This window comes from Gouania willdenowi, chromosome 22 (genome assembly GCF_900634775.1).
Source record: "Gouania willdenowi chromosome 22, fGouWil2.1, whole genome shotgun sequence".
Taxonomy (NCBI): Eukaryota; Metazoa; Chordata; class Actinopteri; order Blenniiformes; family Gobiesocidae; genus Gouania; species Gouania willdenowi.
Genome location: NC_041065.1, coordinates 4899402 through 4971490, shown reverse-complemented (window position 1 = coordinate 4971490; position 72089 = coordinate 4899402). Strand labels below are relative to the sequence as shown.

General features: G+C 40.9%; 4 non-coding genes and 11 pseudogenes across 4 annotated transcripts; 9 read left to right on the top strand and 6 right to left on the bottom strand.

Annotated features, from left to right (window-relative positions):
- Positions 1 to 47427: 47427 nt before the first annotated feature.
- LOC114456970 (uncharacterized) lies at positions 47428 to 47546 on the top strand (annotated as a pseudogene).
- A 154-nt stretch (positions 47547 to 47700) lies between these two features.
- On the top strand, positions 47701 to 47819 carry LOC114457037 (uncharacterized; annotated as a pseudogene).
- Positions 47820 to 47973: 154 nt separating this feature from the next.
- On the top strand, positions 47974 to 48092 carry LOC114456978 (uncharacterized; annotated as a pseudogene).
- Positions 48093 to 48242: 150 nt separating this feature from the next.
- LOC114457000 (uncharacterized) lies at positions 48243 to 48361 on the top strand (annotated as a pseudogene).
- A 150-nt stretch (positions 48362 to 48511) lies between these two features.
- Positions 48512 to 48630, top strand: LOC114457042 (uncharacterized; annotated as a pseudogene).
- A 156-nt stretch (positions 48631 to 48786) lies between these two features.
- On the top strand, positions 48787 to 48905 carry LOC114457020 (uncharacterized; annotated as a pseudogene).
- A 313-nt stretch (positions 48906 to 49218) lies between these two features.
- LOC114457019 (uncharacterized) lies at positions 49219 to 49337 on the top strand (annotated as a pseudogene).
- Positions 49338 to 49491: 154 nt separating this feature from the next.
- LOC114457043 (uncharacterized) lies at positions 49492 to 49610 on the top strand (annotated as a pseudogene).
- Positions 49611 to 50022: 412 nt separating this feature from the next.
- On the top strand, positions 50023 to 50141 carry LOC114457045 (uncharacterized; annotated as a pseudogene).
- A 5287-nt stretch (positions 50142 to 55428) lies between these two features.
- LOC114456993 (uncharacterized) lies at positions 55429 to 55525 on the bottom strand (annotated as a pseudogene).
- Positions 55526 to 56693: 1168 nt separating this feature from the next.
- Positions 56694 to 56857, bottom strand: LOC114456985 (U1 spliceosomal RNA). Its single transcript, XR_003672909.1, has one exon. It is a non-coding gene; the product is annotated as a U1 spliceosomal RNA (small nuclear RNA).
- A 1091-nt stretch (positions 56858 to 57948) lies between these two features.
- On the bottom strand, positions 57949 to 58139 carry LOC114456990 (U2 spliceosomal RNA). The gene has a single exon (XR_003672912.1). It is a non-coding gene; the product is annotated as a U2 spliceosomal RNA (small nuclear RNA).
- A 1159-nt stretch (positions 58140 to 59298) lies between these two features.
- On the bottom strand, positions 59299 to 59462 carry LOC114456984 (U1 spliceosomal RNA). The gene has a single exon (XR_003672908.1). It is a non-coding gene; the product is annotated as a U1 spliceosomal RNA (small nuclear RNA).
- Positions 59463 to 60563: 1101 nt separating this feature from the next.
- Positions 60564 to 60740, bottom strand: LOC114456991 (uncharacterized; annotated as a pseudogene).
- A 6510-nt stretch (positions 60741 to 67250) lies between these two features.
- Positions 67251 to 67414, bottom strand: LOC114456983 (U1 spliceosomal RNA). Its single transcript, XR_003672907.1, has one exon. It is a non-coding gene; the product is annotated as a U1 spliceosomal RNA (small nuclear RNA).
- Between the last annotated feature and the right edge of the window lie 4675 nt (positions 67415 to 72089).

Here is a 72089-nt window from a genome sequence, read left to right as displayed (position 1 = left end):
AAAAAAAAAAAAAAAAAAAAAGAGATTACACACATTTTTCAAAAGTCCATAAAAGCAACTCAAGAATAGTTTTTGGTTTGATGTATTATACACAAATCCCGTCTCCAAGGTACATGTAAATGGTTATATATCAGATGTTTCCCTTTAAAAAGAGGCATCCGCCAGCGTTGTCGATTGTCACCAATCCTGTTTGCTATTAGTATTGAACCTTTGGCTGAATTTATTAGGACTAACCCATTAATATTAGGTATATCAGATAAAGTCAGTGTGTAATCACAGAACCGGGACACGGTGGACCCACGTCAGCTCTCGTTTATTCACATAACAGGAAGTTCCCTGACCCCCGAAGCGGTGCATTGTGGGAAATGTAGTCTACCGCTACACCTCCTCTTTTAAGCTGAAGTCATGCTTCTTCATAAAGTGCTTTGAACAGCTTAAACAAACCTAAATGTAATGCATTAATTAGCAAAAACATTTCTAATGTAAACCTTTTCTTTTAACTTACATAACATGCACACAACCGCTATAACACCATAATAAACTTTGACATTTATGCATTCATGGACATTGACGGTATTTTACAAGTCCATTCTTTCTAGAGGTCTCACCACTCGACCAGACTTTGTAATAGTCCCAGTTGGTCTCAGGTGACTTCTATTCTGAAACCTCTTTCAGTCTCTACCACATACGATCTGGGAGCATTAGCAGGTCGAACTACTGCTCCAGTGGTTCCTTCTGTTGTAATCCACACTTTCTGTCCCGTCGATAGTTTTGGGAGTTGTCTGGCACGGTGTCTCCGATTGTAGTGTTTTGCCTGCTCACGTCTCCGCTCCTCATCCTTTTTTCGAAAAGCGACCAAATCTGGCCATTTAGGAACCAGTTTGGCTGCAGACTGGGGCAGGGAGGTGCGCAGGTTTCTTCCCATGAGCAGCTGCGCCGGCGAGAACCCGCGTTCCAGCGGGGTGGCTCTGTACGCCAGCAGCGCTCTGTTAAAGTCACTGTCCTTTTTCCACAAAGTGAACCAGTCTAAGTTCCTCCGTCAAATCAACCCAAAGTTCCCAAACACTAAATGATAACATACCGGCAAATCTGAATTTGGAAGCATGTGATTAAGTTTTTAATTTGGCTGGGTGGAGTGGGAGTGGGGACACTCAGTTGCTCCACCTCAGCAGTCGGATTGTTCCCCCTGGCTTGTTGTGCAGAACACAGGTCACCTTTACATACTTCTCTGCAACATCTACTTTGACCTCCATGGCACGCCAAAGGCGTCTTCCACCACCATACAAGCCCGGAACAGATGGTAATTGAATATCCTCCGCTCTCTTGGGATGATGCGCCCAAGAAATGGCCTCATGAGGTTTTTCTTGAGTGGAAAAGCCTCATCAGCAACAAACACTTGTGGCTGTGGCCAATGGTGATCTGCTCCTGGCAGTGTCCGGTTCGCAGGCAGGTGGAGTGCCCGGAGGCCCTAACCAAACGTGGAATTGGTGAGAATCCCTCCATCACTTGTTCTCCCATAGCCCCCGACATCAATCACCCTAAAGCAATAATTTCCATCTACAACTGCAAGGAGAACTAAAGAATATGTACGGTGGTCTGTACTCACAAAATACATTGTCACATGGACTGTATGTGCATCGGATTTTGCAGGTTGAGTAGCGGTGGGGAAAAGAGTAGATCTGTTCACAAGATGATCCACAGGATACTGTTTTCCACCTGACTTTTAAAAAGAAAACCATTATAATTTTCTTAAAAGCAACCACACCTCCATCTCACATTTTTTAGTGTTTTGACACAGAAACTGCATTATCATTATTTGGATGGAAATATTCTGTTCTTGCAATCATTGGTCTCTGGTCTTTGGTGAGAGCAGACGTGTTTTTCTTTGCTCCGATAACACGACCTTGGCTACAGCTGGCTACAGCTGAACAGCCTGAACAGCCTGAAAAACTGGGCCCAAGACTGAAGGAAAATGGTGAAAAAAACCGCAGGGAGGCCCTTCAGAACCCAATTCGGGTTTGGAAGAGGTCAAGGAGATGATACGCGAGGGTCTACAAAACCTATCTGCCGAGATAAAGTCGTTGGAAAAGACGCTGGAAAATTCACTGGAAAGACTACAAAGCGAAACAAAGGTACTGAAAGAAAAGAATGAAAGAAATGCTGAAGAGATAAAATTGTTGAACGCGAGGGTTGAACAGCTGGAACAAAAGGAAAGAGAGAAAGATGTCATCATCACAGGCCTAAAGATAAAACCCAGGAGTGACGAAGAAACAAAATCGATTGAACAACAGGTCATTGACTACCTGAAGTCGAAGGACATTGTCCTGAACCCTGACAACATCAACTCTTGCCATCTCCTGCCAAAGAGAAATGATACCAGAGCTGTAAAAATAACCTTCACGAATATAAAATTCAAAGGAGAAATAATCAAGCAACGAAACAAACTCAAGGGAACGAAGGTGTACATCAATGAAAACCTGACGAAACAAAATGCAAGCATTGCATGGAAAGCACGCCAAATAAAAAAAGAAGGAAAGATTTTGAAGACGTGGTCAAAAAACTGCAGGATTTACATCCTGGAAGAAGAGGACGGAAAACCAGTTCTTATCAAGACGATGGACAACTTGGGAAAATACGAAGGATCCACCTAAACAACAACACTACTGATGGTAATCATGGATATGGACCCAGATCTATATAAACACTGGAAACAAAACTCAGACTGTGATTATTTTACGGAGACCGAATTAAATGTGGAAACCAAGAGTAAAAAAGGTCTGTCATTTATTCATTTTAATTGCTAGGTGGTGGGGTGATTAAGGATTACATTAAATTTAAATTCAAAGTGTTTATTGTCATATGTGCAGTTAGAAACACGATTTTTTTTATACAATGAAATTACTGCCTTGCTTATGAACTAAGATATAATAATGTGTTTATACAAGTTAAATCTAACAGTGGAAAATACAACACTGCCAATAAAACTAACAACAGCAGTTAGAAACACGCTTATGAACTAAGATATATTACATTAAAATACTACTTTGCTTGTGAACTGGGATGTGGTGATGTGTTTATACAAGTTGGATCTGATCCCATCATCAGACAGTGGAAAATACAACACTGCCAATAGAACTAACAACAGCTGGATTACCCTTGATGTAGAGACAAAACAAGGTGACATTGTGGATGAAAAGGGAAGAATCTTCCAAACACCTTCGAAAGAGGAACTATTCTTGAACTGGAGGAATGCTAACAACGTCTGGCAGGGAACAAGGCCAACAGATGAGAATACACAAAAAAGAAGAAATCAAGAATGTTTTGACCAGAGAGACATGTAAACCCATGTAAATCTGCGATGGTAAAACAGGGGACGGGACCCGGATAAGCAAACTGCTTCTCTCGTCTCCTTTTTCGGCATGTACAAAAAATGTAAAAAAAAAAAAAAGTGAATGTAACCATGTCGGAAATAAACTGAATAAATAAATAAATAAATAAAAATGTACTTGGTGAATTCTGCTTTACAAGGAAAGTACAACATGCAGTGGTGGAATTACCTACTACATTTTAAACTTGTTAAAATTGTATTTTAAGTGCAATCACACATGTTGAGAGTTGAGGTTCCTGACAGATAAAGTTCTTTCACACTCTCATTCCTAAACGACCTTCATACTCTGACTTTTCATTTTAAATTGGAGGTAAACCTTTTCTCTTCAAGGAATATGAATGGAATATGTAATATTTTTTGGTGGTGGACTAAAAATAATTTTAATGGTTCAAATTATTCTTTTATGTGATGTTAAAAGGCAACAGCACATCCTTTGGGGTCCAAGCGAGTAACCATATGCTGCGTCAATGGCAGATGCTTGTTTTCCTGCTTTTATAGAACTCTCAACAACATTCACTCCAAAATATAGAAGAGGATGGTAATAGTCAAGTTTATTTGTTTGTTTTTTTATACATATTGTACAATATTACAGTCAGTGATGTGCCGTCAGGGTAGGCAAGGTAGGCAGTGCCTACCCAAGGGTGAATTGATATTTTGATTATTTAATTATATATGTATATATATATATATTTTTTTTTTAATTATCATATAATTCTAAATTATTTATTTTTCCATTTCCAATAGCCTACAGTACCTATAAGTTTGAAAGTGTCCGCATTTTGTGCGTTTCATAGCCCAAATTACTAAGAAGCGCTATTTCCTGGAACAGTCTTTTTTTTTTTTTTTCACTCCACTGTAAGGCAGAGGGAGGCCACGCCCCCTCCCAAAGGCACGTTGCTCCGTTCTCATTGCGTGATTTTACGTGTTTGCGCATGCGCAGTCAGGTCCCCAAGATGAAAATCATTTACGTGCAAAGGCAGTGTAGAGAGCTGCCTTTGCACGTAACCGCGCTATCCTTTTGAACCATTCACTGTAGAAAAGTATGAAACATTTTCTGACCTTACCTTTGCTGAAGCTCTGGTAACTCAGGTGTTGGTCTCCCATCTTTTAAAAGCTGTCGTTTTTCCTAAAAATGGCGCTGTCATCCTGCCTGTAGTGTTATCCCGCCCACTAGCTAGAGAACGTAGCAGCAGCGGTCAAATGGCATCTATTCACTAATGTACTGTGAACTTACGTATATCATTTAGCATAGCGCAGTTATGTCCAAAGGCAGCTCTCTACGTTGCCTTTGGACGTAAATGGTTGTCATCTTGGGGACCTGACTGCGCATGCGCAAACACGTAAACACACGCAATGGGAACGGAGGCAGAGGAGCAACGTGCCTTTGGGAGGGGGCGAGGCCTCCCTCTGCCTTACAGTGGCGTGAGACTGTGCAGCTGTTCCAGCAAATAGCGCTGTTTAGTAATTTGGGCTATGAAACGCACAAAATGCGGACACTTTCAAACTTATAGGTACTGTAGGCTATTGGAAATGGAAAAATAACTAATTTATAAATATATTACAATTAAAACAAATAATCAAAATATCAATTCAAGCTTGGGTAGGCACTGCCTACCTTGCCTACCCTGACAGCACATCACTGCGTTGATCATAGTACCTCCAATACCCTTCTATGCTGAAGTGTATGTTGGTGAACACACTAACGCCCTAAGTTGGGCTGCATGGTAGTAATCCTGTAATCAGGGGACACCCATTCCACCCTTTTCTTTTTTTAACCGCAGTGTCTTAAATTTAATTCTGGCCCTTTTTCCCTGCCAAAGATACCTCGCTATTAATCTTTCCCACTCTATAAACTGGTAAACACTGAAAGACGTACAACATCCGTGGAAGGATATTCATCCTGATTAACTCTATTCGGGAGCTTAAACTTAACATGGGAATAGCATTCCATTGATTTTATAGATAGACTTTATCATTGAATTAATGGCCTCAGCATTCCATTTTCAATTGTATACAGTTGTAATTGTTGATGGAGGAGCATATATAAATTTTAATATATGAGTTTTTTTTATATTAATTTTTACAGAAATTAAACCAAATTCTTCAAGCAGTTTCATCAGCTTTGGGATGCTTATCAATAAATCGCTAATAGGGACAGTTTTTGTTACCCGGATGTCATTGTTACCCCTTTTATATCTGACCTCTGTCTAATCAGCTGACTCACAGGTTCCATGAACAGGGCAAAGACAAGCGGCGATGCACAACACTCTTTTCTTGTTCGTCTTTCCAGAGTGAATGAGTTGATTTAAACACCATTGATTTTAATTCTAGCAGTTGGTTTGTTGTAAAGTGCTGTAAAAGTGTTATAGTTTTATGAAACCAAATTTTAAAATAACTTTATATAAAAATGTCCACCTCACCAAATCCAATCTTTGTTGTATGATTTGTTCCATAACGTGTCTGATATCCTGTCTGGTCCTTATTTATTAGTACGGGAAGTATGGGTTCTATTCGTTTTGATAATATAGAGGTGAACAATTTATAATTGTTATTTAAAAGACTTACGGGATGATAATTTCCACATTCCAATTTGTCTTTCCCTCTTTGGGTATTCTCTTGATTGCTGATTGAATTTCTACTTCAGTTATTTTAGATACCAATCTTTCATTTTGTTCATTCGTGATCTTTGGAAGATTTATTGAGACAAGAAAAGCATCAATCTGGTTGTCACTGCTCATCTGACGTTGGCATTGGTGTGTAAATGTGTGTGAATGGATGAATATGTCTATCAGTGTAAAGTCCTTCAGACTACACATGTAGTATAAGTGAAGTCCATTAACCATTAACATGACACCTCAATATGTTTGAAAATGTTTGGAAATAACAGGTCCAAAACAAATCAGGTGTAATGTACCGATTCATAACATATTCCAATGACAACTTTATTCACAGCTGTGTTTATGTCGTCAACTGAAAATAGTTGTCCTACTTTTTAAAATTATTACTGAAATGCACTTAAAAAAATTTTTATAATTTACTGAGTCCAATTCTGTGGGGAAAACAAGAAGAACAGCAGATGAACTGTCAAAACTCTCAACCTCAGACAAAGGGGAAACTACTGGTCCATACGATCTCTTCGGCGGCCTGTGGTCCATTGACTGCTTGTCAAGTTGGCGGTCCTACTCTTCTCCGGCACACTAACCTTTGGTCCATGGTGCTTGCTGAAGATACAGGGCTCTATTCTCCCATGCGCGTAAGTTCAAAAAGCCGCGCAGCTTAAGTCAGTCGCTGCGCGCCTTCATCCCAGTTACGCACTCTGGGTGGAGCAGCCCTGAAATGTGGGTGTTCCCATTCAAATCTGGCTTTATGCACATTCTCTGGTGTGTGTGAGTCCTTTTCCTCTTATGCGCTTCTAACCCCGGAATAAGTGCAGCGCCCCGATAAGGTGATTTATATATAATTATATTGCACTAAAAATATGGACTTAGTTACATTTGAAGCCACACGGACTCATGCGTCGCGCGGCAGCAGCTGTGATCACTCAGCGCATCTAACTCGGTCACGCTTTACAGCAATGATGATGATGATGATTATGCGTGGTGGGCGTGTCAGCAGCCTGGACCGGAGAATACGCATAGGAGAGAAGTGCGTAACTGCAGGTGCGCAAAAAAGCGCTCAAGTCCAGACGGGAGAATAGACCCCATAGAGAGGAAAAGCAAACAAAAAATATCCCGCTGTGGCTGGGATTATTTTGCTCATAAGAATTATTCGCTGAAAGAATCGCTCTTGTCTCCTTCTTGAGCTGAGCTGAAACACTAAGTAAAAAAATAGATGGCAAGATATAGGAACAACAAAGGAAATGATGCCTCAAAAGAGAGGTGGCAAACTTTATTAAACACACTGACACTTCAGAGGAGCACATATCTTAAATAGCAATAAAGTGTATATAAAACCTAAAGAGAAACTGAAGGTCTCGTTCTTTTCTGTTGCTCTATCCCAGCAACAATATTATTACCTTTATGTTGCAGTATCTCCAAAGTCCAACAAAGAAACAATACTTGTGTCCCCAGAACCTTTTCGGTATGACAGAATGATGAGAAGATATCTGAACTATTGAAACTGTGATTCTCTAACGCAAGGGGATGGTTTTTTTGTTAGGATACATGTCAAACGTTAAAGATTTAATGATTGATGTTGTAGCAATACCTTTGGAAGCTTCGTACTCCTTTGAGCTTTCCTCAGAAGGAACATTTTCAGGCACCGAGTCATCCTGCTGCACCACATATAACTTGTTTCAAAAGCCGTTTTGTTTCTTTGGTTTGACGTCATTTACGTCTGCTACTTTTATTCAATCATCTGCTGTCTAAGAATTCTTCCTCGAGTCTTTCTGTGCCACCGAGCACTAATTATATATGTTGTCCATAGGTTTGTGTTGAACGCAGAAGTGGAGAAAACAAATAGGAATGTAAATCTTTTAAGGCGTCCTGTGAAGAGTCGGGTCTATAAGAGGCTCCTGCTCTCTAAAAAATATTCTGACTAAAAACTCACAAACGTGTAGCACAAAGTTAAAAGGCGGCTGTTACAACCCATATTATATACTGTAGGCCTGTAGTTGTTCTAATAGCAAACATACTGTTTTTTGAGTTTAGGCGACCGTGGCTCAGGTGGTAGTGGGTGGTCTTCTGATCGAGAGGTTGGGGGTTCGACACCAGTACCTGACTATGTGTCGAAGTGTCCTTGGGCAAGACACTGAACCCTAAGTTGCTCCCAGTGGTCGACTAGCGCCTTGCATGGCAGTCCTGTCCCACTGGTGTGTGAATGTGAGAGTGAATGGGTGAATGAGCTGATATGTAAAGCGCTTTGTGACTGCTTCAGTGTGGTGATAAAGCGCTATATCAAATCAAGTCCATTTATGTTGAATCCAAATAATTGATGAATGTGCTTTCTAGTACATTATAAAACTAAAACTGAAGCCCTAATATTAATATGAAAGTTTTGATTATTATACAACAAAAGGTACAGTACGTGTAAGCTTGTTTTGTTTGTTTGTTTTTTTCTTATCATGAGGAGCCTGTACTACGAAGTGGGATTTCCACATTAATCACCATGGTAACTTATGCTGAACAGCTAACCTGGTCGGGACCAGGTTTAATGCTAGGATAAGATTATAAAAGCTCTGTCTCCTGACCAACTAGTTCATTTGGAAAATTAACTGTATAAGGAAATGATTCTTCGCAAATAATCCTGTAAGCAACAAATGTTTATGTTTTCACATAAACCCAAAGCAAAGACTAACTGCTTGGAATTGCACTGAAATTTTAAGGTCATATAACAGACAATATGCGTGCATTTGAAAAAAGAGACGCCGTGTAGTGACAGCAGTGAGGAAGAACTTTCATTGAATAACGAATACAAATATATCTCTACCTATTAATATTTATACCACTGATGCTAATCAATATAAAGTAGTCTTTAACACAAAAAGTGTGTGCAATATAATTTGTGGTAATTCTCACCACTAAGCACTGTACTTACTTTATTTTGTTGATATATTAGTACTTGTCAGTTTGCAGTAAGGCCAGTTTAAAGTCTTTCATTAGATGTATGCTTCTGGAAAGCCCAAAGGAGTTTAGCACTATAAAAACAAGCAGAAAAACAGTGTGTACATTTTCAATAAAATGAAAGTTTAATGATTCTCCTGTAACAGCATGGATTTGGATCTCCTTCCTCCAGGCTTGATTAAAGTCTCCATTCTGTGCAGATACCCATTTTTCAGAAAAAGGTTTTCCAGTTGAGTTAAACTAACTATTGATTTATTCCTATTAACACTGCCTTTGACTCTTGGGTTTTGTGTATATGCTTTTGTGTTCGTCACGGAGCAGGATTCAGGTTTCAGTAGTTGTGGCAGGTTTGCTAATAAAGTTTTTGAAAGCACTGCAATCCATTATCTCTGTAAATCATTCAGTTTAGGAGTTTTTTTAATTTTCCAGAATGGAAGTTTCCATTTAACTCATGCCAAAACAATGAACACAGAGTTAGTGATGCTGCCTTGTTTTTGTTCACTGTATTGATCGTTCTCTCAATATTGCTAAATCACACTGAATTTGAACAGTGATTGCAGAACCCACACACGGCCATTGGCCTATATTATATAGAATTGGCATAGATTTGTAGTGAAGCTTTAACACAGATGAGCAAACAGTCTCATTGGTGTTTCCTCCATTATCACTATGGGCTGTGTCTTTGTCACTGATCCTTATCACAGCTAGTTGTGTTGTTAATAAAAATGATGAGAAGCATGTAAAGCATGGACAATCCTGTTTTCTGTTATTGCACTCATTTCAGTCAATAAACAATAGATTTATTTCCTTAACACTTAAACTACTGAGTGATAATTTAGCCATATAGCAAATTTCAATATTCATAATTCATGAGTCTAATTTAAGAACGGAAATCTAAGCTGCATTACAAATCTGTCACTCAGATTTGATTTTTACACTGACTAGTCACCCCACTCTCGGATATTAAGGGTGCTTTCACACCGGTTTAGTCCTGGACTCGGTCCAAATGGGCGGAGCACAGCTGATAATTTATCACCTTGGCTTGGCTCGGTTTGCATTCAGAGTGCAACTACTGATCCATTCCAAACGGCAGCTTCTGGTGCAGTTGCATGAGCTAACCATTTGAGGGGGCCGTTACTGGGGTAGAGACTTCACTAGGATGAGAAACAGAAATCCAAAGAGGAGGCTTTCAACTATGGGTCAAAGCGAGCGTTTATTCTTTCTTAACATTCAACAATGAAGCAGCAACAACACTGTATGTCAAGTAGGCAGCTACAGACACCTCCACAGATGAGCCTCCCGTTCAAAGCACACAGCACCTACTCCCTATAGCACTGTGCTGAGCTATGTAAAGCATGTACATTTCACATTTAAATAACTCTGGAAAGGCTTTAAAACTACTCTGAACACTTTATAGTCACATAAATTGTGACACTGCGTAGTGACAGGAAAAGGAGTAGTAGATGAAAACGAGGACGGCGGAAAAGAAAAACCAACAAAGAAGAACGGTGAGTAACCGAGCTGCAACAAGCTTGTGAGAAAAAGTACAAATTTTGCCTCCTAGGTTTCATTCCGAGGCTAAATTGTGGACTGTTGCCGTCTGCCACGCTGGGATTTGCGTGCGTTTTTGGACTGGTTTGCTGCTGACGTAGGGTGAGCTGACACAGGAGCTAGATTGAGCAGCGACATCGCCACGCTGCCATCAGACGAGGGATGAGGCCTGCTGATCCATCTGCCGTGTCGAGGAGTGGGAAAAGGACGCCATCTTTTCACTGGAAGGGTGTGTGCAGTTACCTGGCTGTCCCCAGTTAAATTCAGATAGAGAGCACGAAGCTTGAGAATCCGTCGTCTGAAATCATCAAAATGCCCATGTTTTATGGAGTTTACAGCTGCTCCAATTGTTCTAACTGAGAAAAGATAAAGAGATTTTATTTTATAGAGTACCGAAGTTGGTCGTTCACAAAGGTGAGAAATGTAAAATGCTCACAGAACAATGCCATAAAAAGCGGATTTTAAACCTGCATCTGCGGTCGGGAGGAGCAGAGTCTGCTGATGCTGTAGCGACCTCTTCATAAGGTATGTTAGCAAGCTAAATTTGTTTTTGTGGCTGTTTATATAGCATTAGGAATCCATGTACCCTTCGTTCTTTGGTTATTCTGTTTTAAAACCAAATCAAAATAACAAATAAACAGTGTGGTTATTTTGTTTATCTGATTTAAAACCAAAACAGAAATAAAAAAACACTAAAACGAGATAAACAGCGTTTTTATGTTTTTTGTTTTTGTTTTTGTTTTTTTTTAACTTGTTCTGTTTGTGTAAATAATTATTTCTGTATTTTTTAATGTGTCTGATAGGCACTACATGTTTGGTTTGCACACAAGTGTTCACATGACCTCAAGGTCAGCAGCAGAGGGGACTTCGGCTTCGCTGTGATGCTAAATCACGTTTTTACCAGACACCTCTGGATACCAAGGAGGGTCCAGTCATGAAGATAGACAGATATAGACAGACAGACAGAAAGACAGAGGCAGACATGGATACAGAAGAGAGAGACACAGACATGGAGGAACACAGCCGTTTTCCTCTGACCACCTGCGTGCGGGCTTAGTCTACTAAACTGTAACTGGATTAAACCTTGTGAAAATAATATTACTTTTGTCATCTGTCCTTGGAGCTGTTCGATTAAAAGAATCTGGAAGAAGGTAGAGAAAACCTTACACTGGCTTTAAAAGTTGCAAGAAAAAAGAGAACAAAACCAGTCAAATAATGCTGAGCAAACCTGCGGCATTAAAAAATATCATATAGGACTACTATCACCAAACAAAGAACAACATTTCCCATTAACTGTGTTTTTAACAGCAATAGTCTTACTTCATATTCTTATACTAACTTTAATTACAACATAATAAAATTACAATACAAATATGGAACTAAAGTGAACTGCCCGCTTTCTTGCGTTTCTACCAAAATTTGGTTTGTACTCATTAAAAATATAAAGTATAAGTATCAAGTGGATCTGCTGGGGCATCCCATACATTCTCCTCCCTCAGTATACAACACAGTTAACACAGTGGAAACTGGGGGGTAAACTCTTCTATACACAAGGTGACCTCCTTAATGAAAATAGGATTCAGTCTATCAACACTGTACAGCTCTGGGAACATTCTGTCTGTTGACAACTTCATCAAGTTCATCCTGCATAAAAAGAGGCTCATAGGGCAAGTGGCATTAGGGGGATTGCTCTGTCTCACCTGTATGGCAACATTCAGTATTTTTGATAAACTTTCAGTCATCACATAGAGCAAACAAATTACATTGTTAAGGGAAGTCTTGTAGAAGTACATGTTTTTTTGTGTGTGTGTGTGTGTGTGTGTGTGTGTGTGTGTGTGTGTGTGTGTGTGTGTGTGTGTGTTGTAGGTTCGTGAAGAATTACACACTACTTGAGAAGATGGAATTTTGTCAGACATAAGCAGCACATATGAGACGTGCAGTAAACTCAATGAGATCAAATTCTCTCTAGACAACACCGCCCTCTGCTGTCCAAAACATGCAACAACTGTAATAAGTTAGAATAAACAAATCTGTATTTGTTCTTATCATTACTGTATCCACTTTTACCTTCTTACTGCTTTTGAATGTTTGCTTTAGAAAGCTTGCTAAAATAATGGCAATTCATGAGATAACCTAAAAAAATTGGTTTGTGTTTCCGAGCTGATGGTCAAATTGTCAAAAGCAAAATGGGCCAGCAAACTCATAAATTCCAAAATGAAGTGTGTGTATTTGGAATTTAGGAAAAACTTCATGGCTGTGGTTAAAAGAACAGCATAAATTCCATTTTTATTCCATGGATCTGGGTATATGGACTCATTCCTAAATAAACCAAGTTCTTAATATAAAAATGTAGGCCAGGAAGTCAATAAAATAGTATGACTGCATCTTTAACATGACAGCTAAAATGACAGTGACAAAAAGTAGGGGCCTAGCAATGGAAGTTACTCAAACAGATCACGTATATTTTACTTACGTGTGATTGTCCCTGCCCTATCTGAATTGTTTTATTCATTTTAATTTAAAGATGGAGCCTTGTTCAAATCCTGCATTATCAAAACTTTGTCGTGATAGTCTTTCTTAGTACTTACCTGCTAAATTTCAACATTATTTGATAGATATAGTCACTAAATGCTGTCATATGAGTAAGCATACCCATCTCATATTAAAAACAACATATTGAAATGATTGTGAATAAAATATTAAATTATTGATGGCTGCATCCTAATCCTCTTCACTCTGATATTTAGAGTATAAGATCTTCAAGATTAAGCTAACGAAATAAATGTTTCAACAGAACAATCACAAAATGATGATCTTTTTTGGCTGATCAGTGGCTTAACTGTTCAGAGCATAATATAAACCTGTTTTGATTTATCCTGACATTACTGCATGAAGGCTTATTGGAAAACAACAGGCATAATGGAAAATTGGAGAAGAGTGTATATTATACCTATATAACGTATTTGTCATCTAATGTAATTCATTAATATAGTGCATATTAATGAATCACATTAGATGACAAATACATATTTTTTTTACATAAACAAAATTAAGGAAACTGAATTGGACAAGACTTTAGTCCAAAAAGTCCACAGTGAAGTCACAACCACCTTAGAGAGTTTTGTTCACTTGTTGTTCTATGAGTCTTTGTTTATTTGGTTTAGTTCATTACCTCTTGTCTATGTGCTTCCCAGGTATTCCTGCTCATGGCTCCACCTCCCAGTGATGCCAGTGTGTTTGGGTTGAGTGAATAGCTCCCTCATATTTTGCACCCAGGTGTGGTTTGTTCCCAGTCAAGCCTCCCTCACTATGAGTGTTTGTGTAGCCCAGTAGGAAAAAAGCTTGGGTGTTAGTAAATGTTAGAAGATGTTCAATGATTAGGGAGGTTATTTGTTTTATTAATCTTTATACAGTTGAAAACAAATATGTATTTTTTTTGTTACTTGAAAAGGAATGTTTATTTTTGCCAGTAAACTAAACCAATTGTGTCGATAGCCCGCGGGACTTTATAACGGTAAGGGATCTAAAACTGTCGTACTTACACAAGAATTCCCCCTCTACCTTGTCACCGAAGCTGGCTGCCTATCCTTTATTATTGTTTTCTAATAAAAGATAAGACTAATTGTACCTCCTCCTATAGGAAGTCTAAGAGTCGTCTCGCTATTTTGTGGGATTGATATTAAGACCTACCCTATGTAGGTCAAGGCTGGAAACAACTCTTTTTTACAACAGCATGAGTTAGCCCACCCTGACTCCCCTGTGAAGGAGGGAGCCGAGGGCAGATTCATTTACCAGAGGTCAAGAAGTGTGTCTTTCAAACCCGGGAGCTGTCTCAGATGTGAGTGTTTGCAGGCGGTTGATTTAATCAAAAAGGCTTCTTAATAGTTAATGAATTTTATTAAAGGTTTACAAAAATCAAGTAAAAGTCAATCAAAAAGTTTCAAAGTATCAAAGTCCTAAACTATCAGCCGATAGAGAAAGACAGGGGCCTGTCGAACAACAAGTATATCTGTTCAAGAGCGCACACAACATAATAATCAGTGATATATATATAGCATGAAGCGTGGCGTGATAATGTGTCATAATTCATGCCCTGATCACCTTAGCGAATAGAAAAAGAGAACACAAGTTCATACTGATGTCAAGGCCTTGCTGGCGTAGCAGATGCTCAAGTTCACCCAGATGTCATGGAACAAAAGTACAAAAGGTTACACAGATGTCATGGTTCAACTGGAATACAAAAGTGCAAAGGGTTACACAGATGTCATGGTTCAACTGGAGTACAAAAGGATGTTAAAGGCGTTTTTTTCCAGTAAAGCTGTGACCCTTCACCTCGAGGTGTTTAGTTCCTTTTGCAAAAACAGAAGTCATCCAAGAAAAACAGAAGTATCAGTACCAGATGGTCATGTCTTCTCTTGTGTCACATTTTTCCTAACATGTTTTATAACAATGGCAGTTTAATAGGTGTGACCCATCAGGACAGGCAGATAGCTGTAGTGGTTAAATAAGCATTTCTTTGCAGGATAATGAATGAATGATTAATAGACAACATACAACAAATTGTAAAAGGCGAAGAATATGTTTTGTTTGGTTTGAAGAGTATATGTGTGGTGACCAGAAGTGACCAGGGGAGGTGCTGTGGAGGGAACAGTCACGAAAACGCGGGAAAGAAAAAGAGAAGAAAAACTGGAGAGAAAGAAAAGGAGACAGAGCAGATAAAGTTGAGAGAGAAAAGTAAAAAGGAACTCCATGATAAGAGTTCTCGTTTTAGAGGACCAACCACACAGAAGAGGACGTGAGATTGTCAACCCGACGCAGTCTACTGAGCGGACTCTGTGAGCGAGTTGGTGAGAGTTGTACGTCAGACAGACGGACGAACATTAGCCTGTTAGCATTTAGCTTTGCTTGTCCAGCAGAGTGATTCAGTGCTACGGCGTCAATCAGCCATCCACCTGTCCTGCTCGGGAAACGAGAGGAGAAACTAGTCTGGTGTGGTGTGAAGTGGACTGCTGCTGTCGGAGAGAGGATTTTCACCATTGGAGGAGCTAACACCTCGTGGAGAGCCTGGACCTTGAATGCACCACGGAGATACGCCATTTTCCATCAGCGTGGAAGTGAGGGGAGGAGAACACCCTGAAATACAGGCCTGAACTTGTTTTATTTTTATATGCCGGCTTTTTGAGGGTTTATTTTGTTTTATTTTATTACAGTGGGCCCACATTTTGAGAGTGTTTTATTTTTACCTTACCTAAATCTTTGATTGCCTAAACAGTGATTATTTTATGTTTGGTTATTTCAAAAAGAAAATAATAAGTTTGATATAAAGCATTATTAATCTACGGAGCCCGGCAAGGGTCAGGGGTAAAAAAAAAAAAAATACGGTGGAAATCCGTGCGCTCGGTTTTGCAATCCGTGCGCACGGATTACAAACTGTGAGCACGGATTATTAAACCGTGCGCTCAGTTTAACAATTTGTGCGCACGGATTGTTAAACTGTGGGCACGGATTGCAATAACCGAGCGCCGGGCTCCGTACGTTCATTATGACATGGCTGCATTAAGTCTATGACAATGGATCCAGCTTACCTGGCAGGTGCAGCCATGGACGAATCCAAACTCTCAACTGAAGTCCTTGAGCAATGTGTGGGCGCACGTGTTGCATATGTGGGCACGGTTTAACAATCCGTGTGCACGGATTGCAAAACCGAGCGCACGGTTTAATAATCTGTGGGCACGGATTTCCACCGGATTTTTTTTTTTTTTTTACCCCTGACCCTTGCTGGGCTCCGTATTAATCCCTACTTTTGGTATTTTTTATTTGTGGTGAAATTCTTAGTTGACAAGTTCAGAAAAGAACTACGCCATTCATCAACTAGAGTTTTTGTCGCTAAAATGGGCGGTCGTTGATAAATTTAATGACTACTTATATGGAGCAAGGTTCACGGTACGTACTGACAACAATCCACTTACGTATGTACTTACCACCGTGAAGCTCAATGCCACTGGACATCGCAGGTTATCCTCTTTCTCCACTTACAATTTTGAAGTCCAATACAGACCAGGACGACACAAAATTGACGCAGACTTACTATCCAGACAGGAGACATCAGAATGGGAGGCCATACCACTGGCCAGAGTTCAGTCTATCTGTAAACGTGTGGCACTGCAGAATGCAAACTCCACCTCACCCACATATGTAGACCAGCTAGGAGCCAGTCCGAAGTGTATTCCAGAGATCTTTGCTTATCTCACTCGTTTAGATGTCCGTACCATGGGTCAACTGTCCCGCCAAGAACTCATAACCGCTCAAACCAAGGACACAGTAATTCAATCAGTAATTCATGCTTTGAAGCAGGGTTGTTGGTCTTTTGAAGTTGGTACAGACAGAGTTGGCACTGTTTAAAAAGGAGATGGGAAAATTGGTGATGAAAGATGGTTTACTCCATCGATTAACCAAGAAAGCAGCGAGGGAGGTTTATCAACTTGTTCTCCCTGAGGAGTTCAGAGGTATTGTGATGAGATCCATGCATGATGAATCTGGGCAATTAGGTGTTGAGAGAACAGTTGACTTGGTGAGAACTCGTTTCTATTGGCCCAAGAAGGCTTCAGATGTAGAGCGATACACAAAGAATTGTGGAGCGTGCATCATTCGTAAAACTCACATCAGAGAGCTGCTCCATTGCACCAGATAGTTAGCAGTGGCCCCATGGATTTGGTCTGTATTGATTTTCTTTCATTAGAACCAGATTCTAAAGGGATAAGTAATGTGTTAGTGATCACAGATCATTTTACAAGGTACGCACAGGCATTTCCATCGAGAGACCAAAAAGCCCCCACTGTAGCGAAGATACTCGTGGAGAAATGTTTTGTACATTATGGCTTACCAGCTAGAATTCACTCTGACCAGGGGAGAGATTTTGAAAGTCGGCTAATCAAAGAGATGTTGAAGATAGTGTTGTGTTCAAGACCGCACTATCCGAGACCAAGACTTGCCCGAGACCAGAATGCACCGAGACCAAGACAAGACCAAGACTTTCGGGAGCCGAGACCGAGTCAAGACCAAGACCATAAACATTTTTTTTCAATTTAAAAAAATATATAAATAAATAGGGATGTAACGATTAATTGTAAGGCAGTTAAAAATCGATTCATAGGTATCACGGTTGATATCGATTTTCTGAAAATTGAATCGCAGTACTTTTTTTAACCAGCAGAGGGTAGGCAGCGGGCGGAGTCTGCTAATACTTTCTTTCTGGCCGCCTTCTACTCTTAAATATGTTAATAAATGATTCATTACCCCTTTAGCACTGAAAGAATATCTGTAATATTACTTGAATATCTGTAAAAGTCACGTTTTTCTATTAGCTCTGTCTGCTAGCATAGCTTCTCTTCTTCACTGAAAGATATCTGCATGCCAACCGACCACTGTGTTACCAGCGCCCTCTGCTGGTCCAAACAAAGATGATTCATTGCAATTTTTTTTTTTTTTTAAAGTCCAATTGTTAAGGCACAAAATACATTTTCAGTTGCACTTTTAAAAAGAAAAATAACTATGCAGTTTTGCATTGTTTATTATAGAACCAGAATTTAAATCAATAGGCTTCATTTTCATTTGTATTATTCCTTTATTTATTTCATTTAAGATTTATTTTTAGTTAAATTGCATTGTTTTGAACAGTTTATCAAGGAATTCTTTTGACAATGAAAAATAAAAGGAAAATAGTACTGTATTTTCTAGTTTTTTTTCCCAAAAAAAAAAATTTGTCTACAGTCCCATTTTGTAAAATAAATCGTGAGAGAATCGTATCGTGAACCCAGTATCGTGAATCGAATCGTATCGGGAGTTGAGTGAATCGTTACATCCCTATAAATAAATAAAATTATGGCAAGGTTCAACAGTTAAATAACATCTCTCTTTAATTTTAGTTTATTTTAAATACATTTGACGAACAAAAAAGGTGCCTGCAAAAAATTAACTAAAATAGTAAAACTACTACTGCTACTGATGAATTCACAATTATTCTACATATTTGAAAACAATATTTTTATGTCAGCTGAATGTACAGAAAGTGTTTAAAAGCATTTCTGCCAAGAAATAATGATTCTTGATTCTGATTCTTTGAGTTGTGCAGGTCAACAGGTCACAGAGTTCACAAGATAATTTTTTAGTTTGAAAAAGCCTTTACACAGGTTATTTTTATTAATTCACTTAGTTGATATAGTTTAATTTGGTTGCTGTAATATAACTAGGATATTCAATTAACAAAGGTTTCCAACTGTAACTGTAAAAGTGAAACTTTCTGAAATAAAACTACAAACAAGTTGTCAGCAGTGTAAAAAACATAGAGCTACAGGTAGATGTGAAACTAAATAAAACAAACTCAAACCCTGGAACAGTCATGTGACAAATTAATCAATAGTTTTTGTTGAGAATTATTATTATTCTGGATACAGTGGAAACAGAAACTATAAACTATAAATTATATTGTGAACCTGTTTATATTGTGGGGAACATATTATATACATACATGTAATTGGAGTCTAAAGACACAAAAAAAAGGGGCGACCGTGGCTCAGGTGGTAGTGGGTCGTCTTCTGATCGAGAGGTTGGGGGTTCGATCCCAGTACCTGACTATGTGTTGAAGTGTCCTTGGGCAAGACACTGAACCCTAAGTTGCTCCCAGTGGTCGACTAGCGCCTTGCATGGCAGTCCTGTCCCACTGGTGTGTGAATGTGAGAGTGAATGGGTGAATGAGCTGATATGTAAAGCGCTTTGAGACTGATTCAGTGTGGTGATAAAGCGCTATATAAAATCAAGTCCATTTACCATTAAAAAAAAAAAAAAAAACACCACTTTAAAAAGAAAATAGACTAATATAAGACCTCTTTACAGTTATTTAAGTCATTCTGGGCTATTGCAACTCTGCGACGATGACGCACTGGTGACGACATAAACCAAGATGGCGGAGGCCCGGACTACAGCCGACATTATGTAATAAAGTCTTAAAAGACATGGATATAATGAAAAGAGTGGATGGACAGATGCATTAACATGCAGACTTTCACACGGACACACACGGACTTATTAAACACACACGGACTTATTAAACACACACGGACCTCAGTAAACACGGTGAACGGAACAGGCTTCACCGCTCGGCTGGCACTAGGACCCAGAAGCAGAGTAAGTGCGTCCCCTATCCAGCCTTCACAGGCTGTAATAGCATCAGTTTATCATTTTACCAGTTATTAGAGCTACTGTCTTTACCAGGGAGATAATATTTATTACTGGTGATTGTTTTCTGGAGTTTTACTGGGATTTTTACCGGTGATTAGTTCATATCTCCCTTGCGCTCCGCGGTCCAAACTGACACCGTAGCCACACACGTATGAGTGTGTCACACATGTCACTCAGTCACATTAAGGAAGGTTGTGGTCATTATACGGGGTGGATTAAATAATGAATAAAGGATTGTTTTATCCCGTTCTTCTCCGTGTTATTATCACATTATAAAAAAGTTTAAAAATAGCAGGAATTAGTGCTGGTCTCGAACGGTCTTGACGGAAAATCCCGAGTCCGGGCAGCCCGAGTCCGAGACAAGACCGAGTCAAAATGCTTCAGAGTCCGAGACAAGACCAAGACCGGTCTTGACCACCACAACACTAGTTGAAGATGATGGGAGTGCGGAAGTCACGAACCACCCCATATCACCCTCAAGGTGACCCCCAGCCTGAGAGGTTTAATCGTACACTTCTCTCTATGCTAGGCACCCTCAGTTACGATAAAAGAAAACAATGGAGCCGTCACATCCCATACTTGGTACACGCATACAACAGTACAAAATGTGATGCCACGGGAATCTCTCCTTATTTTCTTATGTTCGGAAGAGAAGCCAGACTTCCAGTGGATCTCTGTTTTGGCACTTCGCCTGATGGAAGATCTGTGGGTCACCACCTCAAGTATGTAGAACAGTTAAAAGACGACTTGCAGAAGGCTTTTCAACTGGCTTCAGCAGTGGCTGACAAGGCACATCAACGAAACAAAAAGTCCCACGATAAGAGAGTTGTTCCACAACCTTTAGAAACAGGTGGCAGGGTGTTACTGAATAACCTCGGCCTCAAGGGGAAACACAAAGTTCAAAGTCGTTGGAGTAATATCCCCTTTGAAGTGGTTGAAAAACTTCCCAACTTGCCGGTATACCAGATAAGGAAAGAAAATGGAGAAGGTGGAATGAAAACCCTTCATAGAGATCATCGCCTGCCTATTGGTCAACTAGTGCAGATGCCAAATGTGGAGAAAGATATCAACCTACCTCAAAGCCCCAATACAACAGCAAAACCACGAAAGAGACAAATCAAAGTGTTGCAACCTCTCATTCATGAGCAGGAGGACTTTGACCTGTCGAGTGATTCCTCCGAGTCTTCTGTTCTAAGACCACGTAGAACATACAACACGTCTAGATAAACTTCTAAAAACAGAACCCCGAGAGATGTTCCTAGTGTCAAGCAAGATACACCGGTTTGGGAAGACATTGTGGGGAATGAAAGAAACAGTGAGGATGAAGAGGCTTGGGAACAAAGCTCAGATACAGGGACAACTACCAATCCTGAAGCAGAGTCGGACAGCAGTACAGAACTTGGTGGTAGTTCGGATATAGGAGAGCTGCCTGAACCACAAATCCGGACGAAGAGAAGAGTAAAGCCAGTTATCAGACTCACTTATGATGAGCCAGGCAGGGCTAGGGATCAACCTATAACCATTGTACATAGGGGTGTCATGATCAAAATAGGTAAATAGATTTACACATTCAACCTGGTTCAAAATAGGAAAAAAAAAAAAAAACCAGAGAAATGAGATAGAGTTCAAAGTGGTGAATGAGGACATTCACACATTTAAACTGGGGGAGGATGTAGCCCAGTAGGAAAAAAGCTTGGGTGTTAGTAAATGTTAGAAGATGTTCAATGATTAGGGAGGTTATTTGTTGTATTAATCTTTATACAGTTGAAAACAAATGTGTATTTTTTTTGTTACTTGAAAAGGAATGTTTATTTTTGCCAGTAAACTAAACCAATTGTATAAGAAGTGACCAGGGGAGGTGCTGTGGAGGGAACAGTCGCGAAAACACGGGAGAGAATAAGAGAAAAAAACGGGAGATAAATAAAAGGAGACAGAGTGGATAAAGTTGAGAGAGAAAAGTAAAAAGGAACTCCATGATAAGAGTTCTCGTTTTAGAGGACCAACCACACAGAAGAGGACGTGAGGTTGTCAACCCGACGCAGTCTACTGAGCGGACTCTGTGAGCGAGTTGGTGAGAGTTGTACGTCAGACAGACGGACGAACATTAGCCTGTTAGCATTTAGCTTTGCTTGTCCAGCAGAGTGATTCAGTGCTACGGCGTCAATCAGCCATCCACCTGTCCTGCTCGGGAAACGAGAGGAGAAACTAGTCTGGTGTGGTGTGAAGTGGACTGCTGCTGTCGGAGAGAGGATTTTCACCATTGGAGGAGCTAACACCTCGTGGAGAGCCTGGACCTTGAATGCACCACAGAGATTCGCCATTTTCCATCGGCATGGAAGTGAGGGGAGGAGAACACCCTGAAATACAGGCCTTTATATGCCGGCTTTTTGAGGGTTTATTTTGTTTTATTTTATTACAGTGGGCCCACATTTTGAGAGTGTTTTATTTTTACCTTACCTAAATCTTGGATTGCCTAAACAGTGATTATTTTATGTTTGGTTATTTCAAAAAGAAAATAATAAGTTTGATATAAAGCATTATTAATCCCTACTTTTGGTATATATTATTTGTGGTGAAATTCTTAATGGGCATGTGTTTTTCCTGTTTCTATTTTATCTTAATAGATCGGCGGTTGGGATAGGCTAATTAAAAAACTCAATATCATTTCTTAAAGAGTCCCAGGGCCTTGCTCAAAGAATTAGAGGGAGCAAGAGCGCTACATTTAGACAGTGAATGATTGTTGGATCATTAGCTGGGTTTCCATTGCTGATTTTATCAATGTCAACAATGTATAATTGCACTTTGAATGTGTTTCAATTGAATGTTGTTTTAAGCAGGAGCCTCGTAACTCCCGTGAAATCTCAATCTGCGAAACTTCGCTGCAGAAAGACGGACGCTCAGAACCTCCTGGTAACATTTTTTTGTTTCATGTCAAATTTGGCACTAATAATTTTTAAGTATAACGCTAAGCGATGTCCAGGTCTCCTCTTCTGTTTACATGTATCATGTCATGTTTTCTCAGAGAGCAGTGGTCATTTGACCAGGTAACTCATATCATGTGACCAGGTGCGTCACGTTCTCTGTATTTGTGGAAAGTGTTTCTATGGCACTTTTGTGACATATTTTAATATCAAAACTTTTTCGCGATATGAGTGTTTTTTCAAGACTCAGGCGTTTCCATCACCAGTTTTTATTGTGCTATTGAGATTTTGCGCATTTCCAAGGGTAATGGAAACCCAGCTATTCTCTGTTACCCTCCACCTTTTTGTAAGTTTTTCTTTGATCATTAAAATGGACTGATTCTATTAACATTACGCCTGCCTGCTGCCTGACTCTCTCTCTCTGCGCTTGGGTCCTCATCCACAACTCAGAAACGTGACACAATGTGCTGATTTGCTGTACTTCTAACATAGAGGATACTTTTTTACCCTGCCAAGCTGTCTTGGTGGTTTCTCCACAAAAACATCTGAATTTTTTTTCCATGCAATTGTTTTCTGTTCCCCTATACATTAGGCTACACAATTAAAAGTAGCCTTCAACCGTCAATAACACATTGCTTCTGAAACCATCTATACAGCCATTGATTGCAATGTTATAAGGTTTCAATTTATCATAGCCAAAGTGCATTTGGCCCACTGCAGCTGTACTAACATCTTCTCAAGTGACGTGCTCTTCTTAATTCCACACATTGTGGATGGACCAACCTTGATGACGCGTCTCATTGTATCTTGTGACACAACAAAGAGAAAACAAGATTTAAAATATAGAGTGAAAATGTTCCATAAAATGCATAAAAAAAACACTGGTACAATAGAATATATAAAAATGAAATCAAAATAAACTGCTCTGGTAGGGTTAGTTGGTAGTAGGTAGGAGTCCCTGACAGGAACTTCCTTCGGCTGAAAGAAACTAGCCTGGACCTGGCTGGGCTGGACTGACTTCCTAGATCTGCGTTTACCTTGGAAGCTCCAGGGTCCTCCAAAGACTAGTCGAGTTCCTCAGGTAGGGGTCCTTGAAAAAACCTTCACCTTAAGATTTCTGCCCGCCCTGGCCCCAAGGAGGAAGCTCTGCCAATAGGTAATCCTCTCCACCAGGTTCATCTCTGCTGGGTCCACTTAGGGCCGGATCATTCTGTCACGGTTTGTGGATTGTGTGGACCCAAATGCAGAGAGCGATGGAGGCAGCAGGCAAGCAGAATGTTGGTAGTAGTGGCTTATGATTTATTCACAAAGTAACACAAAAACACAACAACCAAAAAGGCACAAGGAAGGTACAAGAGAAAACAAAACACCATAGGTCAGAAGGAGGGTAACATTGACAATGATCCAGCAATCACACTGTGTCCAAGCACTCAGCTAAATAGTCAGCGAAGCTTGATTGGAACGGGCCACACCTGAGTGCAAAACATGGGGGAGCTAATCAGTCACAATCCAAGACCACATACCTCACTGGTAGGGCTTTTCCACCAAGTGCACAGGCTTTTGGTTTGGAGCTATAGTTGGAGCTAGAGCTACTTCAGAGCTCGTCCTGTTTAGCTGAAGAACCGGTTTGGTTTTGCACCGCAGCAGCGGCAAGTTGGAGCCACGTCTTTGCATCACAATATGTCATTGAATGAAGCCCATGCTTTGACTGTTGACATCGTATGAATACTATCCTATGCTATGTAAATATTCAGCTGAACAACTCTACCGTCTTTATCGGAGTCACAGGACTCTGCGACAACATTTGTGAACACAGGTAATTATCAAAGACGTTTTATTGCTTAACAATGACCGTGTTAGTGTTCGCCTTTGCTAGGCTACTTAGCTTCAACTACGCCTGCATAAGTACAGCAGATAAAGGCAATACGTTGATTTTGAGATGTTTGTTTATCATTATAGATGCTCTTAATGCTGACTGTGCACATCCGTGATTGCACTGCTGCTGCTGAGACTCAATACGACCAGAGTCAGTGCAAGTTTGTGTCAAACTAACGTGTCCTGATGTCATTCCATCCATCTGCGTTTGGACCGAGAACCTACTGTGTGTGACTGAAGGGATGCTGCATTTAAATGTTTGTGTCCTCATCATGCTGTTCATACTTGTGTTATTAATGATCAGCAACACCTTATTGACTCCCACATTTGTTTTATACATATTGCTGCTGTTTGTTCAATAAATTTTGATTTGAGAAAATTTCTATTACATTTTATTTAAATGTCCTACTCATTAGGTGAGTATTGTATGAACTTTTCAATTCTATAAATGTATCAAAATAAAAAAAATACAAACCTAATAGTGTGTGCTACAGCAGGGCAGGTTATGCTTCTATCTTACAAAAAGTGGATGTAAAGAGTAATTAAATTATCTGAATGAAAAATAAAATACGTGTGTGCTTACAAGTAGGCAACAAACAATGAACAAAGTCCTTGTAGAATAGAAAATAGTAACTTTATTTATGTAACAGGGTCAATTATGTATGCATGTAAAATCATCAGTAAGTCAGTCAGCGAATATGCTTCACCGCTGGTTCTTGTCTGGAAGAAATCAGGAGAATTTAGGATATGCACTGACTTTCGCTGGCTTAATGCCAAGACCACCAAGGATGCCCACCCGTTACCTCACCAAGCCGACTGTCTTGCTACCCTTGGTGGTAACGCCTACTTCAGCACCATGGATCTCACATCAGGGTTCTATAACATCCCCCTCCATGAGTCTGACAGGCGGTACACGGCCTTCACGACACCCTTGGGCCTGTACGAGTACAACAGACTTCCCCAGGGCCTTTGCAATAGTCCTGCTTCATTCATGCGGATGATGATCAGTGTTTTCGGTGACTTGAACTTCTCCAGCTTCCTCTGTTATCTAGATGACCTGCTCATCTTTGCTCCATCTGAGGAGGAAGCCCTTAAACGGCTAGGGGCCATTTTCTCGCGTCTCAGAGCCAACAACCTGAAGCTGGCGCAGAAGAAGTGCTACTTCCTGCGGAAGTCTGTGAGGTTTCTTGGTCATGTGTTGGACAGTAGTGGTGTTTCGGTCAATGAGGAGAAAGTGAAGACCATCTCAGCTTTCATGAAGGAAGATCTCATGAATGATGATGGTCGCACTCCATGTCAGCGGAGGATAAAATCTTTCCTTGGGATGGTGCTCTACTATCAACATTTCATTCTCGGCTGTTCTTCCATCGCAAAGCCACTCTACGCCTTGACTGCTGGGCAGAAGAGGAGGACCAAAGGCTCCTTCAGTCGGAGACGAGCCGGCACCTTCCGAGAACTGACTCCTCAGGATTGGACTCCTGCCTGTGAGAAAGCATTTGGAGATCTGAAAAACGCGCTCCTCAACAGTGTGGTGTTGGCACACCCAGACTTTGATAAGCCCTTCATTCTTTCCACCGATGCTTCGCTTGACAGTCTGGGTGCTGTACTGTCGCAAGTGTCTGCTGATGAGGAGAAGAAAAGACCCATCGCCTTTGCAAGCAAAACCAACTATCCCGCCCACAGGCTGGAATTCTTGGCTCTGAGGTGGGCGGTTTGCGATAAATTTAGCCACTGGCTAAAGGGTCATCGTTTCACTGTCTGGTCCGACAACAATCCTCTCACATACATCTTGACCAAACCGAAACTGGATGCGTGTGAGCAGCGGTGGGTCTCTAAGCTGGCCCCATATTCCTTTGAGATCAAACACATTCCCGGCAGGCTAAATGTGGTGGCAGTTGCCCTTAGTAGAGACCCATTTGTGAAGCCTTTGAGGCAGCGGCTGCTGTGTGAACCTTACTCTGAGCTGTTGGACCAGGTATGTGACGTCAGTGATGGATGTGTGCAGGATGTTTTCCGACTTACGTGCCAGCCACAATCTCTGGGGGGTCCTTCTCACTCTGCTGCTATCATAGGCTCAATGTCTGAAGATGATGTCTCCTCTCTTCTCTCCTCCTTGGAAGAATGGGACTCAGCTCCCGGGCAGCGTGCAGCCTCCATGGCTGACCACCTCACCACCTTGGAATCTCCTGGCCAGGATGTGATGCCTACTTTGTCTTTTGCTGAGCTTCAGTCACACCAGCAGCAGGACCCAGTCATCTCAAGGGTTGCTCATTATGTTGACAGGAAACGTAGACCTTCCCGACGTGAACGCTGCAATGAGAGCCAGCCAACTCTGAGAGTCCTGAAGCAATGGGATAAATTAACACTTCTGAATGGAATCTATCGCGTCACTAAGGATCCCTCGACAAAACAGAAGAGGTTCCAGTTTGTTGTGCCTGAGACCCTGAAGAAAGATGCATTGTCAGGTGTTCACGACCACGCTGGTCATCAAGGTCAGCCCCACACACTTTCTCTGGTCCGCCAGCGTTTCTTCTGGGATAACATGGAGAAGGATGTCTGCAATCATGTGAAGCACTGTCACAGATGTGTTCTCAGCAAGACTCCTGAGCCATCCGCAAGAGCCCCACTGGAGAGCATTAAAATATCTGCTCCTCTTGAGCTTGTGTGTATTGACTTTTGGTCAGCTGAGAACAATCACAACAAATCTGTGAATGTTCTTGTGATCACTGATCACTTTACAAAGTTGTTCATGAGACCACCGGCTTCGCGCCCTTCTACTTGATGTTCGGGAGAATTCCTAGGTTGCCGGTTGACCTCCTCTTCAAGAACATGCTCCGTGATGTGACTGTGTGTGACTATGATGCCTATGTGAAGTCACTTTTGGAAGGCCTGCACAGTGCTATGGCCCTGGCTCAGAAGAACTGCACAGCTGAGCAGAGACATCAATGTGACCAGTACAATCAACGAGTCAAAGGTCAGCCCCTGTGTCTTGGTGATCAGGTGCTGCTGGTAAACAAAGGCGTCAAAGGGAAACGTAAACTCTGACAAATGGCAGCCTGTTGTACATACTGTGGTGGCCTCCAAACCTGCTCTACATATCTACCGAATCAGGGATCCGGAGGGAAACAAACGTGTTGTTCACCGTAACCTGCTGCTTCAGGCCAACTTCCTTCCGCTGGAGGAAGCCTTGGATGGTGATGCAAGGCTTGTCTGCCCTCAACATGACTGATGCCCGCCCTGAATCTGATTGGAATGATGTGTCTGATTTGAACACTGCAGCTGCAACAGCTGAGCCATCCCTTGCTGATTCTCTCTCGAGTGTTGATGGCTGGGATGATGGCCGCACTGCCTCGTGGGTTTGTGAGCAGTTCCCCATTGATGAGCCCCCTGATTTAGACTGTCAACCACCTCCCTCTATTGCAGCATTGCCTGATGCTGGTGGCCCTGTCTGGACCCCCCAACAACTTCCACAGCTCTCCTACCTCAACCACCACGTGCCACTCCCCCTCAAACAACTGATGCAGATGGCCAACCTACCTCACGATTTGGCAGAGTCATCAAACCAGTGTGCCGCTTGATTGAGTCCATTGCACAACTTGGGCCCATTCTAGGAGTTCAGTCAGGTGATCGTCCTGTTCTTCATGTGTGAAGTGTGAGTTTTTGAGTGGGATGTTCTATTGAGCTGTTCTTTATGTTGATACAGTTACATGCTGCCATTATACAATTAATTTTTTTCTCTTTTCGTACTTTTCTTTACTCGCCCACATCGTTGGCCTGTGTAAGTGTGGTGTATAAGGCACCTCTTTTTGTCTATGGGGTACTGTGAGTTTTTGCTAGACGCCGAGAGCAAATCTCTGGTTCTCTTATCCTTTTAATAGGAGGCTGATATTGCTGTTACATGTAATTTAGTTGTGTTCTTAATGGTCTGTATGTATATGTGGATTGTGTTACTACCCAGATCTTTGTATAATTCTAGGGGGGTGAGTGTAACAGGGTCAATTATGTATGCATGTAAAATATTGTTATAATTACACAAATCTGTCATCTTAAGTTTATTTTATTTTATTAGTTCATACCTGACAAGTTAGATCTCCAAATCAGTATGTGGAACCTTAATTTATGTATGTATCCCCACGTTCAGTTTTAAATGTGACACTTCCGCTTATGTCTAGTTTTCCCGCGCCCTTACCTCTTCCCTTTTGTTAACAATCTCCGTGTGAGCGGTAAGCGGCTTTGCTGTCCGAATAAATACTGTATATCTTTATTAGTTATGTTTCTAAGTTAGTTGGCTGAATTAAACCTGTTCTAAAGTGCTTCCGACATATTGTAACACATGTTTATGTCATTTGTTTTGTATAGGGGCATGTTTATGGGGAAAACTGACTAGAGGATTTGTGTGTGTTCCTGCTGCTGTCAGGTATGCTAGGTCCTGTTGTAGTAGTTTATACGTGGTATATACCGCCCTTTTGTTAACAATCTCCGTGTGAGAGAGGCATGTTTATGGGGAAAACTGACTGGAGGATTTGTGTGTGTGTTCCTGCTGCTGTCAGCTGTCAGAATAAATCATCTCTAAACACAACGCAGAGTCTCGACCGCTTACATTTACACAAAGTAAAAATGAATATATAAACCAACTCAATATTTATTAACATTGACTTAAAAAAATATTGTGGGTTTTCTTTTAGAAAGGGCCAACGTCTGTCTCTATCTGCTCCAGAATCAACACCACTCCAACCAGTGTTGAGGAGTTCACCATAAGCTGGTTATGGACCATGGACGTAGTCCTGGTCCTGGTTCTGGTCCATGAACCGTGTCCCTGACTGCTCCATGGAAGAAAATCTGCATTAACATCTTCCTCCTTTTTTCCTGCATAGAAGCATTAAAAATATTTGAATTTATGATTTATTTTGGCAGTCTCCACAATAAGCAAATACAAAAACAAACAATTGTGTAATCCTTAAGCCAAAAGTGTGTAGGTTGAAGCAAAGCTTATACAAACCTACCTTATCACAACAAAACTAAACAAGGCTCTCTAGATAATCGCAGACAAAAAAATATTTAGCTTATATTACCATTTTAACAATATGTAATCTACACAAGTTTTATATATACAGATAATACATTCACATCAAACATATACATACACATGAATGTAAATATGACATGTACTTGGTAAAATTGTTACTCTTCTTTCTTATATTTACTAACAATATATGATTTAAAAAGCTTTTTAAACTGGTTCATGTTGTTTTATTTCATCCCTTATGCAGTTCCATAATTTAACCCCTGATATTGTTATACTCATCCTTTTAACTGTTGTTCCAGCATTTTTCATCTTGAAATGTAGTTCTCCTATATTATTATATTCCCATTCTCTCTCTAAAAATCTTTTCTGCAACCCTTTTGGAAGTGAACCTTTACTTTATAAATCATTTGGACAGTTTTGAGTTTGATCAGATCTGAGGTGTATTATATAAAGGAGGGTTAACAAACTCTGAGTCTGTCCATAAACTCTGGGTCAACATACCCAGCGATGGGAAACTCTGGGTATCGGATTCCATTACAGCTGGTATGAAGTGGGTTAATCAACCCTGAGTATGTAAACCTTTGGTTACTTACGTGCACGCGCACGATAAAAAGCCATCATCAATGGATCATAGATTTACTCGAGCTGCCATGACAACCAAACGAAAGAGAGTGATTTATTCACCCTAATGGGTGAAATAAGCCGGTGTTTGAGGAGTATAAGCCTGTTCTATAAGTGCGTTCAGTCTTCAGTGATTATAGTGGCTTAAATCACCCGTAATTAGTCACACTTTTTGGTCGCTTCATCACTTTATCGCTTCAGTGACGTGACGAGCGAGGAATAATATGAATAAAATGTGTCTGTAGAGACATGGCAGCAGCATAGGATGGCTGCATAAAGAGCCCTCCTGATATAAAGACAGTGACTGCTGCTTGATATCGAATCATTTATATTGATTTTTAATGTAATATTGTCGCCAGAGTCATCTAGAAAAAAGTAAAAAGTACTGAAGCAGGACGAGAATCCACAACCCATTGCTTCCAAGAGCAGCGTCACAATTCACTGCGCCATCATACCTTCAAAGTCATCTCATCCTTTACATTATCCACAGGTTTGTATTCAGTGACCTTTACTACAGACGTCACTGAATGCAGATCAACCTCTCAGTGACCTCTCAGTGACTTTCACTTAATGCTCTGCATCCACAATGTTATAAAGTGTAGGGAACCAAACCACATCAAGCCTAAAGACCCTCTTCCTCACAGGAATTAACCCAGGAGTCTGTTTGTTTATCACAAACTATTTACAGAACAACTGCCCCAGCTATGCCTTTTGAACCCAGTAACGTAGCCAAAAAGACTGAGCCACTCTTTGAAATGTTCAGTACGAACTCTTTTTACGACTCCACACAGGGGAAGAACATCCGTCTTCTCCCTCCTTTACAAACAGATACCTTTGGGATGCTGTAAGATCACAGAACTGTCCCACTGACCCCTGACCCCCTGTGGTGAGCTGTCACACAAGGACACTGCCTAGGCCTTCTCTGAGATGTGTCCCCAGTGAAGAAGGGAGAACAAAGAAATTGTATTATGTTTGAAAAGTCACAAATGAAAACATTATTGGAATGGTTTCTGCAGAAATTGAAATTGCAAATATTGTCTGAACTATTCCACTCTTTTCAGATAATTTTATACCCACAGAATGCTATTTATAAATGTTTCATCATTTAAAAAGTGCTTAAAAATACCAGAAAACATCACAAAAGTTAGTTTGAGGTATCTACTGCAACCATATAGTAAAGAAGAGGCATAACATGATTTTTGACATTTATGTTTATGAGTAATTACAAGTAAAATTCATGAACCGGTTCCTAAAGTGGTCCTAGGCTATTTTCCAGTCGTGTTTGGTATGAAACTCTTTTTTAATACATATTTCAAGATATGATGTTGAAAAGATTATTGGAATATGCTGAACTCATTATTATGGTTAATGTGTAAATCTAGGAATCATCCCTCCTGTTTGTCTTTGTCTCACATATACACACACCCCACACACACCCACAGGCAGCCAGCTGAGATGCTGGCAACTTTAAACCAATCAACGAAGCTTCCCTCTTGGGAGGCGAGTCTCAAAGATAACCTTTTAAAAGAAAGAAAGCCACCCAAAAATTCAGTTTTGGGACGCTGGCGTTTCATGCTCAACGCGTTTCCCTTTTCATTTATTTCATTTTATTTTTAGTTGAAACAGTTAGATTTTTGAAACCAACAGCTGCTTGGTTCGGACGAATCCAGCATCTAGTGACGTGCGTAACAGCCCAAAAAGAAGCCCGGCCCGCGACCCATTGGGGTAAGCCACGAGCCATTCTCTAACCCAGCTGTGAAGGCCAGAACCGCTTGGATCGGCTGAAGGGGCTACACTCTGTTGAAACGCAACAAAAGTCAACGGTGGCACGTCCTACTGCATTGCTTCAAACAGCACCTCCAGGTCCAACCCTGACATCATCTTCAAGGTACCTGAATGAACTTTAATCAGCAAACTTCATCCACAATAGATCACATACATACTTCCATAACTACACACTTACACACACTCACAACATGTTCCACACCCAGTTTATCTCATTCATGTCTGTTCGTCTCCCCTGTCTGTCTTCTCCTTTGTTTTATGATTTTATTCTTTGATTTTATGATCTTATTATTCAAATATGTATCCTGCATTTTTATTCAATATTTAGTAGACTAGCATTCTCCTAGAATAGTGATTTCACTTTATTACATATAATCCTCACATTTATTAGCCTAGAAATGCATTTTATCATGATTTAATTATTATTGATATTTTGACTGTGTTAATTGTTGAATTTTGAATAAAAGGTTAAACGTAATCTTTGATTCCTCTGATTCAATAAAGCTGTGATTATGGTGTAGATGTTGCTGTTCAAATTCACTTTTCCCTGGTTTCACATTGATGAGTTTAGTCTAAAAACTTAGACATATTTCTCCTGGTAAAAGGAGTGGCACCCCGCAAAATTTGAAGTAATATTAATAATCATAATTAATATTCTTATTTATATAACCCATTAATAATAACTCATCCTCCTACAAAAGAAAACTACTGTTTGCACAAAAAAAAAAGTAAAGCAACACAACATTAGTAATGATGTGAACACGTCTGTGGTGTGTGATGTTACTAATGTGTTTCAGAGAAAAGTGTTAAGGTTCATTAAAGTGTTCAGAAATGGTGTTCAGGTGGGCGGAGCCAGGTAGAAACCCAGGGTTTCTTTGGTAAAACCTGCCAGCGACCAGGTTTAGTTCACGGACAATGTTGCCAGGGTAACATACTCAGAGAAGAACATACCTCGCGTTGAGGAATGGGATACTCAGAGTTTCCCTCATTTCAGCCCGAACATACTCAGAGTTTGAACATAACCCGCTTTATGGAATGAAGCATTGTATTTTCCAGTGTTAGATTTAACCCTTTTTTGCATAAACACATTACTATGTCTTAGTTCATAAGCAGTGTGTTTGTATGTGAAACGTTTTTGTATTTGATATGGGAGTGTTTTAAGTGAGGCCCTAAATGCGAGAATTTGTGTATTGTAGTGTATTATTTCTTGCAGTTTTAGGTATTTGGCCTTTTAAAATAGTTTGTCTGTGCGTTGTGTGGTGCTTTATATAGAATTCTAATTGCTTTTTTTTAAGTTAAATAAAGGTTCAAGATACGTTTTGTGGGTGTTTCCCCAGATTTCTGAGCAGTAATTTAAATGTGACCCAACAAGGGAAGAATAGATTGTCTTCAGTGATTTGGTATGTAGTATTTGTTGTAATTTCCATAGGATGTAGCTGCTTTTGGCAACTTTCTTTTTAACTACTTGTATGTGCTTTTTCCAGGTCAGTTTCTCATCTATCCACACTCCTAGTGCTCTATATTCTTTTTGTAGCTCCTTCCACGACATCACAAACACAGGTTGTTTTCTCACACAGACGTTTATTCTCCTCCTCTCCGTCTTAACACGCCGTGAAAACTAACACGTACATAAAATAACAAGAGAATGAGCACATTACACAAATCACACTACAAATGGCGGTGCACAACTTAAACATGAAATAAATACCTCGTTGGCTGCTTGTCATGAAAAGCGAAACTTAAAGATGCTCCACACAGTGTGAACTTAAAGATGATGCAGTAGTGTAAGCTTGTAGATGCTCCATACACACACAACTTGGTCCAACAGTACACGTTTCTTACACAAGGTTAAACCCGATCAGACTTATCTGCGCTCTGACTGTGCATCGGTTAATTGCGTCGTGCTGATACCTGAAGCTAAACAAAGGTTCCGCCCTAGAAATACAGGTAAATAGTCAAAACAATTAAACAACTTAAGTTATAAATTTCTTTTCAACATTAACCATTTTGTAAACCATTTTACTTCACTCATAAATCATGAACTCTTTACCTTTTAATAAAATATATAAAGTATAAACATTTAAGCAGCAAACCTTTCACACAGCACTTACACTTTTACTTGTTCGATTATATCCATGTCTTGTTTCAGTCTAATGTTTTCTGTTAATTTTTTATTTCCAAAACTGATGAATTTTGTTTTGCTGATGTTTAGGGCTAGTTTATTTACATTGAGCCATGTTTGGATTTTTGATAGTTCCCCATTCGTCGTTTCTATTAGAGTTTTAATGTCTTTACCTGAACATAGGATGGTTGTGTCGTCTGCAAACAGTGTTAGTTTGAGGCAATTTGAGACTTTGAAAATGTCGTTTATTTATAGAATGAACAGTTTTGGCCCTAAAATCAAACCCTGTGGCACACCACATTGTATGGTTTGGCATATTGATATGTTTTGTTCGAAGTCAACATATTGTCTCCTATTTTTCATATAACTTTTAATCCAGTTTAGGGCGTTGTGCCTAATGCCGTAGTTTTGAAGTTTTTCTTCCAGAATGCCATGGTTTATTGTGTCAAATGCTTTTTTAAGGTCCAAAAAAATGCAGAATACAAATAAATTATTTTCTAATGCATCTCTTATATTTTCCGTGATGTCAGTTATAGCCATTGCTGTTGAACATTTTTTTCTGAACCCATATTGGCCTTCGTGTAATATATTATTATCTTCTATGAATTTGTCCAGCCTTTTCATGAACAGTTTTTCTAGAATTTTCGATAATTGCGGTAATATTGAAATAGGTCGATAATTGGTGAAATCTCGTTTATCTCCACTCTTGTGGATCGGTCTGATTTTTGCAATTTTCATTTGGTCTGGGAAAATACCATTTTTGAATGAGAGATTGCTGATATATGTTAGAGGTGGGGTTATTTCAGCTGTTATAGTTTTTTAGTAGACTCATAGTTAGATTATTAATGTCTGGATTTTTTTGAATTACAGTTTGTAATAATTGCTTTCACCTCTGCTTACGTTACTTCTTCAAGTGTTAAATACTTATCATTCTCGATATTCTCTTTGTCAAAATGGTTCCATTTAAGTGTTGGATGTTGATAGATCCCTCTCCCAGTCTCCATTCCAATATTTATAAAGAAATTATTAAGTTCTTCTGCGATTTTTTTCTTATTGTATTCCTTTAAGTTGTTTGTTATAAAGTGGTCTGTGGCTTCCTCTTTGCTTTTACGCATAGTTATGGAGTTTATAATTTCCCAAAGTTTTTGATTTTTGTTTTTATTTTCTTTTAATTGTTTTTCCTAATATTCTCTTTTTTTTCTCCTAGGAAAGTGTTGACTTTGTTTATGTATTTTTTGTATCGTAGTTCTGTTTTCAATGTTTTATCTTTAAGATGTTTTTTATATAATGTATTTTTTTTTTGCATGCGTTTGCTAATTTTTTTATCAATCCATGGTATTTTGTTTGTCTTACGTTTGATTGTTATTTGTTTCAAAGGGCAGCATTTATCATATATTGTAGTTATTATGTCTGTGAATGTGTCATATGCAATGTTCACATCTTGTTTTGTGAAAACCTCCTTCCAAGTTTCTGTTCTTATCTGTTGTTTAAAATTTTCTAGTTGTTTTTCTCCTTCCAGTCTTTTGTATGTTATTGATTCGTGTGTTCCTGGATGGATGTTGTCGTTAGTATTAAATATTGTAAATGTTGGTAGATGGTCGGAAATGTCATTTATTAATATTCCATTTGTTAGATCTGAATTTTGTATATTTGTGAAGATGTTATCTATTAGTGTAAAGCTGTGTTTATTGATTCTAGTTGGTTTTGTTATAAAAGGTTTTAGTCCATTTGTGTACATGTAGTTAATAAAGTCTTCGATGTGTGTGTTTTTTTTAAGGGATTTAGAATGTTTATATTGAAGTCTCCACAGATCAATATGTTCTTGTATTTAGCCTTTTCTATTATTTTGGTTAGGCTCTCCTTAAATATATCCATCCATCCATCCATCTTCTTCCGCTTAGCCGTTTCCGGGTCGCGGGGGCAGCATCCTCAGTAGGGAGGCCCAGACTTCCCTCTCCCCGGCCACTTCCTCCAGCTCTTCCGGGGGGACCCCGAGACGTTCCCAGGCCAGCCGAGAGACATAGTCTCTCCAGTGTGTCCTGGGTCTTCCCCGGGGCCTCCTTCCGGAGGGACGTGCCCTGAACGCCTCCTAATTAGGTGCCCGAGCCACCTCATCTGGCTCTTCTCGATGCGGAGGAGCAGCGACTCTACTTTGAGCCCCTCCCAAATGACTGAGATTCTCACCCTATCTCTAAGGGAGAGCCCAGCCACCCTACGGAGGAAACTCATTTCGGCCGCTTGTACCCGTGATCTTGTTCTTTTGGTCATGACCCAAAGCTCATGACCATAGGTGAGGGTTGGAACATAGACTGACCTGTAAATCGAGAGCTTCGCTTTTTGGCTCAGCTCCCTTTTCACAATGACGGACTGGTGCAGACTCTGCATCACTGCAGACGCCGCACCAATCCGCCTGTCGATCTCTCGCTCCATCCTTCCCTCACTCGTGAACAAGACCCCAAGGTAGTTGAACTCCTCCACCTGGGGCAGAACCTCATCTCTAACCCTTAGAAGGCACTCCACCTTTTTCCGATCGAGAACCATGGACTCAGATTTGGAGGTGCTGATTCTCATTCCGGCCGCTTCACACTCAGCTGTGAACCGATCCAGTGAGAGTTGAAGGTCACGGTATGTTGGAGCCAACAAGACCACATCATCTGCAAAAAGCAGTGAGGCCCCCGAACCGGACCCCCTCAACGCCCTGACTGCGCCTAGAAATGCTGTCCATAAAAGTTATGAACAGAATCGGTGACAAAGGGCAGCCCTGGCGGAGTCCAACCCTCACCGGAAATGATTTCGACTTACTGCCGGCAATGCGGACCAGACTCTGATTCCGGTCATACAGGGAACGAACAGCTCCTATCAGGAGGTTCGATACCCCATACTCCCGGAGGACTCCCCACAGGAATCCCCGGGGGACACGGTCAAATGCCTTTTCCAGGTCCACAAAACACATGTGGACTGGTTGGGAAAATTCCCATGAACCCTCAAGGACCCTGCTGAGGGTGTAGAGCTGGTCCACAGTTCCACGGCCATGACGAAAACCACATTGCTCCTCCTGAATCCGAGGTTCAACAATCCGGCGGACCCTCCTCTCCAGTACCCCTGAATAGACCTTACTGGGGAGGCTGAGGAGTGTGATCCCTCTATAATTGGAACACACCCTCTGGTCCCCCTTCTTAAAAAGGGGGACCACTACCCCGGTCTGCCCATCCAGAGGCACTGCCCCCGATGTCCACGCGATGTTGCAGAGTTGTGTCAGCCATGACAGCCCCACAACATCCAGGGCTTTGAGGAACTCCGGGCGGATCTCATCCACCCCCGGGGCCCTGCCACCGAGGAGCTTTTTAACCACCTCGGCAACCTCAGCCCCAGAGATAGGAGAGCTCACTCTCGGGTCCCCGGGCCCTGCTTCCTGATTGGAAGGCGTGTCGGTGGGATTGAGGAGGTCTTCGAAGTATTCCCCCCACCGATCCACAATGTCTCGAGTCGAGGTCAGCCGCGCACCATCCGCACCATACGTAGTGTTGACGGTGAACTGCTTCCCCCTCCTGAGACGCCGGATGGTGGTCCAGAATCTCTTCGAAGCTGTCCGGAAGTCGTTCTCCATGGCCTCACCAAACTCCTCCCATGTCCGAGCTTTTGCCTCGGCGACCGCCGTGGCTGCACTCCGCTTGGCCCGTCGGTACCTGTCTGCTGCCTCCGGAGTCCCACAGGCCAAAAAAGCCCAGTAGGACTCCTTCTTCAGCTTGACGGCATCCCACACCCCCGGTGTCCACCAACGGGTTCGGGTATTGCCGCCACGACAGGCACCGACTACCTTGCGGCCACAGCACCGATCAGCCGCCTCAGCAACAGAGGCATGGAACATGGCCCACTCGGACTCAATCTCCCCTGCCTCCTCTGAGACATAGTTGAAGTTTTCCCGGAGGTGGGAGTTGAAGCTCCTTCTGACGGGAGACTCTGCCAGGCGTACCCAGTAGACCCTCACTATACGTTTGGGTCTGCCAGGTCTAACCGGCATCCTCCCCCGCCATCGGAGCCAACTCACCACCAGGTGGTGATCAGTTAACAGCTCCGCCCCTCTCTTCACCCGAGTGTCCAAGACATGCGGCCGCAAGTCTGATGACACGACTACAAAGTCGATTGTCGAACTGCGGCCTAGGGTGTCCTGGTGCCAAGTGCACATATGGACACCCTTATGCTTGAACATGGTGTTTGTTATGGACAATCTGTGATGAGCACAGAAGTCCAACAACAAAACACCGCTCGGGTTCCGATCAGGGGGGCCGTTCCTCCCAATCACGCCCCTCCAGGTCTCACTGTCGCTGCCAACGTGAGCGTTGAAGTCCCCCAGCAGAACGAGGGAATCCCCAGAAGGAGCACTCTCCAGAACTCCTTCTAAGCAATCCAAGAAGGGTGGATACTCCGAGCTGCTGTTTGGCCCATAGGCACAAACAACAGTCAGGATCCGTTCCCCCACCCGAAGGCGGAGGGAGGCTACCCTCTCGTCTACCGGGGTAAACTCCAACGTACAGGCACTAAGTCGGGGGGCAAGATGTATAGCCACCCCGGCCCGGTGCCTCTCACCATTGGCGACTCCAGAGTAGAAGAGAGTCCAACCCCTGTCGAGAAGGCTGGTTCCAGAGCCCTTGTTATGTGTCGACGTGAGACCGACTATATCTAGTCCGAACTTCTCCATCTCGCACACAAACTCCGGCTCCTACTGAACTGCCTTTGTTTTTTCTCTTTCATATATGGCTATTGAACCGCTCTTAGTCAAACCTGTCACCTGGGACCTGTTTGCCTTGGGAGACCCTACCAGAGACATTAAGCCCCTGACAACATAGCTCCCAGGATCATTTGGGTACTCAAACCCCTCCACCACATTAAGGTGGCGGTTCATGGAGGAGTCATTAAATATGTCTATTTTGCAATCAGGAGCTCAGTACAAACAACAGATTAATATGTTCTCTCCCTTTGGTCTCGTTATTTTTACTGTTAGACATTCCATTACTCTTTTGTACTCCATTGTACTTCCAGCAGCTGAGCTGACAGCAGCAAAAGAGCAGAGCGGAGCTCACAGAGGAATTTATTTACTAAACATGAACTTTTTCTTCTGAGAAATGATATGATACCTCAACATCAAACTCTATCATTTACCATCTGACTCTGGCTCTGAGGTAATCATCTACTGCTTTTTTATTTGCTGGCTCAACTGAAAAGCTAAGTAGCAAGCTAGCTAGCTACAAGTAGCAAGCTAACTAGCAGAAGAATGGCTCTTTCCACAACAGAATACAGCAGTCTTCTCCAAAAGATTACTGAACTGGAGACTACAGTGCGAGGAATACAAGTAAACATTGAGGTTAATGGACACTGTGGATATGATAATGATACGACTGTGCCGCTGTTTCAAAACAGCGGAGTGGATAAAGCTAACTCGCTACCAACCCGTGCTAACAAAGCTATCAGGCCTAGGGAGGATCCTGTTCCCGTTGATAAGCCAACAGGTGCGAGTCCTCCCTGGAATACTCTGGGAGCTAAGCCTAAGAAAAAGTCATATCCACTTCAAAGGCTAACGGGCCGAGCAAAGCGCCCTGATATCAATAATGAGACGGACAGGCCTGCACTGACTTCGCAGACTGCAGCCTCAACATCAACTCCCTTGTCTGCCCAGGCACAAAAGTGGACATCTGCTAAAGGCAGGAGTATCACCAAGTCACAAACCCAGTTACATGTAGAACTGGGTAATCGATTCGCCCCACTGCTGAATGACCTAGGATCTTGCTCTAATGAGGGCAAAGCACAACCTTCTGGACCTGCGAAGACTGAAAGTGCTTCAGGAAAACAAAAGCGACATGGTAGGCCAAAGCAACAACCTCACACACTGATAGTGGGAGACGTTTCTGTTAAAAATGCTCAGAAGATGTTTTGCAGCAACGTGAAAGTGATCTGCTTACCTAATGACAGTATCAGACCTGGCTGACAAAATCTTGCATATCGTTGCAGATTACCCACATTTGAAAAATGTTGTGATTCATTTTGGGTTAAATGATTTAGCCAAGGAAGAGTGTGAGGTGCTAAAGCAGGATTTCACCCATCTGCTAAAAACTGTGAGCTGTTTGCAGCCTAAAGTGTTCATCAGTGGCCCGATACCTCCAGTCCGCAAAGGAGATCTGAAATTCTCAAGGATTTACTCTTTGAATAAATTTCTGTCTTCGGCTTGTGCTGCCCTTTCACTAAATTTTATAGAAAATTTTTCTATTTTTTGGGAACGTCGTCATCTTTTTAGAGCAGATGGACTGTGTCTAAACAAGGCTGGAGTAAAACTTTTCACATCCAACTTGTTTTACTTCACCAGTCACACTGCTATTAGTTCTGATAAAGACAGAGGACAACATGTACCATCGGAGAACAAAACAACAAGGAAAGAACATGGAGTCGATGAGATTCCAGCAAGAAATCAAAATCGCCAAAATGAAGAGGTCAACTCAACCCCCACATCTCAGGACCCACCTGCTTCACCCCAAAATTCACCTACTTCCACCTCATCCAGCTTCTCTCCTACCCCTGCCTTCTTGGATTTAACTGCCCAGATGAACAAGCTGGTTCTGGCTGGCTCAAGACTGACACCCCACCCTTTACCCCACCATGGTCCCATCTTATCTCCTCTAAAGAACCAATCAGCACCACCCATCCCTCCTCGATGATACCAGGCCCAGGATCACTCTTCTCCTCAAGCCAGCTGTGTTCATCTTAGAGTGACACAGGTCTGATGTGTGCTGGGTCCGAACTGCAATAGCTCTATTTTTAGGAACAACCAGAAAAAGTCAGGGCCTTAGGAGTTAATGCAGCTTCTTTAATTCCTGTGGTGACAGGTAACACAGGTAAAATTGTGAAATTAAAGAAAAGCAAAAATAGCTTTATAGAGATAAAAATTTGACTCCTATAACATGTCATCCAAAAAGTCCACCAGTGTCTCCAGTAAAGTCTTTAAAATTAGCTCTTCTTAATGTTAGATCTCTTGTTAACAAGTCACTACTAATTAATGATATTATTTTGACACATCACTTGGACTTTTTATTTCTTAATGAAACGTGGTTGAATGATGGTATCAGTAATACTATTCTCAATGAAAGTGCACCACAAGACTTTATTTATTTCAATAAGTGTCGTACTTGCAGGAAAGGTGGTGGAGTTGCTGCCATTTGTAAATCAATATTTCAGTGCAAAGAAGTAACATTTGGTGATTTTATCTGCTTTAAGTCGTTCTTACTGAAGGGTGATTCAAGAGTTCTGTTTTTAGTCATTTAATAATAATAATAATAATAATAATAATAATAATAATACATTTTATTTAAAAGCGCCTTTCAGAACACCCAAGGACACTGTACAGGGCAGTCATTAAAATAAACACAATAAAAACAGCAGAATAAAACAGATAAAAACAAGTACAATGGAATAAAACAGGGTACAGTGTTGGTGTGGTGAATGTGTGACTAGATGCAGAAGGATTGTCTGAAGAGGTGAGTTTTGAGTTGTGATTTGAAGAGTGGGAGGGAGTCTATGGTACGGAGGTTAGTGGGGAGCGAATTCCAGAGCTGGGGGGCACAGTAGCTGAATGCTCTGTGCCCCATGGTGATGAGTTTGGCTGGAGGTACAGAGAGTTGGAGAGTGGAGGAAGAGCGGAGTGTGCGGGCAGGGGAGGCGATGTGGAGGCGGTCAGATATGTACGAAGGGGCCAGGTTATGAAGTGCTTTGAAGGTGATGAGGAGTATTTTGAAGTTGATCCTTTGTTTTATGGGAAGCCAGTGAAGTTGTTGTAGGACGGGGGTGATGTGGTGAGTGGAGGGGGTCCGTGTGATGATTCGTGCTGCAGAGTTCTGGAGGAGCTGCAGTTCATAGACCCCCAAAATATTCTGGAGAATTCATGGATGAGTTTGCTGAACTGCTGTCAGTTGTATGCACTGAATACAACTTTTTTAATAATAACAGGTGGCTTAAATATTCATGTAGACAATAACATGGACAAAACTGCCAAAGAACTGTATGCTTTAATGGATACTTTTGGTCTTACACAACATGTGACTTGTCCGACACACACTCAAGGTCACACTTTGGATCTGATTATCTCTAAAGGTGTTGATATCTCTGCTGTTGATGTAAGAAACTTAGCTCTATCTGATCATTTCTGTGTTTTTTGACCTAGAGACTGTAACATCTGTTCCCCCTAGTTATGTGTGTTTAAAGAAAAGGTACATAAATGACAACACAAGTGCACAGTCTATGGAAGCCATTGCAATGACACCAACATTGAGTGCTGAGACAGTTGATAATCTTCTGGATGAGTTTAATACAAAAGTCTGTAATGTCATAGATGTGGTGGCTCCAATCAAAACTAAGAGAAAACCAAACACACAGAAAACACCTTGGAGGACTGAGACTAATGCAGAATTTGAAATCTGACTGTAGAAGAGCTGAGCGTAAATGGAGATCAACAAAATTCCAAATTCATCTAGAACTATACAAAATAAGTCTGCGAAAATTCAATGATGGCTTGTTCAAAGCAAGGCAGCAATACTTTTCTGAAATTATTGCCAAAAATGTCAACAACTCTCGCACGTTGTTTTCTGTAATTGAAAAGCTCACAACCCCCCCAGATCAGATAGCCCCTGAATTACTGTCAGCTGGAAAATGCAATGAATTTGCTGTATATTTCAATGAAAAAATACAATCAATAAGGTCAAACATCAGAACAAACCAGCAAAATCACAAAAAGCTTGAACAGCTTCAACCACTGAGGGATGAGTCAACTACAATGTTAGAGTTTATTACAGTGAACCCAAAAACAATAGAGGAGACTGTTCAGCAGCTGAATCCATCAACGTGTTGCCTTGACACAATACCCTAAAACTTCTTTAAAACTTTTGTAAAGTCAATTGTCATTGATTTGTGTCAGATAATTAACTGCTCATTCCAATCAGGCACCGTACCAAAATCCCTCAAAGTAGCTGCTGTGAAACCTCTGTTAAAAAAGAGAACACTGGATGCCTCTATACTGGCTAACTATAGACCAATCAGAACCTTCCATTCATGGCCAAGATCATTGAGAAGGTGGTCTTCAACCAACTGAGTCAATTCTTAACATTCAACAAAATATTTGATAAATTTCAGTCAGGTTTTTGTTCTCATCACAGCACTGAAACTGCTCTGATCAAAGTGATCAATGACATAAGGTTGAACACTGATTCAGGAAAAGTATCTGTTCTCATTCTATTGGATCTAAGTGCTGCATTTGACACTGTAGATCATACAATTTTGTTGCACTGATTGCAAACATGGGTTGGACTAAATGGAAAAGTAATGCAATGGTTTAAGTCATACTTGGAGGAGCGAAGCTATTTTGTAAGCATTGGAAACTTTGAATTTGACAGATTACCAATGTCCTGTGGGGTTCCTCAGGGCTCTGTTCTTGGACCCCTTCTGTTTAGCCTTTATATGCTTCCTCTAGGACAAATTTTACAGAACTGTAAGGTTGATTATCAGAGCTACGCAGATGACACACAACTATATCTATCACTGAACCCAGATGACTATGGTCCCATTGAGGTGTTGTGTGACTGCTTAGAAAAAGTAAACTGCTGGATGAGTGAAAACTTCCTTCAACTAAACCATGACAAGATGGAGGTGATTGTCTTTGGCAACAAGGAAAAGAGGACTGCTGTCAGCAATTATCTTGAGTCTCAATCTTTAAAAGCTAAAGACCAAGTCAAAAACCTTTGTGTTCTGATTTACTCAGATCTTACATTCAGCAGTCACATCAAATCTATCACAAAAACAGCCTTCTACCACCTAAAGAACATCTCCAGAGTGAAGGGTTTAATGGCTCAGAATAATCAGGAGAAACTGGTCCATGCTTTTATCTCCAGCAGACTGGACTATTGTAATGGTCATCTGACAGGAATCCCCCAAAAGAGCATCAAACAGTTACAGCTGGTTCAGAATGCTGCAGCTCGGGTCTTAACCAGAACAAAGAGGTCAGAGCACATTAGTCCAGTTTTAAAGTCTCTACACTGGCTCCCAGTCAGCTTTAAAGTTCTGCTGCTGGTGTATAAATCTGTGAATGGGTTTGGTCCAGAATACATCAGTGACATGTTAGTCAGGTATGAACCCAGCAGGTCTCTCAGATCTATGGACACAGGTCAGATAGTGGAGCCCAGAGCTCACAGTAAACATGGTGATGCTGCGTTTAGTTGTTATGCTGCAAAGAAGTGGAACAAACTGCAGCAGAGCTGAAGTCAGCATCCAATGTGAACATTTTTAAATCAAAGTTAAAGGCACTTTCATTCTCTACTGCATATGATTGAGAGAGAGATTTTTGGTCATGTTGTTGATGTCGTGTTTGTTGATGATTTTACTGATGATTTTAATTGATTTTACTGATGATTTTAAATGTTCTTATTGATTTTAAAAAATTGAATGTTTTATCATGTAAAGCACATTGAGTTGCCTTGAGTATGAAATGCGCTATACAAATAAATTTGCCTTGCCTTGCCTTCCACAGTTGTACTCATCAATTCTAGTATCTCCATTTCATTGTTATCTTTTATGTATAATGTTACTCCACCACCTGGTTTATATAATCTGTTCTTACAGACAAATTTATATTGGAGATTGGAGATGAAGATTGGTTTTCCGTTCTCTTCTCCCAGTGGTGTGATATAAATCCTGCAGTTTCTTGTCCACTTCCTTTGAATTTTTCCCCCTTTTTTTATTTGGTGTGCCTTCCATGCGATGCTTGCATTACGTTTTGTCAATTTTACATTCATAAAAACCTTCGTTTCCTTCAGTTTCTTGCCTTGCCTCAGTAGTTCTCCTTTGAATTTCACATTCGTGAAGGTGATTTTTACGGCTCTGTTGTCATTACGCTTTGGAAGGAGTTGGCAGGAGTTGATGTTGTCAGGGTTCAACACAATGTCCTTCGACTCCAAGTAGTCAATGACCTGTTGTTCAATCGATTTTGTGTCTTCGTCACTCGGGTCCGCTGCCTGTCTCAGCGCACTCGCGTAAATCCTGGGTTTTATCTTTAAGCCTGTAATGATGACATTTTTCTCTCTTTCCTTTTGTTCCAACTCTTCAACCCTCGCGTTCAGTAGTTTTATCTCTTCAGCATTCATGAGATTCTGTTGTTTCAGTACCTTTGCTTCACTTTGAAGGCTTTCCAGTGATTTTTCCAGCGTCTTTTCCAATTACTTTATCTCGGCAGATAGATCGTCTTTGAGGTTTTGTAGACCCTCGCGTATCATCTCCTTGATCTCTTCCAAACCCGGATCAGGTTCTGGAGGGCCTGCAGTCGATTTTTTAACCATTTTTTCAGGCTGTCCAGCTGCAGCTGTGAGCTGTTAATCTCTCAAGGTCGTGTTATCGAAGCGAGTGAAAACACGTCTGCTCTCTCCGAGACCAGAAAGAAAATCAATATAAATGATGCAATATCAAACGGCATTTACTGTCTTAATATCCAGTGTAACGGGAGGGCTCTCTATGTAGCCATCCTATGCTGCTGACACGTCTCCTCTGACACATTTTATTCATATTTATTCATATTATTCACCGCTCGTCACGTCACTGAAGCAATAAAGTGATAAAGCGACCAAAAAGTGTGACTAATTACAGGTGATTTATGCCACTATAATCACTGAAGACTGAACGCACCTTTAGAACAGGCTCATATTCCTCAAACACCGGCTTTTTTCACCCATTACAGTGAATAAATCACTATTTTCCGGGTGGTTGCCATGACAGCTCAACTCATCTTCGATCCATTGATGATGGCACGTCAGTAACCCAAGGTTTACATACTCAGGGTTGATTGACCCACTTCATACCAGCTGTAATGAAATCCGATACCCAGACTTTCCCATCGCGGGGTATGTTGACCCAGAGTTTATGGATAGACTCAGAGTTTGTTAACCCTCCTTTATGGAATACCCCTCGGCCGATTTACTCTGAGACCTCTCCATTAATGCATGTCCACAGCATCCTGTTTGTGCATGTGTGTGTGTGTCTTTCAGCTTGTGTGTGTGTTTGTTTTTTTGTATTTCTGTTGCCGTTCTTATTTTCATCAAAAATGTGTTCAAAATAGTTCTAATTTAGGTGCTTTTTTTTTTTTTTTTACGTGATGAGTTGTTGTGATAGTATTTAGTTTTGTTTCTTTTCTTACATTGAGTTTCAAAAAAAAAAATAATACCTGAACTGCTTTGTGTGTTAAATTAAAACATTAAAAAAAAACACAAGAATGAAGGGTAGTTTAAATCAATTATTCAATCAGGTGGTAAAATAGACCATAGAGTATCTGTGACGAAAAATGAGACATTTCAAGTGTCCATTCTTCAGGGTAATGCGTAGCTATCTTTGATCTCATAGCTCTGCAGTGGAGCATTTTGGAACTTTCCAGTTTTTATTTTAAATACATAGTAAATGGACTATCAGAGGTCAGCAACCTTTATTAGTCAAAGAGACATTTTGACCCATTTCAAACAGAAAAGAAAGCATTAAGAGCCACAAACCCTTTTGACATTTAAAGTTAAGCTACAACTGCATATAACAGTGTTTTATTACCTTTATGCTGTATAAAACAAACTATAGTGTAATGCATTTATTAAATCAGTTAACTGCTAAGGAGAAAACCAAGTTACATATGTGTTGAGAACAAAAATATTTTAAACTTTGGAAAAAAAAAGACTGGGTCGTTGTTATCTTAAAATAAAATACTAAATGTCTTGTAATTAAGAACAAAAAGCTGATCTTCAGTTTCATAGTCACTTAGCGAAAATTTGTGGATTTGACCTCCGTGAGGAGACTTTTCTTGAAAACCTACTCAAGCTTGAGTATAAAAAGTAGTCAAAGCTCCCATGGGGTATGGCCAGGGTCATCCCCAAAAGGTGATTCAGAGTTATAGATTCCTCTCCAAGTTACACACACCTGTTTTTCCACAGAGCCACAGGGAGCCACAGCAGAGGGATGAAAAAGCCACACCTGGCTCCGGAGCTATGGATTGCAGACCTTTGGACTATACCCTGTAACTTATCAAGAAATTGATAACTGCATTAGTTTGAATGTCCTTCAGGTTTGCCTTTGACCCAGAAGGAAAGGAAAATTGTTTTGTAGTTCATCAATACTGTGTTCTGATAATTTTGAACACTTTTATATGAAACCAACAAAATTTGCCTTAATGCTAGCATGCTCTATGTATGTCTTTTAAGATTCTGCATTCACAGTCTCCAATCCACCAAAAGTGCAGTGATTGAGTAGGTATGAGAAGGCTTTTTTTGTTCCTGTCACTTACTTGCGGCCATACCGCTCTGATCAAGCCCGATCGCGCCTGATCACAGAAGCTAAACAAAGCCGGGCGTGGTTAGTACTTGAATGGGAGACTGTCTGGGAATACCGTGTGCTGTAAGTTTTGAACACTTTTATTTGAAACCAAAGAAGAGTGTCTAAATGCAAGCTTGCTTTGTGTGTGTGTTTTTTTTCAGGTTCTGCATTCACAGTCTCCAATCCACCAAAAGTGCAGTGATTGAGTAGGTATGAGAAGGCTTTTTTTGTTCCTGTCACTTGCTTACGGTCATACCGCTCTGATCAAGCCCGATCTCGTCTGATCTCAGAAGCTAAGCAAAGCCGGGCGTGGTTAGTACTTGAATGGGAGACTGTCTGAGAATATCGTGTGCTGTAAGTTTTAAACACTTTTATTTGAAACCAACAAAGTGTGCCTTAATGCAAGCTTGCTTTGTGTGTCTGTTTTTTTTTAGATTCTGCATTCACAGTCTCCAATCCACCAAAAGTGCAGTGATTGAGTAGGTATGAGAAGGCTTTTTTTGTTCCTGCCCCTTGCTTACGGCCATACCGCTCTGAACAAGCCCGATCTCGTCTGATCTCGGAAGCTAATCAAAGCCGGGCGTGGTTAGTACTTGAATGGGAGACTGTCTGGGAATACCGTGTGCTGTAAGTTTTGAAAACTTTTATTTGAAACCAACAAAGTGTGCCTTAATGCTGTCATGCTGTATGTATGTTTTTTCAGATTCTGCATTCACAGTCTCCAATCCACCAAAAGTGCAGTGATTGAGTAGGTATGAGAAGGCTTTTTTTGTTCCTGCCACTTGCTTACGGCCATACCGCTCTGAACAAGCCCGATCTCGTCTGATCTCGGAAGCTAATCGAAGCCGGGCGTGGTTAGTACTTGAATGGGAGACTGTCTGGGAATACCGTGTGCTGTAAGTTTTGAAAACTTTTATTTGAAACCAACAAAGTGTGCCTTAATGCTGTCATGCTGTATGTATGTTTTTTCAGATTCTGCATTCACAGTCTCCAATCCACCAAAAGTGCAGTGATTGAGTAGGTATGAGAAGGCTTTTTTTGTTCCTGCCACTTGCTTACGGCCATACCGCTCTGAACAAGCCCGATCTCGTCTGATCTCGGAAGCTAATCGAAGCCGGGCGTGGTTAGTACTTGAATGGGAGACTGTCTGGCAATACCGTGTGCTGTAAGTTTTGAACACTTTTATTTGAAACCAAAGAAGAGTGTCTAAATGCAACCTTGCTTTGTGTGTGTGTTTTTTTTTTCAGATTCTGCATTCACAGTCTCCAATCCACCAAAAGTGCAGTGATTGAGAAGGTATGAAAAGGCTTTTTTTGTTCCTGTCACTTGCTTACGGCCATACTGCTCTGAACAAGCCCGATCTCGTCTGATCTCGGAAGCTAAGCAAAGCCGGGCATGGTTAGTACTTGAATGGGAGACTGTTTGGGAATACCGTGTGCTGTAATTTTTGAACACTTTTATTTGAAGTGTATGAGAAGGCTTTTTTTTGTTCTTGCCACTTCCTTACGGCCATACCGCTCTGAACAAGCCTGATCTCGGAAGCTAATCAAAGCTGGGCGTGGTTAGTACTTGAATGGGAGACTGTCTGGGAATGCCGTGTGCTGTAAGTTTTAAACACTTTTATTTGAAACCAACAAAGTGTGCCTTAATGCTGTCATGCTGTATGTATGTTTTTTCAGATTCTGCATTCACAGTTTCCAATCCACCAAAAGTGCAGTGATTGAGTAGGTATGAGAAGGCTTTTTTTGTTTTTTTCACTTGCTTACAACCATACCGCTCTGATCAATCCCGATCTCGTCTGATCTCGGAAGTTAAACAAAGCCGGGCATGGTTAGTACTTGAATGGGAGACTGTCTGGGAATACCGTGTGCTGTAAGTTTTGAACACTTTTATTTGAAACCAAAGAAGAGTGTCTAAATGCAAGCTTGCTTTGTGTGTGTGTTTTTTTTCAGATTCTGCATTCACAGTCTCCAATCCACCAAAAGTGCAGTGATTGAGTAGGTATGAGAAGGCTTTTTTTGTTCCTGCCACTCGCTTACGGCCATACCGCTCTGAACAAGCCTGATCTCGTCTGATCTCGGAAGCTTATCAAAGCCGGGCGTGGTTAGTACTTGAATGGGAGACTGTCTGGGAATACCGTGTGCTGTAAGTTTTAAACACTTTTATTTGAAACCAACAAAGTGTGCCTTAATGCTGTCATGCTGTATGTATGTTTTTTCAGATTCTGTATTCACAGTCTCCAATCCACCAAAAGTGCAGTGATTGAGTAGGTATGAGAAGGCTTTTTTTGTTCCTGTTACTTGCTTATGGCCATACCGCTCTGATCAAACCCGATCTAGTCTGATCTCGGAAGCTAAACAAATGGTTAGTACTTGAATGGGAGACTGTCTGGGAATACCGTGTGCTGTAAGTTTTGAACACTTTTATTTGAAACCAAAGAGTGTCTAAATGCAAGCTTGCTTTGTGTGTGTGTTTTTTTTCAGATTCTGCATTCACAGTCTCCAATCCACCAAAAGTGCAGTGATTGAGTAGGTATGAGAAGGCTTTTTTTGTTCTTATCACTTGCTTACGGCCATACCGCTCTGATCAAGCCTGAGCTCGTCTGATCTCGAAAGCTAAACAAAGTCGGGCATGGTTAGTACTTGAATGGGAGACTGTCTGGGAATACCGTGTGCTGTAAGTTTTAAACACTTTTATTTGAAACCGAAGAAGAGTGTCTTAATGCAAGCTTGCTTTGTGTGTTTTTTTTTTAGATTCTGCATTCACAGTTTTCCTTTAATGGAACTTAACTCTATTATTTCATCCTCCAAACCATCGACCTGCCTTTCAGATCCGATCCCAACTAAGCTGTTTAAAGAAGTTGTTCCCCTGGTCTGCCCATCTTTGTTGGAGACAATAAATATATCCCTATCAATAGGCTACGTGCCACAGTCCTTTAAAGTAGCTGTAATCAAACCCCTTCTCAAAAAACCTACTCTTGATTCCAGCACTTTAGCAAACTACAGGCCTATATCTAATCTTCCTTTTATTTCAAAGATTCTTGAGAAAGTTGTGGCAGCTCAGCTCTGTGAATTTCTTCAAAACAACAGCCTGTTCGAGGACTTCCAGTCAGGCTTTAGAGCTCAACACAGCACAGAGACTGCTTTAGTTAAAGTAACTAATGATCTACTCTGGGCTTCAGATGAAGGACGACTCTCAGTGCTGGTTTTATTAGATCTTAGTGCAGCTTTTGACACTATAGATCACTATATTCTACTAGAGAGATTAGAGAAATTACTTGGAATCACAGGGACTGCCCTAAACTGGTTTAAGTCCTACCTATCTGATAGGTACCAGTTTGTACACGTGAATAATAAGTCTTCTGTGTACACTAAAGTAAGCTACGGGGTTCCTCAGGGCTCTGTGCTAGGTCCAATCCTCTTCTGTATCTATATGATCCCCCTTGGTAATGTTATGAGAAAATACTCTGTTAACTTTCACTGCTATGCTGATGATACCCAACTGTATGTATCAATGAAGCCAGGTGAGACAAATCAGCTATCTAAACTTGAGGCCTGTCTAAAGGACATTAGGGCCTGGATGGACCAAAATTTTCTTCTTCTCAACTCAGACAAGACTGAGGTCATTGTACTGGGCCCGCGACACCTTAGAGAAACCTATGCTAGCCTAACTGCCCTAGATAGCATTACTCTGGCACAAAGCACAACTGTTAGAAACCTTGGGGTTCTATTTGATCAGGACTTATCCTTCAACTCTCACATAAAACAAACTTCAAGAACTGCCTTCTTTCATCTCCGTAACATTGCTAAAATCAGATCTATCCTGTCTCAGGGCGACGCCGAAAAACTAGTCCATGCTTTTGTTACCTCTAGACTGGATTATTGTAATTCTCTTTTAGCAGGCTGCCCGAGCAAGTCGCTTAAGACACTTCAGCTGGTTCAAAATGCTGCAGCACGTGTACTGACTAAAACTAGGAGAAGAGATCACATTACTCCTGTATTAGCCTCTCTGCATTGGCTTCCCATAAAATATAGAATAGAATTCAAGATTCTTCTTCTCACTTATAAAGCCCTAAATGGACAGGCACCAGTCTATCTCAAGGAGCTTGTAGTGCCATACAATCCCCCCAGAACACTACGCTCTCAAAATGCTGGACTACTCCTTGTTCCATTCATCTCTAAAAGTAGTATAGGAGGAAGAGCTTTCAGTTATCAGGCCCCACTTCTCTGGAACCATCTACCAACCACGGTTCGGGGGGCAGACACCCTCTCTACCTTTAAGGTTAGGCTCAAAACATTCCTCTTTGATAAAGCTTTTAGTTAGGAACCAGCTCATAGCTCATAATTAAGATGCAATAGGCATAGACTGCCGGGGGGGGGGGGGGTCTGGCATGCTCGGTTGGAGAGAGGTTGGAGAGGGCGTTAAGAGAGAGGTCATTTAGGGTAGAGAGGGACCGGAGAGGGTCCCATTCCTCTTTCAAACACTCCCTCTATGTCTGCTTCTTCCCTTGTGTGTTTGCTCCTGTACTCCTTCTGGCTTTTGTCTTGCAGGTCCGTGGGATCCTCAGTGTGGAGTTACAGAGTCTCAACAACTCTGTCTCCACCCTTTTCTCTGCACACACCCAACACAGCATAACGTGGATGGCTGTTCATCATAGGAATGGGATCCACACAAGGTTCCTGCTGCTTAACAGAAGGTTTTCCTTGCCGCCATGATGAATTCATGTTGGGTGTGGGATACATATGTATGTGTATATACGTATATATGCATATGTGTGTATCCATAAAATGAAGAGTCCATCCTTAAGACTGCTCTACTGTAAAGTGCCTTGAGATACCATTGGTTATGATTTGGCGTTATACAAATAAAGATTGATTGATTGATTGATTGATTAATCACACAGAGTCACTATCCCTATTCTAAAACTGTCAGGAAGTCGGTTTAAATGTTCAAAGTCTTGAAAAACAGTGAGCAGGTCCGGTGCTAAAACATCCCAAAAAGTCACATAAAATTCCAAGGGTAGCCCATCTTCTCCAGGTGACTTCCCCTTCTTAAAACCCTTAAGACATGTGTTTAGTTCTAAAAAGGTAAAATCTTGGGATAAAAGCTCACTGTTTTCAATCTTTTTTTCAATAAAACCCAGAACCTCTTTAAGTGTGTCACTTTTTATAGCTTTTTCTTTGTATAAATCTTTATAAAACTCTTCCACAACTTGTTTTAACATTTCATCTGATTTGATGGTGGAGCCATTCTTGTTTTTTAGTTCTGTCATACATTCTGTTTTACTCAAGATTTTTTATAAAAAGTAGCGAGTGCACTTTTCACCTTCTTCTATTTCTTCTTCTTTACTTCTTAAAATGACACCTTTACTTTTAATTTCTGCTAAAACCAACATTTCTGATTTTACTTTGTTGATTTCATCACTAAAATCAAAGCCTTGCTTATTTAAAATAAAGTAGCGTTGTAGTCTTTTTTGCAGTCCCATCATGCGTCTATTTTCCTTGCTTTTCTTGTATCTTCCTGCCCTTCTAAAAAAAGTCTTGGTCTTTTCCTTCACCATCTCCCACCAGTGTGCTCGTGTTTGGTAAAAGTCTTGTAGGGTCTGCCATTCCTTGTACTGCTCCCTGAACTGGTTGACCAGGTCTTGGTCTTCCAGCAGGGAGCAGTTGAGCTTCCACAGACTATTTCCTACAGTCACACCTGGGGACAGTGACAGGGTGCAAGACAGCATGAGGTGATCAGAGAAAAAGGTAGGGGTCAATGTAGCATCAGTTGGTGGGCAGTCTCTTGTAAAAAGGTAGTCTATGCGAGAGGCTCTGGTGCTGTCACCACTGAACCAGGTGAAGCCCTCCTCTCTAGGATGCAGTGTTTTAAAACAGTCTTGGAGTTTAAAATCCCTACATAGACCCTGTAAAAACACTGATGTTTTATCCATTTTAAAATCTTCCCCTACTCCTTTTCTGTCACTTCTGCTTAAAATACAATTAAAATCACCCCCTATTACCAATGGTGTCCTGCCCAGCATGTGGGACTGCAAATCTTCTAAAAGAGCATACCTGTCGTGTTTGTCATTAAAACCATAAATATTCAAAAGCCTAAAATCTTGCCCCATAAAAGTCAGGTTTGCTAAAAGTGCCCGTCCGTCTTTCACCACTGTGCTGCCCTTCACCACGAGATGGGGGTTGTTTATTAAAATGGCCACACCGTCATTTTTATTTTCATTTGAGCCACTCCATATTGATGGGTGTGGCCACATCTCCTCCCACAGTGTGTATTTCTTTAAAAACGGGAGATTACACTCTTGCAATAAAAACAGGTCTGACTTAAAAGAGGTAAGAAAGGTTAAGATACTCTGGGCTCTAACTCTCGACTTCACGCTTCTCACATTGATGGTGGAGCAGGTGAGAGCCATGAGTATATATATGTTAAAAATAACAGGTATAAAAGTTTAAAAGACTACTTTGTAAAACAGGCTTTGCAATAAAAAAAAAAAAAAAAATGAGAGCTTTATGTGATGTCTTGTAAACAGAGCTTCTCTTCAACTTCAACTGGTGAAGACTGAAGGTTGGGAGCTCCGTTCCCCACCAGGACCTGCAGGCTTTGCCTCTTTCTAGTTTTTAACCTTACACCCTTTGGGGTTGATTGAAGAGCTATTTCTAGGAAAGAGACCTCGTTGGGTGAGTCGAGCGGGAAGACTCTGGGATCCTCCACAGACCAGCTGTTGGAGAGATTTTCAGCTCTTCCCCTTTTCTCCTCTGAGGCCACTGGGGTCCCAGGGGACAACTCAGACGCTGGCCTCTTATGAGGCTGGTCATTTGGGGGAGGGGCTTCATCCTTCATCTCAGCTTGTGCCATTTCTCCATCTTCTTCCCGCCTCACCCCACCACCTTCAGGACTCTCCAGTGTTGAGGAGGCAATAGGCCCCTCCCCCTCTCCTGATTTCTCTCCTCCAATTACAGGCCTTGGAGGGAGATTTAAATTTTCTGGCCTCGCCTCTCCAATTAACTCTTGTCCATTTTCTTTTTCAGTTACTCTGTCCACAACCAATTCTTTTTTCTTTTTCAACATGTTGGCAAAAGATTTCAGACAATCTCTGAAAAGGTGGTTTGCCTCACCACAGAGGTTGCACTTTCTGCCATTGGGACACTGTTCAAAAGTGTGCCCAATTTCTCTACACTTCCCACACATAGTGATAACACAAGCCTCTGCTAGGTGCCCATGCTCCCCACATTTCCGACACAGTTTTGGCTGTCCCTGGTAATGAATGTAGCCTCTGTTTTCTCCCAGTACTATCATTGAGGGGAGATGCTTCAGGCCCTGGTAGCCTTGGGGGTCCTGCCATTGCTGGATAGGAACCCTCCAAGCACAATTCCAGATGCCATCTTCATCCCTCACCTTGGTAGCCTGGCCTTTAACAGTGCAGAATCTACCCAGCCACAAGCAAATGTCTTCTGCATTCACCGTTTCATTGAACATCCTGACAATTACTGTTTTCATAGAATTTCGCTTCTCGGCCTTTTGGCTAAGACAGCGATCGCCTCTTTAAGGTGGTGACAGTCTTTTGCCCTTGTGGTATTGACTCTGCCAGGTGTGAGGAGGTATATTCTCTGTCTGTTCACTAATTGTGGTAAAGCCAGCTTCTTCATAGTTGGTTGACACTAATTTTGAACACTCATTTTAGCTTTCCCCCAAATTTTAGTTTTAAGCGTTTTATCTTTTCTGCATTCATAGATCTTTTAATTATTTATTGGGTTTTAATTTGGTCTTATTCCTTTTAGGTCTGTGGTACCTCCACCATGTCGGTCAACCATGCCGGCATGCGGAGGTACCACAGTCTACGTTTTACCTTTAAAGAGATTGATGGAAAGTCTTTTTCTATGTCTCGTTTGGACTTCTCAAGGAAGATTGTCCAGACCATACTCGGATTCACACCAAAGGAATTGAACTGCATCCTGAGCCTTCCTCTCAACAAAGGTTTTGACGTGAGTTTCTGCTCTGCTCAAGCAGTTTTGGCCCTGATAAGAACAGATACTACACTTGATCTTAGCCAAAAGGCCGAGAAGCGATACCTGGGCTCAGTCACAAACAGGGAAGTCATTCCCGTAAACCTCCTTTACTCTCGCGGTGAAAAATTAACGCCATCACCTTCCGAGTCACAACACCACATATACGGTAATTATTTAACATGGATGCGTTGATTTCCTTTGTTTCTGCCGGTAACTGAGACAAAAACCACGTCTTGATCAAGTTTATGTGAGATAATGTGACCAAATCTCGTCCAATGGAAAGCATAGGAGCCATCAGCTACAAAAACAGAGTTCTCATGTTACATAAACACAAGAGAAATAGTACAACACCAACGTAGATGGTACATAATACGACTTTAAAGTGGATTTTGGGGCACAGATATAACTTATCTGATGGAATGTAGTGATGCTAGTTTGTCCAGTCTCCATCGCCTGTGATGTGTTTTGCCTCCATGTAGTGGACAACCAACAATGATGTAGCTGCTTAAAGCAACCAATGTGTAATATAAGTACTATTCAGGCGTAAATATGTCTAAAAAGGCACTCACTAAACACGAACACACTCACAATAACCTCAGGTGAATGGAGAACTTGAAATATAACTTCATAGAAACAACTCCCATTGTATAACCTAACAAGGATTTGTCTCTAACAAGTAGACATTTATGGGTATCACAACAAATAAATGTAGCTCCTGCCCTTGTATTTAAAACAGCTGAATATTTGCAAGAAAACTCAAATGAACAAAGTATTTGAATTATTAACAAATGGTCAAAAAGGTAAATATGATGATAAACGTAATATAAAACAACACTAATTTGGCTGAATTTTACATTTCTTATTAGCTCAACCAAATTTCCATTTTTTAAAATTTTTTTATTAAGTTTATTTAAAAAAAAAAAAAAAAACGCACATTAACAGACACAGTGGACTCGTAGCACCATTTTCTCTCGTTAACTTTTTTTCTCTTCCTCTGAGCTCTGCCCAACACGGGTGATCTCTCATCCAAAGGTGCACTGCTGCCACCTACATGTCACCAGTTGGTCACTACATCATGGTACAAGCTCGATATTCACAGGAGAGCTTCGTCACACTATCTCCGAGTAACCCCTGCCTAAAAACACAGCTGACGTCTTTGGCAGTCATCTTCCGTTACTGACGGACAACTTAACAGAGATACTTCTTTCAAGTTATGTTGACACATTGATCAGGGGAGAGCGCGAACGCAGTCCCCCACTACCAGAAATTATGCAGTCGAGATTCCCACATTTGGGGAATTCGTAAAAGTCAGCACAGCCGCAGTGCAATGGCTAAGCCTCGTCCTAGGTGAACCTCCTTCATGATCAAGGTGTCTCCCCTGCCAGGTAAGTATGAGTTGTACACAGAGAACTTAGGGAGGTCATTCACCGACAGACACAAGAGACTCACGGTCACACAGCAACAAGTTTCATTGTAATCCATAGACAGAAATCAATAACAACACTCATCAGATGTTCACAAAACTGACTGATTTAATGACAGATCGGCGTATCATAATAGTTACAACATGAAGAAAGTGTTCAGGTTTCCCATCATGTATTTCTGTGATTACACATGTCACACATGAGGCCCAATGAGCTGCTTTATCAGTTCCTCTACCTCTTTATCAAAGGTTTACACTCATATATGTGCTTCATGTGGTTACATTGGAACATGAATACAATTGGTAGAGAAATATATCGTATGAGACACGTTAAAAGACACCAAAACAATGTTTTTCTGATCAAACTGTGAACATTTCAGGTGTTTAATTTCAACAAGCAGACTCTTCCAGCTGCTGGCCAGCACGGTAACAAACAACTGTAGAGAACTAATTACAGCCTTCGTGTTATATTGGTAAACACTCAGCAACAACTCAAGCATATCAATTTGGATTAGTGGAACGTGTGACAGTTTTAGTATATGTATATATATATATATATATATCAGGAGCCACTGAAAAGAGTCTTTAAGATGCTTGGATTGCATTTCAACACCACCTAATACAACGTCTGGACAATAGACTGCTCTTTCTATCATGTTATCGACCTTCACTGATTTTGCTTTAGTCCTTTTCAGGAGTTCCGTTCAACTGTTTTCACAACATTTATTGTGTTTTTATGTAACAGAAATAATATAATAAAACCTCAAATAATGAACTCATAATAAGAAAAAAAAGTATTCAAGTTAAAAGTGTGCCTTCTGGGCTCAAGAATGAGCTGTAATTCAGTACAATACTCAAATCCTTAACACTCATCAATGTACAACAAAGATTTGGAAAAATAATATTGAGTTGAATACTTTGGCGATTAGGGATCACATATAAATAATGGTGTGATTCAATTTGTCAGTTTTATAGTGGAATTTTCCACATATTAGTTTACTAAGTGCTTATGTTGTCTTACTTCTTTGAGAGTACATTTGTTGTATTTTCTTCACACTATGAGGGGGTGCACCATTCCTGGAGATACTGCAATACCAGGTCAATGCATGGAGTGGACGGAGCAAGCCCCTATTCCATCTCCCAGATCCAAAAATCAATTTAATATATGGTCCCCAAATAGGGGACATATCAGATATTAAACTGATAAGAACAGATACTACACTTGATCTTAGCCAAAAGGCCGAGAAGCGATAACTGGGCTCAGTCACAAACAGGGAAGTCATTCCCGTAAACCTCCTTTACTCTCGCGGTGAAAGATTAACGCCATCACCTTCCGAGTCACAACACCACATATACGGTAATTATTTAACATGGATGCGTTGATTTCCTTTGTTTCTGCCGGTAACTGAGACAAAAACCACGTCTTGATCAAGTTTATGTGAGATGAATGTGACCAAATCTCGTCCAATGGAAAGCATAGGAGCCATCAGCTACAAAAACAGAGTTCTCATGTTACATAAACACAAGAGAAATAGTACAACACCAACGTAGATGGTACATAATACGACTTTAAAGTGGATTTTGGGGCACAGATATAACTTATCTGATGGAATGTAGTGATGCTAGTTTGTCCAGTCTCCATCGCCTGTGATGTGTTTTGCCTCCATGTAGTGGACAACCAACAATGATGTAGCTGCTTAAAGCAACCAATGTGTAATATAAGTACTATTCAGGCGTAAATATGTCTAAAAAGGCACTCACTAAACACGAACACACTCACAATAACCTCAGGTGAATGGAGAACTTGAAATATAACTTCATAGAAACAACTCCCATTGTATAACCTAACAAGGATTTGTCTCTAACAAGTAGACATTTATGGGTATCACAACAAATAAATGTAGCTCCTGCCCTTGTATTTAAAACAGCTGAATATTTGCAAGAAAACTCAAATGAACAAAGTATTTGAATTATTAACAAATGGTCAAAAAGGTAAATATGATGATAAACGTAATATAAAACAACACTAATTTGGCTGAATTTTACATTTCCTATTAGCTCAACCAAATTTCCATTTTTTAAAATTTTTTTATTAAGTTTATTTAAAAAAAAAAACAAAAACGCACATTAACAGACACAGTGGACTCGTAGCACCATTTTCTGTCTCGTTAACTTTTTTTCTCTTCCTCTGAGCTCTGCCCAACACGGGTGATCTCTCATCCAAGGTGCACTGCTGCCACCTACATGTCACTACATCATGGTACAAGCTCGATATTCACAGGAGAGCTTCGTCACACTATCTCCGAGTAACCCCTGCCTAAAAACACAGCTGACGTCTTTGGCAGTCATCTTCCGTTACTGGTGGACAACTTAACAGAGATATTTCTTTCAAGTTATGTTGACACATTGATCAGGGGAGAGCGCGAACGCAGTCCCCCACTACCAGAAATTATGCAGTCGAGATTCCCACATTTGGGGAATTCGTAAAAGTCAGCACAGCCGCAGTGCAATGGCTAAGCCTCGTCCTAGGTGAACCTCCTTCATGATCAAGGTGTCTCCCCTGCCAGGTAAGTATGAGTTGTACACAGAGAACTTAGGGAGGTCATTCACCGACAGACACAAGAGACTCACGGTCACACAGCAACAAGTTTCATTGTAATCCATAGACAGAAATCAATAACAACACTCATCAGATGTTCACAAAACTGACTGATTTAATGACAGATCGGCGTATCATAATAGTTACAACATGAAGAAAGTGTTCAGGTTTCCCATCATGTATTTCTGTGATTACACATGTCACACATGAGGCCCAATGAGCTGCTTTATCAGTTCCTCTACCTCTTTATCAAAGGTTTACACTCATATATGTGCTTCATGTGGTTACATTGGAACATGAATACAATTGGTAGAGAAATATATCGTATGAGACACGTTAAAAGACACCAAAACAATGTTTTTCTGATCAAACTGTGAACATTTCAGGTGTTTAATTTCAACAAGCAGACTCTTCCAGCTGCTGGCCAGCACGGTAACAAACAACTGTAGAGAACTAATTACAGCCTTCGTGTTATATTGGTAAACACTCAGCAACAACTCAAGCATATCAATTTGGATTAGTGGAACGTGTGACAGTTTTAGTATATGTATATATATATATATATATATATCAGGAGCCACTGAAAAGAGTCTTTAAGATGCTTGGATTGCATTTCAACACCACCTAATACAACGTCTGGACAATAGACTGCTCTTTCTATCATGTTATCGACCTTCACTGATTTTGCTTTAGTCCTTTTCAGGAGTTCCGTTCAACTGTTTTCACAACATTTATTGTGTTTTTATGTAACAGAAATAATATAATAAAACCTCAAATCATCAAATAATGAACTCATAATAAGAAAAAAAAGTATTCAAGTTAAAAGTGTGCCTTCTGGGCTCAAGAATGAGCTGTAATTCAGTACAATACTCAAATCCTTAACACTCATCAATGTACAACAAAGATTTGGAAAAATAATATTGAGTTGAATACTTTGGCGATTAGGGATCACATATAAATAATGGTGTGATTCAATTTGTCAGTTTTATAGTGGAATTTTCCACATATTAGTTTACTAAGTGCTTATGTTGTCTTACTTCTTTGAGAGTACATTTGTTGTATTTTCTTCACACTATGAGGGGGTGCACCATTCCTGGAGATACTGCAATACCAGGTCAATGCATGGAGTGGACGGAGCAAGCCCCTATTCCATCTCCCAGATCCAAAAATCAATTTAATATATGGTCCCCAAATAGGGGACATATCAGATATTAAACTGATAAGAACAGATTTTTTTTCTTTCGAAAAAAGTTTATTGTCACTGTTTACATAAATATACAGCAGTCACACATTTAAAAACAGTAAAAAGTCAAGAATTGGTTAAAATCCAAATGATCTAGGAATCACTTTACACTGTCTCTTTTTTTCTTTTTTGGAGCATTGTACAGGAGCGGGGTGAGTCTTATCTAAAAATTTTCCACCTCTGCCTCCCAAACTTTTGGACTCCAGAAGCCTGTCTCGGGTGCTCAGATACCTCCTCCGCCTGCCAGTCTGCTGCCGGTTCGACCTTTCTCGTGTGGCTCCGGCTCCTTCATCCGAATGGGCACAGAGGCGATTGTTCTTTGTGGCTGTGTCCTAGGGCCTGCCGCCTGCAGCTCTTGCCGTGTTTATGGTTGCTGCGGCCTTACGGAGCACAGCCACGGGGGGGATCTGCATGTGCTTTCTTACCAGCAGGTTTCTGGAGGTCCATAGAGCGTCGTTGATGGCGGCCAGGGTGAGCCATTGCTTTCCAAAGGTTTCCTTGTTTCTTGGCAGGCCCACCCCGTACAGCACAAGTTGTGCAGTGAGGACCTCCCCCGCTGGTAAGTACGGGAATTGTAAGGAGCCGGCCGCTGCCCACTGGTCTAGTGCAGCGCTGCACTCCCAGAGCAGATGCCTCACCGACTCAGGTGCTCTACAGCCTGGTCGAGGGCAGGTTGAGTGCGTTGTCATGCCCCGGGAGTGCATCACAGCCCTGACTGGGAGGATCTCATGAGCCACCATCCATGACAGGTCCCGGAGTCTGTTTGGGAGGGCAGGGTGGTTTGCGTTGAACCAAACAACTGAGGGTTCGCCAAGTGTGAGCCCACGCACTGGACTCACTGGATCCCGCTCCTGCACAAGAGACACAATTGATTTGTGTTGATTCAAGATTTCAAGATTTTCATTTTCCAGATTAAAACGTTTTAAAAAGGTTTCAATAAATAGATAAAACGGTGGCATTTTAAAAGAAACTGGTTTTCTTAGGTCTACTGCTAAAAGTTTAAGTTTTCGTAAATAAGTGCCCATCCAAAATCTGGTAAAAGCTACAACTTTGGGGTTTTTTTCCTCATCAGTGGCATTTTTAAAGTGGAGTGCTGTATATTTACTGCCTAAAAACAATAGGAGGTCTGGGACTCCTTTGCCTCCTTTTTCTTTGGTTTTCTTCATTACAGCCCTTGTCAGTCTTTCCCATTTGGAGCCCCAAAGGAAGTAAAAAATGGCTCTCTCTACCTCCAGCAGGGTTCTTTTGGGGGGAATAAAAACAGAACAAACAAGTAAAAGCAAAGGTAGAATCACAGCTTTGGTGATTAAAACCTTGCCTTCCATAGTCAGTCCTCTAAGTCCCCAGAAACCTATTCTTTTCCTTACTTTCCCTACAATGTCTGCCCAGTTTGTCTGTCCTCCTCCCTCCCGGTCAAATTTCACTCCCAGTATTTTTTGATCATTTTCTGTCTTGGTCACGGGTAGGTCGTTCACTTCAGTCCTTGTCCAGGGTCCATGTAATTGGGCTTGGGTCTTGGCTCTGTTGAGGTTTGACCCAGATGCCAGACCGAACCAGTCCGTCAAGTCCAGTGTTCTGTTAACAGATAAAATGTCAGTGCATAAAATGTTGACGTCGTCCATGTATAAAAAACATTTACATGTCAGTCCCCCACTCCCCGGAACTCCCACCCCTCTGATCATGTTGTCCCTTCTCAAGATCTGTGCCAGTGGTTCAATACATGCCACGTACAGGAGGGCAGATAACGGACACCCCTGACGGACACCGCAGTTGACATTTACTGCCTTTGTCAGGTACCCATTAACCACAAATTTGCTGGTAATTTCCCTGTACAGCAGTCCCACCCACACTAGAAACCTCTGAGGGAAACCCATTGTTTGCAGTACCTGGATAAGGTACTGGTGCGAGACCCGATCAAAAGCTTTCTCAAAATCTAAATTTAAGACTATCAACCGGATGTTTCTGTCTCTCGCATAACAGATGGTGTCTCGGATCAGCACGAGGCTGTCGGTGATCTTCCTCCCTGGAATGGCACAGACTTGATCCGGGTGGATCAGCCCCTCTAAAAACATGGACATTCGTGTTGCTAAAAGTTTGCTAAAAATCTTACAGTCAACATTTAAAAGGGTAATGGGTCTCCAGTTTTTCAAGTCTGTTCTGTCCTTGTCTTTGTGTAAAAGAGTCACTATCCCTATTCTAAAACTGTCAGGAAGTCGGTTTAAATGTTCAAAGTCTTTAAAAACAGTGAGCAGGTCTGGTGCTAAAACGTCCCAAAAAGTCACATAAAATTCCAAGGGTAGCCCATCTTCTCCAGGTGACTTCCCCTTCTTAAAACCCTTAAGACATGTGTTTAGTTCTAAAAAGGTAAAATCTTGGGATAAAAGCTCACTGTTTTCAATCTTTTTTTCAATAAAACCCAGAACCTCTTTAAGTGTGTCACTTTTTATAGCTTTTTCTTTGTATAAATCTTTATAAAACTCTTCCACAACTTGTTTTAACATTTCATCTGATTTGATGGTGGAGCCATTCTTGTTTTTTAGTTCTGTCATACATTCTGTTTTACTCAAGATTTTTTTAAAAAAATAGCGAGTGCACTTTTCACCTTCTTCTATTTCTTTTTCTTTACTTCTTAAAATGACACCTTTACTTTTAATTTCTGCTAAAACCAACATTTCTGATTTTACTTGGTTGATTTCATCACTAAAATCAAAGCCTTGCTTATTTAAAATAAAGTAGCGTTGTAGTCTTTTTTGCAGTCCCATCATGCGTCTATTTTCCTTGCTTTTCTTGTATCTTCCTGCCCTTCTAAAAAAAGTCTTGGTCTTTTCCTTCACCATCTCCCACCAGTGTGCTCGTGTTTGGTAAAAGTCTTGTAGGGTCTGCCATTCCTTGTACTGCTCCCTGAACTGGTTGACCAGGTCTTGGTCTTCCAGCAGGGAGCAGTTGAGCTTCCACAGACTATTTCCTACAGTCACACCTGGGGACAGTGACAGGGTGCAAGACAGCATGAGGTGGTCAGAGAAAAAGGTAGGGGTCAATGTAGCATCAGTTGGTGGGCAGTCTCTTGTAAAAACGTAGTCTATGCGAGAGGCTCTGGTGCTGTCACCACTGAACCAGGTGAAGCCCTCCTCTCTAGGATGCAGTGTTTTAAAACAGTCTTGGAGTTTAAAATCCCTACATAGACCCTGTAAAAACACTGATGTTTTATCCATTTTAAAATCTTCCCCTACTCCTTTTCTGTCACTTCTGCTTAAAATACAATTAAAATCACCCCCTATTACCAATGGTGTCCTGCCCAGCATGTGGGACTGCAAATCTTCTAAAAGAGCATACCTGTCGTGTTTGTCATTAAAACCATAAATATTCAAAAGCCTAAAATCTTGCCCCATAAAAGTCAGGTTTGCTAAAAGTGCCCGTCCGTCTTTCACCACTGTGCTGCCCTTCACCACGAGATTAGGGTTGTTTATTAAAATGGCCACACCGTCATTTTTATTTTCATTTGAGCCACTCCATATTGATGGGTGTGGCCACATCTCCTCCCACAGTGTGTATTTCTTTAAAAACGGGAGATTACACTCTTGCAATAAAAACAGGTCTGACTTAAAAGAGCTAAGAAAGGTTAAAATACTCTGGGCTCTAACTCTCGACTTCACGCTTCTCACATTGATAGTAGAGCAGGTGAGAGCCATGAGTATATATATGTTAAAAATAACAGGTATAAAAGTTTAAAAGACTACTTTGTAAAACAGGCTTTGCAATAAAAAAAAAAAAAACGAGAGCTTTATGTGATGTCTTGTAAACAGAGCTTCTCTTCAACTTCAACTGGTGAAGAATGAAGGTTGGGAGCTCCGTTCCCCACCAGGACCTGCAGGCTTTGCCTCTTTCTAGTTTTTAACCTTACGCCCTTTGGGGTTGATTGAAGAGCTATTTCTAGGAAAGAGACCTCGTTGGGTGAGTCGAGCGGGAAGACTCTGGGATCCTCCACAGACCAGCTGTTGGAGAGATTTTCAGCTCTTCCCCTTTTCTCCTCTGAGGCCACTGGGGTCCCAGGGGACAACTCAGACGCTGGCCTCTTATGAGGCTGGCCATTTGGGGGAGGGGCTTTATCTTTCATCTCAGTTTGTGTTATTTCTCCATCTTCTTCCTGCCTCACCTCACCACTTTCAGGACTCTCCAGTGTTGAGGAGGCCATAGGCCCCTCCCCCTCTCCTGATTTCTCTCCTCCAATTACAGACTTTGGAGGGAGATTTGAATTTTTTGGCCTCGCCTCTCCAATTAACTCTTGTCCATTTTCTTTTTCAGTTACTCTGTCCACAACCAATTCTTTTTTCTTTTTCAACATGTTGGCAAAAGATTTCGGACAATCTCTGAAAAGGTGGTTTGCCTCACCACAGAGGTTGCACTTTCTGCCATTGGGACACTGTTCAAAAGTGTGCCCAATTTCTCTACACTTCCCACACATAGTGATAACACAAGCCTCTGCTAGGTGCCCATGCTCCCCACATTTCCGACACAGTTTTGGCTGTCCCTGGTAATGGATGTAGCCTCTGTTTTCTCCCAGTACTATCATTGAGGGGAGATGCTTCAGGCCCTGGTAGCCTTGGGGGTCCTGCCATTGCTGGATAGGAACCCTCCAAGCACAATTCCAGATGCCATCTTCATCCCTCACCTTGGTAGCCTGGCCTTTAACAGTGCAGAATCTACCCAGCCACAAACAAATGTCTTCTGCATTCACCGTTTCATTGAACATCCTGACAATTACTGTTTTCATAGAATTGTCAGTCAAGTTTTCCACTTTAAATGCAGACAGCTGGGGTTTCACATTTTCATATTTAGGCCAAAACTGCTTGAGCAGAGCAGCAGAGCAGAAACTCACGTCAAAACCTTTGTTGAGAGGAAGGGTCAGGATGCAGTTCAAATCCTTCGGTGTGAATCCGAGTAGGGTCTGGATAACCTTCCTCGAGAAGTCTAAACGAGACATAGAAAAAGACTTTCCATCAATTTCTTTAAAAGTAAAACGTAGACTGTGGTACCTCCGCATGCCGGCATGGTTGACCGACATGGTGGAGGTACCACAGACCTAAAAGGAATAAAACCAAATTAAAATCCAATAAATATTTAAAACAACTAAAAATGCAGAAAAGATAAAAAACTTAAAAACTAAAATTTGGGGGAAAGCTAAAATGAGCGTTCAAGATTAGTGTCAACCAGCTATGAATAAGCTGGCTTTACAACAATTATTGAACACACAAAAAAATATACCTCCTCACACCTGGCAGAGTCAATACCACAAGGGCAAAAGACTGTCACCACCTTAAAGAGGCGATCGCTGTCTTAGCCAAAAGGCCGAGAAGCGATACCTGGGCTCAGTCACAAACAGGGAAGTCATTCCCGTAAACCTCCTTTACTCTCGCGGTGAAAGATTAACGCCATCACCTTCCGACTCACAACACCACATATACGGTAATTATTTAACATGGATGCGTTGATTTCCTTTGTTTCTGCCGGTAACTGAGACAAAAACCACGTCTTGATCAAGTTTATGTGAGATAATGTGACCAAATCTCGTCCAATGGAAAGCATAGGAGCCATCAGCTACAAAAACAGAGTTCTCATGTTACATAAACACAAGAGAAATAGTACAACACCAACGTAGATGGTACATAATACGACTTTAAAGTGGATTTTGGGGCACAGATATAACTTATCTGATGGAATGTAGTGATGCTAGTTTGTCCAGTCTCCATCGCCTGTGATGTGTTTTGCCTCCATGTAGTGGACAACCAACAATGATGTAGCTGCTTAAAGCAACCAATGTGTAATATAAGTACTATTCAGGCGTAAATATGTCTAAAAAGGCACTCACTAAACACGAACACACTCACAATAACCTCAGGTGAATGGAGAACTTGAAATATAACTTCATAGAAACAACTCCCATTGTATAACCTAACAAGGATTTGTCTCTAACAAGTAGACATTTATGGGTATCACAACAAATAAATGTAGCTCCTGCCCTTGTATTTAAAACAGCTGAATATTTGCAAGAAAACTCAAATGAACAAAGTATTTGAATTATTAACAAATGGTCAAAAAGGTAAATATGATGATAAACGTAATATAAAACAACACTAATTTGGCTGAATTTTACATTTCCTATTAGCTCAACCAAATTTCCATTTTTAAAAAAAATTATATTAAGTTTATTTAAAAAAAAAACGCACATTAACAGACACAGTGGACTCGTAGCACCATTTTCTGTCTCGTTAACTTTTTTTCTCTTCCTCTGAGCTCTGCCCAACACGGGTGATCTCTCATCCAAAGGTGCACTGCTGCCACCTACATGTCACCAGTTGGTCACTACATCATGGTACAAGCTCGATATTCACAGGAGAGCTTCGTCACACTATCTCCGAGTAACCCCTGCCTAAAAACACAGCTGACGTCTTTGGCAGTCATCTTCCGTTACTGGTGGACAACTTAACAGAGATACTTCTTTCAAGTTATGTTGACACATTGATCAGGGGAGAGCGCGAACGCAGTCCCCCACTACCAGAAATTATGCAGTCGAGATTCCCACATTTGGGGAATTCGTAAAAGTCAGCACAGCCGCAGTGCAATGGCTAAGCCTCGTCCTAGGTGAACCTCCTTCATGATCAAGGTGTCTCCCCTGCCAGGTAAGTATGAGTTGTACACAGAGAACTTAGGGAGGTCATTCACCGACAGACACAAGAGACTCACGGTCACACAGCAACAAGTTTCATTGTAATCCATAGACAGAAATCAATAACAACACTCATCAGATGTTCACAAAACTGACTGATTTAATGACAGATCGGCGTATCATAATAGTTACAACATGAAGAAAGTGTTCAGGTTTCCCATCATGTATTTCTGTGATTACACATGTCACACATGAGGCCCAATGAGCTGCTTTATCAGTTCCTCTACCTCTTTATCAAAGGTTTACACTCATATATGTGCTTCATGTGGTTACATTGGAACATGAATACAATTGGTAGAGAAATATATCGTATGAGACACGTTAAAAGACACCAAAACAATGTTTTTCTGATCAAACTGTGAACATTTCAGGTGTTTAATTTCAACAAGCAGACTCTTCCAGCTGCTGGCCAGCACGGTAACAAACAACTGTAGAGAACTAATTACAGCCTTCGTGTTATATTGGTAAACACTCAGCAACAACTCAAGCATATCAATTTGGATTAGTGGAACGTGTGACAGTTTTAGTATATGTATATATATATACACAGCAAATTGAGAAGAGTTAAATGTTGGGTGTTGGTGAAATTTAAGCAAGTGTAGAGTTAATTTAACTTTAGAAAGAGTCGTATCCCTGCAAACGTACTCTCAGTGTAAAAAGAGTTGGAGTCATAAACGAGAGTAAAAACAAAGTGGCAAACACTTTTGCAAACAAATCTCTGTTAGTGTTACTGCAGCATATTTAACTCTGAACCTTTCACTCCTAACTCTGAACCTGGATTTGACACTTAAAGTGTTAGTTATCCCGCCTCCAGTGGTCAGACATGCGCAGACCGGAATCAATCAACAACGATTCACCGATCGAACAGCAGCAGACTGTGGCGTGCGTCAACTCCTGGATGTGGCTGTACACTTTCCGGTAATAAATAAAGTAATTTCTGTATGTTTTTTCTCATATAACTAGTAATTCTTTTCGAATTGTTTTGAGTTATTGTATTACTGATAAGCCACTGTGGCAAATGATATGCTAACCGAACCAGATAACTAAGTAGCCTAGCTTACATGTTTATTTAGCTTGCTTAAAGCCAAACCTCATTGTGATAGCATACAACTCAGAATGTTGCAGGTATGGGTGTAAGGATTAAACGGTTTGTTATTTTCGCCCGCGCTAGGTTTACCGTGAGGATATTAGAACCCACGGTATACCGCAGAGGTGACGAAAGCCCAGGTGGAGCGCGCTGCGGAGCGGGTATGTGTGTTGGTTGACTGCACCGTGAAAGGTGACCGAAGGGGAGGTGTGGGTGTTTACTGGACCGCGGAGGTGACCGGAGGCGAAGTGTGGGAGTGCGCTGTGGAGCGGGTGTGTGTGTGGGTTGACTGCACCGTGAAAGGTGACCGAAGGGGAGGTGTGGGAGTGCGCTGTGGTGTGGGTGTTTACTGGACCGCGGAAGGTGACCGAAGGCGAAGTGTGGGAGTGCGCTGCGGAGCGGGTGTGGGTGTTTACTGGACCGCCGAGGTGACCGAAGCCGAGTTGTTGGAGTTCTCTATAATAAATAATAATCGTTGCATCCCTAGTTGCAGGTTGGGCTTTCAAATTAGCTGTTGGTTAAGTTTAATTTAAGGCTGCCTTAAATAGCGTTTCTGTGTTAACTAGCCTACTAAACTTCTATGAGCACCGAGTTAGGGTTGGTGCCAGTGTGACATTATCGTATGGTCGCACATATACGCCAAAGTAATTAGGTCTTATTATTTGGTACTCCCAGTTTGTAAGACTTGAATCAATTGTTGTTGTTGTTAAACCACAGAAACCGAAGACAGACAGTTAGCAGTTTGTTTGTGCCTTGCTAGTTTGATTTTCCTTACCAAGCGGCAACAATTAGACACGTTTTTTGGGGCTTTTTTGGTGCAAAAGTAACAAAATAATGTTTGTAAGTGTGCCGCTGGGGCTAATACAGATAATGGTGGTGAATAAATGTCTGCATTGTTAGTGTTTTTTTTTGTCGAAGTTTAAGGTGCGTGCAGGCGTGTGTTATTTATTTTTTTAATTTTTTTTTTAGTTGATTGTTGTTTTTTAAGTAAGTCACATGCAGCTTGTTAGTCATGCGTCTTCATATGTGCTATTCAGTGTAAAAGTAACATACACTTTTGTGTCAAAGGTTCTGAATTCTTTGGAAAAACGTTGGATTATATTCCTGGAATTTGTTATGGTACTGTATATAAAAATAGTATGATAATGGCTATCACTGACTATTATTTTATTTCTGATTAATAACAATGGGCAAAAATGTCATAAAGCTAACTTATAATTATTTACTTATAGGAGTAAATACAATGTTGGCAAAGGTGGAGTATGCTGGAGTTCAAAAATACATTAAAGTGCCACAAAATGATGAAAACTTTGATTTCTTCAACTTCACTCAAGAAGGTTGGTATCCATTATAAACTCCCACAGTCACACTCTGATCACACACAACATGTTAAGTGATTTATTTTCTTATTTCTCCCAGTGATTCAGAAATTTAGTCTGCAGGCTCTACTTCAAACTGAAGGTGAGCTCAGGCTCCATGATGAATCTGGTACAGAGATTGACGCAGATGTTTTTGATGAGCTCCTAAAGTCAGGAGTCCGAAACTTTAAGGTTGGGTACCACCAGCAACAAGCTACAGGTAAAGATTGCATTTAAAATCCTGTTAACATTCAAGTAACAATACAATTAGGCTTTTGAAAAATGATGATGATGCATTTCCATTATGCCTATAATTAATTGTTGTTTTGTGATCTCGAAATATAGTTAATCAAGAGGGTTTTTATAACAAACTTGCATTTTTATTTATTTTATCATGATGTAAGTTTTTTTAAGGACTTCCGTTATAATAGATTTATTTTGATTTCGATTTAAATTTTTAGATCTACAAATTGATTTGGTTGCAGAAGAATCCGAGTCATCAGTATTGCCAGACCCATCAGCATCACCAGCTTCAACAACTGACACATCAGCATCACCAGCTTCTTCCCGTTCAGATTCAACTATTATTCTCGCATCCACAAAGAACAGGAAGAGGGGCTTGAGAGAACTTGATCGTGATGAAGCAAGACAGGTAAACATCCAACTATAGAAATATATTGTTGTCTCACCAGTTCTTCAACTATTTTTCTACCAAAACCTGTGCATATTTAAAAATCAGTCTATACTTAATTAGGGATGTAACGATATTAGAATCTCACGGTACAATACGATTTCGATATTGATCTCACGGTACGATATTTATTGCGATATCGTGGATAGGCTCACAGTATTGTAAAATAGCTCACGATATTTGTGTTTGATGATTATAACAAAAAAAGACATTTAATCTGCTTTTGCCAGTCTCCAGGTTATTTATTGTTATATTTATGGATCATGACAACATAAAAGGCTGATTACTTAATGTTTTTAAAGTGAAAGAACATCAATGCACTGTTGGTAATATTATGCGAAATGTTCAAGATAAGAAGCAACAGAACAATATGGAATTCCCATTATGATCAAACAAAGATCACGTTAATTCAGGCTCAAAGGTGTAAAATGATTATAACAATAATAAAAATAAATGTGCTCGGCAAATAAAACAGCCTGTCAATGGTCAGGTAAATATCTACTGAAATCTATCCTTAAGCTTATGTTCACGTTTTTCTTCATAAAGATGAAAAGATCAACATTGTTAGGGAGAAGAATGGCTTTCTGGGCATCAATTTGTGAACTTTGTGAGAGAATCTGCAAACTTTTCGGGGTGACGGATCATCAGATGACTCCTTATGTCATAGGGTGGCTGTGTTTGCATATTGTCAGTCACTTTCTCTCCTTTAGCGTTTTTTTGACATATCCAAACCAAAATGCTTCCATACCTCTGATTTTTAAAGCTGCAGTGACTTGTGAAAAACAAAGATCCACTGGTTTGTCGCGCTCCGTAATGCTGCTTACTTCTTGTTGTTAGAGCAGCGTGCGCTCCTATTGGCTCAGCAGCGGACGACGCAGGAGCGCAAAGGATCATGGTCTTTGTAGTTTACAATGCTTTTGTTCCGTGGGGGCGGCTTTTCTTGTTGTTTTTTGATGGATTCCTCCACTTTTTCATACCGTGACGCCACCACGACGATACCGAGACACGTTTACTACCGTGATATCGTGATACCGTCAATATCGTTACATCCTTATACTTAATTTGAAAATGCTTAGACAAATAATATTTCATTTGCTCATAAAAGTTTAAAAAAAATTAAAAAAAAATGTTTACGATACACTGTTGATTGCAGAAAGTTGAAACTGTTCTGAGGTCAAACCCAAAGGGTGAAGAAATCTTCAAAGAGTATGACAAAACTAAAAGTCTGTCAGATGCAGCACGCAGGCAGATGGTTAACATTCTGGTGGCAGAAATGACAGATTCATATGGGTAAAAATCTATAAAAATTCACAATTTAAATTGATTGGATTGGAATTGTAAACAAAACCTAATATTTTCGTTCAATAGGAGAGTTCCACCAACAAGTGTTCGGGCCAGTTACGCACAAGGAATCGTGACACTTTTCCCGCATCTTCAAGATCCGTTCTCCAAAAATGGATATGTAAGTGTTAGTGTTAGGTCTAAATACGTTAAGACCGT